A 56,633-nucleotide genomic window follows, 5' to 3' on the forward strand; every position below is an offset into this window, starting at 1 on the left:
TAACATTGAAGGCTTTGGTTGCGTGAACCTTGAAATTCGTTATGTGATGACGTCTTGTATTATCTTGACATGTGATACATTGTTTAAGTGTTTCAAATTTGGTTCGCAAATAATGAAATATAGGGAAATTTTATTATGATTTTCTTTATTTTATCTATAAGTTTTCCTCTTAGATAGTTACTAACTATGTTTCACCAATCCTTACTGCCAGTAGCATTTTCTGAAAAAAATTCAATTGTAACTATAGTGATAACATCTAGAGAGTTTATAGGGATCTATTCACAGCGGTAACTGCTTAACATCAATTAAACAATGTGTTTTGTCGATCTATAGTTCAAAACGAATTGTAAGTTTTTCTCCACTTATCAAATCTTGCTTTCACTCGTGGTGTCTAATAGAAAAGGTCATGCGGTGCACGAAAGACATGAAAGCTTTGTATTAACAGTAAAAATATATTTTTTAAATGATGTGTTAATTGAGGTAATCACATTAAAAATAAGCTTGCCAAGAATTTTTTATTAAAATTTGAACACTGCAAAAATAAATTCATATACTTTCATAAGATAATTTAAACTTGTATTGATTTTAAGTCAAAGTAACTTTACCATTCAATTCATTTAATGCTCGTGAAGGCATTTCGACGTGACGAAATTCTCCGAAACTGAATTATTTTACGTTAAAACGTGTAATATATGGAAATCGTTCAATTTTACTGTGACGAATTTGACGTTACTTGGTAGGAATAAAATCTTAAGAAGTTATATTTCTTTATAGCCATAACGGTGAATACTTCGTGAAAGCCTGCGACTTGACTTTAATTACAACTGATAGATTATATTTTACACTAATAAGCATGACCTTATATAAAATACTGATTTTAAACTGTTGAAATACTTAAATTTTCTGAATATAACTTAACTTTATACGAAACAACTTTGTCCATACAGTTGTTGGAGAATACTTCGTTTGTCACCTAATAATTCTTAATGAAATCAAAATACGAGCAATTTCACAAAATAAATAATGGTAATAAAATGATCTATTAAGAAAATGTAATTAAAATGTAAAAACACTTGAATATTATTCTACAGTTATAAAACATTAAAATTTAAATGATATTGAATCAAAATACTAGCCTTTTACGTAAAAAAAATATTATTAAATTCTGGATCGTAAATTAAGGGTGAGATTAGAAACTTATTCGAAGATTGAGCAACCGAAATGTTATACTACAAAACTTATTTGTAGAGGTCCATCTCAAAAGGTTTTGTGACGTATTGTAAGTTTCCAGACGAACATGTGATCCCTAAAAGTCACAATATTAAAAACTGATCCAATAATTCTTGATAATACATATTTCTAATAAGAAATCATATTACTTGCTAGCAATCTAATTGTATATTTGATGTATGTTGCTTTTAAGTCATAATAAAATTTTTGTGTTAAAAAACGTTTCTCTACCTTACATTAAATCTCTAATCGGATGGATCGATTGAAAAACACTTTGCTGATATTCATGAAAATATGGACTGGATCAGATTATCTGAATTGTGGTAACGTAACACGATAACTGGTCGTTGGACAATAATAGAACACGCTTATCTGGCCTGAGGGAGTGAACTGAATGGTTCCCTGGATATTTGTATTAAATGACGGCTTCCGAATTGCCTTTCAGACTGAACGATTCAAATCATCAATTATTACAGTATCCGAATCACTCATTTTACTGTGTTTTTATCTTTAAACACAAAAAGACCCGTCAAACTTTGTTTTTGGAATTAAACCGGTGTGAAGTTGATAGGTGCCTGATAAAAAATATAGGAAAATGATTAATCACCAAAATTTCTTTCACACTTTTATTGAAAGTCATAAAAACTAAGTAACTAAGTATATTAGTATGATGAATCAATATCAAATATCTTCTTTATTTTAGTTTTCCTTACATACATTCTGTTTCCATCTTCTTCTATGAAATTCACATTCTATCAACAATCAAAAGTTTAGTTAATTAATATTCAATTATTATGATCAAACATCTAAACTGTTTATGTAATCAGGGCTAATTTATTACTAATTGGGTTGAAATTAATTACCCATCAGTCAAATTGAACCCGCCTTTAGCAAAAACATTAAGATCAATATTTCAGTTCAGTCTCCACATTATATGGACTCGCAAAGGAAAAATATCTTTGGTGTTTGCGTTAAAATTCAAGTAGACTGGAAATTAATAAAAACTACTTATTTAGTCATATATATTTTTTTATTACTTTGGTTAAAAGTAAAAAATAAGGTCGTAATTTTTCCTAGTATTGATTAATTTAATTTATTTATTCTTATTATGATACAGTTTGTATTTAGATACGTGACTGTTGTTTTAGTAAAAAGTACTTAATGGAATAAGATGATATTGTAACACTTTAATCATATTCTCATCCTTCATTATTTATGATAAATCATAAGCATGAAGTCTCTGAGCAGTAAACATTTTAAAAATCTCTACTTTCATGTGTGTTTCTCTTCTTTATGTTTGATGTCATTAAGACTGGAATTGTTGAATATTTTGCCAGTGTTACGTCTGTTTCGTACTGTTATAACCGTGGAAAGTTACCCATATTGCTGATGTAGGCCTCACACGTCGTTCACATTACATTCCTGACATAAATGCCAAATCAGCTTCTTTTTCCTTCTAACAACATGACCACCCTGATCCTCAGTTCAGTTCCAGCTCTCTTAGGCGATACCACTTTTACCGAATCACTTGAATTAATGAATTAAATTGTTTATGAAAAAGCCAAATCCTCGGGGAGTTCTAATGGTACGTAGAAAAAAAACGGTGGGCATTCCCATTTTATTTGATATAGGACGGTGTTACGACTTCAGAGCATTTTCCATAGGTAGCAAAACTCCACTGTAAAAGAGGATCGAGTCTTGTGTAACGCTAATAAGACATATGAAAAGTTTCTTAACTGGCTTAAAGTTTCAACCTGGGTTCCAAAGTCTGGGTACTGTGTCGACGAGTAGCACTCATTTTTATGTCAGTAAAAAATCAATATATTTAAATAAATATAATCTGATACAATCACTACATCATCATCAGCCTATATTGGTCCACTGCTGAACATAGGCCTATCCAATTGCACGCCACTGAGATCGATTTTCGGCTAGTCGCATCCAGCTCCTGCCAGCCATCTTGCGCGAAACCTCACTCCACCTTGCCTGAGGACGTCGTACACTACGTTTGCCGAGACGCGGTCTCCACTCAAGAACTTGTTTACCCCAACGGTTGTCGGTTTTAGGGCTAATATGGCCAGCCCACTGCCACTTCAGCTTGCTTATCCGGTGGGCTATGTCGATGAATTTGGTTCTCTGCCGAATCACCTCATTTCTGATGCGATCCCTCAGAGAAACGTCGAGCATAGCCCTTTCCATAGCTCGCTGAGCGACTTTGAGTTGGTGAACTAGCCGTACGGTTAGTGTCCACGTTTCGGCACCGTAAGTCATTACTGGTAGGACGCACTGATTGAAGACTTTCGTCTTTAGGCATTGTGGGATCGACGATGTTAAGACTAGGCGTAACTTCCCAAACGCTGCCCAACCCAGCTGAACTCTTCTACTCACCTCGTCCTCGAAATTGTTTCTACCCAACTGCAATACTTGCCCCAGATAGACATATTTTTGAACAACTTCGAGAACGACACCGTGGACTGCAATCGGTTCCGGTAGAACATGTTCATTGATCATGACCTCGGTTTTGTCCAAGTTCATCCGTAGGCCGATGCGTATAGAAGAGTCAGCCAGGTCATCAAGCATCTGTTGTAGGTCCTGCAGCGTTTCTGCCATAATGACGATGTCGTCTGCAAATCGCAAGTGAGAGATGTGTTCGCCATTGATGTTGATACCCCGTCCTTTCCAGCGCAGCGTCTTAAACATATTCTCCATTGCATTTGTGAACAATTTCGGGGAGACGACGTCCCCTTGTCTCACTCCTCGATGCAACGGCATGCGACTTGTTTGCTGACAATTACTACCCTCAACAAGTTTTTAAAACTTTTTTTGAAGGTAGAAAATAGGTGTAATCAATTTACTGTATATTAGCTAGGTTAGTCATCAAGGTATTAATTTATAATTAAAGCTAGATTCTGTTTTAAGTAAAAATTGCCATAAGTAATCCAATAATATGCTATTTCGAATAATACTAATTAACTCTACATACATTTTAAACTTCATTTGCGTAGTCTGTTAAAGTGTGGCATATATTTAAATATCTTTAGCCATTGTTATATTATATCATTGAACGACGAAGAACCAAATGCAACTGACACAAATTGACTCTCTTGTGAAGTGTGGTTTTGTTTTTTATAAGTCGAGCATATTTAAACTCCATGATGATAAAAAAAGATCGATTGTATCTTGGCCACGATGATTTTAAACTTATATAATATTTGTCAAATTTTGTCATTAAATGATTTGTACGTCAAATTAGACTTTTTAAGAAACAACCATAATGTTTAAGAAATCTGAGAAAAAGTCTCATAATCCTCCATCAAAACATCCTTCTATGCCAGTAGCTGGCTCATCTAAAAATGCGGCTACTGCAGGGGATAAGGATGAGGAAACACCATCTTGTGGACAACGTTGTTGTAAATACTTATACAATAGAGAAACAAAACAGTTTTGTGGTAGAACGTGTAAGAGTTGGTTTTCTATTTTTGTATATTCAATCATGTACTTTATCTTTTTAAGCACCTATACCTTGATATTGTTGTATGCATCTTTTAATGTGATTAAATATATGGATGACTACCAGACAATCGATAAAATAGACCTATGGTCATACTCGGAACAAGGTATTGGTTTGACAGCGACGCCAACTTCTTTAAACAACTTGCCAGTCGTTTGGTACAGGAACGATACAAGGGATTATCAAAAGTATATAACCGATTTGGAAAATTTAATAAACAAGAGGAGAAAACGTGAAGCGTATAATACCTCGTACGCTGATCTTGGACCATGCGGGCATTCACCATTCGGGTATGGAGATAAACCCTGCATAATAATTAGAATCAATCGACAGTTGAAATGGTCTGCTAAACCGTTAGTTACGAATGAAACAGCACTGAGAACCGTTCCGAATAGAGTACAGAGCCACTTAAAGTTGAAGAAACAAAAGCTATGGTTGCATTGTAATGGCGTTCATTCGTATGACAAGGAGCACATTGGGAACATAAAGTACTACCCTGAACCTCCTGGTTTTGATCCAGATTCTTTCCCATTGAACGATAGCAGTTTCTCGCCTCTAGTAGCCATACAAGTATCAAATTTCACGTTAGGCTTATCACTGATCATTGAATGCAAGCTGTGGTATCAGGGCGGCGTTTCTTCTACGGAATTCGTTTTATATGTCACGCCTAAGAAAAAATGATCCGTTTGGTTTTGTAAATAAGATTTTAATATATATGCCTTTAAAATATTGCCTAGTCAATTATTTTATTATATTTACGTTATTAATTTATAAATGTGATTTTTGAGAAAACATTACCTAAACATATTCATGAATAATCTTGTGGTAAATACTAAGTTTTCAAACTATAATTTGAAGCGTCTAAGTAGTAGGTAATAATTTAAAATATATGATCCAAAATTGTTCTTATAAGAATTAGTTATATATCTCGTGACATGTTAGTATATCTAAAATTTTAAATATAATAGAAAATATTGTCCTTCATGTTAGGTCCTCGGGACGAATGCGTACGTTGTGGAATACGTATTCAGTAGTAATTAAAACCTTCACAGAGTAAGCTACTGGTTTCTCAATAAATGTAGTTTTTAATCTTAATATTTTTCACTCTAAAATCACTAGAGCGCATGTTCACTTTACTTGTAAGTAAATCTTGAGATGCGTTTCTTATTGGAATTAATATTAACACTGTATACAAACACACGCACGCAAACATATTTTTTATATCGATTTAATGCAAACGAGAATATTTGGATACAAATGCAAAAGAATTTGATACAATCGCAATCTAAAAATAAAACCCATCTATCGATTTAAGTTTATCTTATCTGTATAGGTTTCCTCAACGGGAACGTTTGTAGCTTTCCATAATTCGGGGAATTGATTATAGACCTAATCTTCACTCGTCCGATATATAGATGTAATTTTTGACGGAATTAAAATTAAACCTCACATACATATAATATATAATTTATTATATACATTAATATTATGTAAATATTATTATAATTGTATCGTGACTTTCACTATATATGTTACATATATGGCTATGTGATAGTGACATATATGAGTTTATGCTATAACGTTGAACTAATGTAAGACGAACCAAGCCATCCAATCGGATTAGGTCGGATGATTGAAATTACTTGCTTTACTGATACGCTAAGGATTAAATTTAAACTTCGTATACATACAAATATAAATACACATATATAAGTATATAGCCCTTTTATGGCTTTTAAGGCAATGATAATAAAAAAAATATTAAGGCAATATAAACAACACAGAATTGTCTATATTTTTGTTTTCGAATGCCTACAATATACATTTATTTTATACAGCGCGCAGTTATTAATATAAAATTAACTCTGATCATAAGTTTACAGCTTAGAAATGAAAAAATATCGCTCATTATTTTTATAATAAATGTTATGTTTTATGGACATTAATGCTGTATCTTCAATTGGAACTGGAATTGGAACCAATATGATATATTGAAACGCGAAACATTTATTCAATTTCAAGACTGCGTGCGGTCTCATCCAATTACATCTGATGGTGACTATGTGACCGAATAGTTTTCATCATTATCTAACACTTATCTTGTTTGTAAGGCCTTGGATATTTTTTTCAATGTTTATAAAACTGTTTAATAACCGCTAACAGACAAATAAAATATCATTGTATAGAGACGTACATATCAGTGAATTTTTTCACAACGTAAAGATTTCTTGTACCATTATTTTGTACATTTATATTCCGTTCGCTGCCAAGTTATTATTCCTTTGCTGAAATATGTTCAGGAATATGGATAACATCGAGAGATATTTATTATTCTGCGGATGTATTTGAATTTAATGATATATGTACCTTTCATCAATAACTTTATTGATTTTGAAAGCATGAAGGAAATATATAAAATTCTCTGCCGACTTTGTTATAAACAAAGCTAAATAATTGTCATGATTCAATTCAAGCTCAGAATATTCATTAAGGAATTAATGTTTCAGAATTAAGTGAATGTTTTACATGCGTTAGCAGATATTTTATATTTAATGTAAGGATATATTTTAGTGTGAGCATTATTTTCACTACTACTTTGGCACATATTTCTGTGTTATTCCCAAGTCATATATAAACATTCGTCATTGTAAGTAAATATTTATTTTTTAATAATAAATGTTCTTAAAAATACAAAAATGAAACACGTTTGTATATTAACGCAATAATTTATTAATACGCTAATAATTCAATGATTGTTTTATCATTATTTCACACTATTTCAAAGTTCTGATTTAAGTATTTAAGACATTAGAATCCTTTATAAGGTAATAAAATCCACCAAAACATCATTTCCAATGTCCCTTCATCTTTTTCACATTCCTTATATACATTAATATGTATTATTTATATTAAATACATTATATTTTCTTGTACTTTCTTCGATGGGAACACGTTTACTATATAAATACAATTTTTTTTTATCGTAGCGAATAACACTATTTGCAAGGTGTGAATTTTTTTTTATTATTTCAAAATTTTAACGGAGTATTTCTTTGGTAAATTTCTCGGATATATTTGGGTAATTGTCATCTATTAACGGTTAGACGAGATATATTAATGTTCTCTTTCAACGACCAAACGTCATTTACTTTCCATCCCTTGCCATTTTACGGGCGGTCATTATTTTTTTTTACGATTGTAACAAGAAATGCCTTAAACAAAGACTCCATTAGCCCACTTCCAATTTTAAACTCTCCTTGTTTTATTACATTATTTTTAATGAGTTTTATTCCGATCGAAAAAAGTTGATTGATGAAAAACTTATGAGTTATGTTATATTAGTAATTATAAGGGAATCCTCGTTTCATTAAGTCTATTTATTGGCACTAGCTAGTTACTATCACATTCGGATCCTGCATATAAATCAAACAAGGATGAATGAACAACCCAATGTAAAGCGTGGACATATCATAGAAAGATTACGTAGACTGAAAGTGTGTGGCCAAAAATTAAACATAAATATCGAAAGAAATAAGGAGAACGGGCTTAATATTTTTTTGCAGGGTTCAAATAAATATGATAAAAATAGGTTAGTATGATTTTGCACGCATTAATAACTAATAATATGATTAAAGTTGCCAAGTTTGCCAAAATGTCATGCATCAGTAGAAAATATTTGATTATTAATAATGGCAACACAAAATAATTCCTCCATTTATATAAAATTTTCATCGATGAAGATCGGATAACACACGAATACTGAATCTTAATGCTGGTCACAAAACCTTCATTATATTTAAAAAAAAAAAAGCCTTTGGCAAATCAGCAACAAAGAATTGACATAAGATTCATCTACTCTTAAGCTGCATGCGTTACATTACATACATACATCCTGCTATACAATTCCATTATATTTTCGCAATATTCATTGTAGGCTTATCAAAAATAGAAGGATTAGAGATTAATATATATCACAAAATATATTCACTGTCACCACAAACGATTTCATTGTTTACAATACCAAAGTTAACATGTCTTATAGTCATTAAAAATATACATCTTTTAACAAAGAATAATTCAAATAAATAGAAAGGCTATAAGTATTAAAATATTTAAAAAACATTATTATGTATTAAATTTCTAAAATAAAATTATTAATTTATTAACTAAGAAACAATTTCGATGCTAACTTTGATATTGTAAACGAAATATCGTAATAGGCCTGACATCACCATTATGGACCACTGAAAAGAGGTATTGATTCAGTAATTAGATTAAAAGTTTGAAAAGCTACCGGCTACCATGCTTCTTGTTATTAATTGAACGTGGTAAGAGTTAACAGACTAAGGTGTACTCACTAAATTGACCAAAAAATCTAAAAATATCTTAAAAACAGGACGATTAGGAGACTGCTAACTAACTTTCTTGATGACATCGATGATAAAAACTAAGCACTACATCGTAGTACGTACATGCTGGAGGAAAATTCAGTCAATATAAATCTAATTAGAAAATATCTTAAATATTTTAATATACTAAGATAGTTATAGCATCTGATAATAAAATATATTTTAAGGATAACCCGATAGAATTTGAAATAGAAACAATAGCAAGTAAATATAATAAGATGTTGAATTTTTGAGACAATTTAAAATTCTCATTACATTTAAGAGTAAAGCTTTGTATATGTAAATAATAATAAAATTTCAAAGAGACGAAAACTTGCCTACAAACTACGGCACTAAAGATAAATTCACTTTAATATAATCTAAATAAAATATGATTATTCGCAAATTTAATGATAATTATTCTAATATACAAACACATATAAATAATATTAATTTTAACAATGGACGAACACATCATTCGAGCGAACGCAGTCTACTTAAATGATTTCAATTAAGTCATTGCTTACAAATGAACTACTTACGGTTCAATTACAAGTTAGAACATTTTAAGTGCACTTCACTTACAATGCTTACTCGTTTGCGATTTGATACAATCGATTAATTTCAATCCGATTTGTCACGTTATCACAATCATGTTAGGGTAGGGTATAGTATCTATAGACTACAGTTATAAATGAAACAAAATCTCTATTTCTATTCTGAATGGCGCTAATCATTTGAGATCACAAATTGCTTTCAGATTACAGATAAATCACATTAAGGTAGGCTCACTTGTACAGTATTTTTTCGAAAAAATGTCTGTTTTCTATCGAGTCACATATTACACCCAGACCGGTACAGAATAGAAACGTTAGGCCACTTTGCAGGTACAGTATTCAATATGGTGTTTTGACCTCACCCGTATCAATTTCAAACAGATTTTTAAACTCGTCTGACTAGAACTCGTGGTTTATATTTTTCCGTAAATCATGTCCATAGCTTTGTAAAAATCTTGTGATATATCAAGGAGCCAGAATAGTCCTCAAATGTAGAGGCATGTCATGATAGATATTGCGGTAATTATGTATAAGTTTGGTAAGTTCAGGAATCCTTTACTCCAAGTGCAGTCTAAATCTTTCGCGATGACCTAAAAACAGCAGATGATGTCATGACTTCTGAATAATTATCTTGTATTATAATAAAATCTAGATTTAAACAACATACGTCACTGAAAGTCCTGTTATAATGGGAAGGACATTTCGCAAATCTGAGATCATCTCGTACAGCAACACAACTAGAGGGACTCTCGCACAAATATTGTCTTCGTTTGCGATCCCACGCTTGAACCCAACTAAAAGCAGACAGAATAATAAAATAACATTTCTCAAGTCTCTAGTTTGTTATTGTGAATAATATACATACCCGATGCGACAATCACAGTATAAAGGATTTCCAGACAAAAATATGTCGTGAAGGAATAAAGAATTTGGTACTCCCGGCCATTCATGTCTCGCTGGATTGGGAACCCTAGCTATATTATTATGCCTCAAATCTAGGGTTAGATTCTTTACATGACCTGGTCTCCAAAAAACTTCACTTTCTATTTCCTCAAGGCTGGTATTATAAATGGTCAGAGTCAAAGTTTCAGATGTAACACCCTAAAAATTAAAGATTGTTAAATGTTTTCTCAGTGGGGGAATGAGTAAATGAGACATTAAAATGTTAAAATTAAATTAAATTTAACATACTTACACCTAGCAGATTCTGTGACAAAAATTTCAAAGCTTTACCAACAATAGTAATGTTATTTAGCTTGGGAGGAAGTTCTCCAATCATCTCCTTGCCAAGATCGATTTGAGAATTGTCTATATGTAAGTACAAATTCTTCAATGCGTCATTGTGTGTCAATATCTTTGGAATATTGAAGTCTCTTATATTTCCATTAACAGATATTTTAAGAGTGCGTAATCCGTACATTTTGCTGAACGCCCCGGCCTGGAATGAAATATTTGTTTTGTAAATCTTTCATTACTAAATCTATTAGTGTTTTATTTTTGTATTTAGTGGCTCGAACTCATGCACCAATTAAGAAAACCTTTGATATTGACCTCTAGTATACTCAATTTTAGGTGAGTTACGTCTAAATATTCTAGTCTCGGAGACACGCCGTACATGCTAGTGTTCATAAGGGCAGTGATTGGATTCCCAGATAGAGACAACCAACGAAGTTCGCTGAGGGAGTGAGTCGCCTGGAAAAATACATATAATATTTTTGATACATATTTGAAACAAATTGAATATGAAAAACTTCTGTCTCTATAAGAAACCAAAATTTTTGCTGATTTTATTTTAATTTATTTTACAAGTTTTTACTTACTACGGGAACATTAGTCAAATCATTATAAGACAAATCCAAAGCTCTGAGACGAGTCAAGTTTGCCGTCATGTCGGTCGGAATGGAGGGAAAGTTGTTGTATGATAGGTCTAGGCTTTTTAACTTCGGCAACGGCATTGATGGGATCTATGGAGAAAAGATATTTTTGATATTTTAATTATTGTAGTTAAGAATTGGAATTATCTCATATCTTATATACAATAATGCCATTGTCTTGATACTTACATTTGTGAGACTAACATTCTTTAGTCCCAAATGAGATAATCTTCTTTCTAAACCTTTAAATAAACTGCTTCCGCGGTCATTGTTGTTAAAGGGCATATTCATACTTAAATCCAACCATCGGAGTTTTGGTAAAGCAGCAAAAGAACCGCTTTCAACTCTCACCAAGTGATTGTCAGACAAATCCAACCACGCAAGCGACTGAAATTTTTTTTATAAACAAAATGAAATAAAATATACACCAAAACAATATCCATCAGATTGTAACAGTTAGTTTAAAGCAGTAAACCAAAATATTGCAGAAAATTTAAATGAAGAAGTCAATGAAATAGAAGAGAGATAGACAGTAAAAAATACAACAGCAATTAAAATAACTACTATACATAAATGAGGTATTAGTAGCAAGTGCAACAAGCGAAATGATAAGCTGTAAGAAATCTTAAGTGCTTTATCTGACGACATGTTTTTTCTTGAAATTCAAGAGGTTAATCTCAAGATTTGAAGTCAGTTAAAGCGCCTGATCACAAAACATCAATCTACCTTAAACAATATGTTCTGCGGGTATTGTTTTTTTTGATGGAACACTCTGGCGTGGTCGCGCCTAGCCGTGTGGTACATGTATTCGTCACTGTAGTCCGGTTCCTCGGGCCAGTCGTCGTGCTAAACCCGAGATGGTTATTATGAAGAGCTTAGATTTACGAGACCGATTTAAATTTTGACAATAATTTTCAACTAATTGCAAAACCAGATCTATGTTATTTGATTGTAAAAGAAATTGTCTATTTCAAAGTGAATAGCAAATTAATAAATGGAATTGATTTCATCAATGATTTTGTCTGTCTTTTTGAATTTAAATAAATGTTTTATAAAGAAGATGAGTTGTTTTTGTATTCTTCTTTCTTAAATTTACAGTAGTAATTTGAGTGAGACATGCTATTGCCACGACAACAGCACACGAGTAACGGTCGTAAAAGCACTACCACACACTGGCAACACATCTAATGTTAGTTATGTATAAATGTCTTATATTCTCCATTTTATTTCAACAACTACAAATTGATTAGATCAGTATTAGGTATACTATAACAGTATAACAGAGTATTAATGAATTTTAACTCAATAAATATCTATATCAAAAGCTAGAGAACATAAAACCATAGGTTATTCTATCAAATATTCAAACTTTTTACACTTCAAATCAATCAAGCTGTTAGATTAACTACAACAAGATAAAATAAACTTACTTACCCTATATCTTTGGACTAAGTCAGCAATAGCTACAGCGGGTATGTTGTTCCCGCTCAAATCTAGTTCTACTAGATTAATAGCAGCAGCCGGAGATAAACAATTCGTTGGTATTCGTGACAAATCATTGTCAGATAGGTCTAGCCTAGAAATCAATCACCATTGTTAACGTTTCAAATAAATCATATAAAAAAATATAAAAAATTCTAATGTCAGGAACTAATTAGAGTAATTTTGAAATCTGGTTATTTTATGTGATATATAATGAAATGATTTGTTTTAATGATAATTAAAGAAATTTTTACCTTTCTAAAGCTGGAGATATGATGAGATTATCTGCTAAGTTTTTGATGTTGTTGTCCGAAAGATCCACTGTAGTAAGTCCCTGCATCTCGTGGAACACTTCCACCGGTGTATCGAACAGGTGATTATGGGACAAGTCTATTATCTGCAAAATTAAATCATTATTAGATATGAAAGAGTTTATAAACAAATTTAAAACATTTCTACTCACTTGCAATCTTTTAACTTTCTTAAAACAGTCATACTCCATGTGGAATATTTGATTATGCGATAAATCCAAGTATTGCAACATTAGCATCGACCCAAACACTTCTCGTGTTATGTTACGGATCATATTGTGGGAGAGGTGTAACTCGGATAACGTCAGGTCCGCGTGTCTGGAAGGTGTCATTAATCACAAAATAGAAATAAATAATCACTTATTTTATAACAATCACGTCAACAGCAACACTATTTATCACCTGAAGTAGTATGGCGCGATGTATGAAATGTTATTGTGTGAGAAGTCCAAAACTCTTATATTCACTGATACCGTGCCAAGTCCTGAAATATTAATATAAATAATATAAAATCTACTCTATATTTATTAATTAATTATGAATATATAATATTGAGCAAAAAGCAAAGGAGTAAACGAAAATCACCTCTTTCTATACGCAGAGGACTGGGATCCTCAGAAACTAATCCTGCGAGAAAGCAAAGAGTAGTAAGCGCATGCAAAGCAAAAGAAAAAGAAAGACATGAAGAATTGTGTATGTAGTCTTTCAGCCAAATCAGTCTTTCAGCCAAATTCAATAAAAAAAATAAGTAAAAAATAGTAAAAAAAAAGAAAGCGCAATCAGATATGTTAGAAGAAATGAATGCAATATAGAATACAAACTTGAATTAAAAATGAAAGTTGCGTGTAGGCATACCTTAAAGGTAAGTAGTAAAATTGACTTACTTTGCGCTTTAGGTGGAGGATAAAAGTTTGAAGAGAAGAAATTGACAGCATTTGAATCAGTCAATGAAACTATTCTGTTGTATGACACGTTTACTTTCAAAGCCGTAGCAGATCCAACTTGATCAAATATCGAAAACTTGAACGTCTCCAATTGATTAAATGATATATCTAACCTGAAAAAATGCAAGACAAATGGTTTATATTGATTAGTCTTTATATAATTTATAAAAAAGGTATCTTTAATAAACCTACTCTTTCAAGGCCGGTAGATTTTGGAATGCCTCTTCACTAATTTCAGTAATAATATTTCCTCTTAATCGAATCACCTTCAGGTTATCTAAACTTGTGAAGGAACGTCTATGCACTGTTTCTATTAGATTATCTTCGATTAAAATTTCCTGTAATTCTCGTAAATTGACAAATGTATGTTGATCAATTCGTTGCATTTGGTTTAGCGATAGAGAAACGCTTTCTAGCTGTCGATGTATGTCGCTCTAGAAGTTAAAAAAATTCACGTACATTAGACAATGCCTTGAATTAGGTAAGATTGTCTTACAAGTTACAAAAAATTACCTGTAATGTTCCTTTAGAGAAGTGATCAATGAGATTATCTTGAAGGTTCAATGTTTTTAACTTATATAAGAAGTGGAAAGATGTGTCTGGGACGTTCCTCAATTTGTTATTACTAACGTCCAAATCCTGCAATTCTATAAGTGCTTTCAAAGGTTCAAATGGCAATATTTTTACGGAATCTGCTAATCCATTGGCTAATTTCAATGATGTCAAGCTATGTAACTGTAAAACAATAAGTGGATATTATTTACAACGTTTGAATTTATTATACAAACCTACTTTGATTTCGATATTTACCTCCGCAAACGCGAATGGGTCTATAAAGTCAATGTTATTTTCAGACAGATCTAAGGACTTTATAGTCCGTACATGTTGAAAGGCGCTCGCTTCGATTCGATTGATAGTGCTTCCGATTATTTTTAGATCCTCCAATTCCACGCCGAATTCTAGGAAATCTTCTGCAGATATACTGCGTCTTATCAATTTACTCACAGACAAATATCTGAGGGAACGCATTCTAAAAACAATAAGGCATTCCGTTTTAGCGCAGTTTATAATCCCCTTATCTTTTTGTTCACAAATTGTTAGTAGCGTTTGACATTAAAACATTGTTAAGTGTCTAATTAAAACATTTACACAACCTAAAAATTGCGTCTTGTTAGGAATGGCGACAAAGTTCCATCACCGACTTTTAACCGCATCTACTCCCATGACCTTAAAATGAACGATAACATAACTCATACATAGAACACACTTAAGCCATCTAAAAACTACTAATGACAAAGTGCTTTAAACAAAGAAAAGCTAGCCAATCATAGTTTGATGTTTGATTTATATAATAAAATAAATGAGAATGTCCAACATTCATAAAGCCGGTTTCGAAAATCAGCCACATATCTATAATGAGTAACCATAATCAAAATGTTCTGTGTTTGTAACGTGCTGAAAGTATTGCTTTTAGTTATGATAGAAGCAAACTAGATCCCTTCGATTCGACAACATACAAAGCCAGTTGGTAAAACATACCGAACTTACTTGCTTTCATAGCGGCATTGTATGTCAGACTCGTTTCTGTAATCAAAATGTAATAGCAGGCTCGTACGAAGCTAAATCAAAAGCATTTTATTTTAACTAATACTGAATACTAGATATCGAGCTATCTAATAATCTAATCCAAAGTCATTAAAAAATTGAAAATATTTATTAAAATTACTGTCATTCAATACCATACTTAAAAAATTACTCAAACAAAACAAGTTAAATTTCTAATATCATGCAAAATTCTAAATACGAAGAAAATCATAGATGAAGATTTATAATACTAGTATTTACTTATAAAAACTTGGATACTACAATCGTCATGACCAAAGCTATATAGGTTATCATTTAAGAGCGTGCTGTAGAGAGAAATAAACTAATAGAAATGAAGAAAACATCTAAACAACTAGGTATAAAGAAAATTTATGAAAAGAAATTTCCGCGAACAAAACAGTTCCGATACATTCAGTAACTTTGTAAAAAGTAATAACGTCTTTCAGGACTTTACTAAGGGCATCATTTATTAGATTTAGTCTCGACATGTCATCGAATAAAGTAGATTTTGTTATATAACATTATTAATTCAGTACTGTAACAAAAAAAAATACTTTACGAAAAATTAAGGTAGAATATTATTATAATTATAATAGACGTCCTAGTTGTAAATAACAACTATATAAATTGTAATCAATTTCGACTCATCAAAATTCAGAAGATAAAGCAAAGATTCATATAACAAGGTCTTTTTTATTATGCTAAAAATTATTTAGATCACAATTTTAAATTACTTTTAATAACAATTTTTTAGGTTGTGTAAATTAATGTTCAATGTTAGTTAATGTTAAACAAAACAAATAATTTAATAAATCAAGTGAAGCCGTTATCGTTGACAAAGAAACACTAACCTTCTCACATCTTGCAAGCTAATTTCAAGAGACGATGAGCCACTGATGTCCAAGAAGAACAACTTATACTGAAAGTTATTTATCGATGGCGTCGAGTACTCCGATGGATTATTCGTTGCTAGTAAATTCGTGTCCACCTACAAAAGATTTCGTGATGTATGTTAATAATTCAATAGCATATGCCTTCACATAATAAATCTTCACGTAATCTTTCATACCTTATTTTCTCTTAGGTTCAAGAACCGCAACGAGTCTAACTTGTTTAACATGAATTTGGATATCATTGTTAGGTTGTTTTCTGATAAATCTAGGGACTGAAGAGTGTTTTCAAGGCCGGCGAATGATGCTGGAGATAGGTCCGTGACGCCGCAGTCTCGTAGAGACAATGTTTTAATCTTTGCATTTCGGAACGCATCTTCCTGGAATCAAAATAAGGTCGGCAATATAGTATTCTTACTATTAAAATACATCAACACACATAAAAACTTTTAAATTGATATGAAATACTAAGATTTGATTAATATACAAAGTTTTCGTATTGTTAATATTTTTTTTTGTGGTGTATGCAACAAGTATCAATATTAATGCACGCCGTTTATTTCTTAACGTTCTTTTAAAGTCACGCAAGGCCAGGTAAAGGCATAAAAACCTTAGGATTGTAATTATATTTTTACATGTTTATCGTAAATCAAGACGCCTTGAAGCCTAGTTGGTATATAACATTGATTTTCCCTCCAGAATTTTATTTTCCCGCTGTTATTGAACACATTATATGGACATAAATAAGCCAAAGCAACTAATCAAATACTAGTAGTAGGTACTAATTTATCTTATTATAATTAACATAACCTTTTTAAGAATTTACAGTACAGACATACTTGTATTCTTTTAAATTAAACTAGTATTATTCGGATTTACTAGGCGGATTTTATTATTTAAAAACTACATAATCCCGACGTTTCGGTTACTTTGCAGCAACCGTGATCACGGGCAGACGAGGTGTCTTAAATAATAAAATAAAAATAGGTGGTTAAATAATAAAATCCGCGTAGTAAATCCGAATAATACTAGTTTCATTTAAATGAATACTCGCGAAAATCTTAGATCTCATTATACTTGTATTCTCTTCTCATATATAGGTTTCTAATGTAATTATGATGTGCATAGTTTACTTTATGTTCTATTTGTCCAGGGTATCTATATAGGACTCTATAGAGTATACTATAACCTAAAATTCTTATATCATCGCATTCGCTTTTCTTGTATTCCTCTTGTTCACCACTCAACTTGATCAACAACAAAGATAGACAAGCATACGACAGGAATTTATATATTTTTTTTATTAGCAACTAAAAACCTCAAATAAACATTGAGCTATTACTTAAAAAATGAGGTTAAATCACACCTTTGATATTTAATCAAAATCACGATATAAATCCGTTTAGTTTACATTTGGAAGAAGGTGTCGTACTTTCAAAGTTGTCTCTTTTATGTTAAGCCATTTCCTTTCAATATTATTTCTTTCAAGATACCATTCGACAGCAATCTCTCTTAGTTTTCATTTTATAATAAAATCATAAAAAATACTTACCCTGATGGAGTATATGGGATTTCCATCAAGAACAGTGGTGTTCAGAACGTTGAAGTACTTAAACGAACCAGGCATTAGAATTCGAATACTATTTTGATCCAAGCTGAAAAAACAAATATTTAGTAAATTATGGTAACACGCATCAATAGAGATAAGTGAACGACAATAAGTGCAAGGACTTGTTATGAATCTGATTAAATATACGCTACACAGATATTATCGTGGTTATATAAAATGTTACTTACTTAAGCTGATCCAATGAAAGTTTAACCCCATTTAACTCATGGGCGGGAGGGACTTGCTTGATAAGGTTGTTGGAAAGATCAAGCACTCGAAGTTGCCGAAGTGGAGACAACTCCTCATAAGGGATCAACGTTAGCTGGTTGTCTCCCAGAAGAAGCTTCAAAAGTTAAGAAAAAAAATTCTAGACGATTCATATTTTAGACCCTACAATACTATACAATATATCTTTATGTAAATTTATTTCTAGTATAAACATACCTTACTGAGTCTGCTCATACCGTCTCTGAAGACTCCACTATCAATTACAGATAAATGGTTCCCGTGTAAGTCCAATGTCTCCAGCATCGGCAATCCAGAGAACGCATCTAACGGCAAGCTGGCTATTGAATTTTTTGCTAAGATTAGGGTTTGCAGCGTGTTCTCCAAGCCGAGCCAATTGTCACCCGAAATTTCTGTTATTTCGTTACCTTAAATATAACGATGACGTTATTGTGTGTTTCGATTTATTTATTTTTTTGTTTACAAGAATATTTTTAAATTTTTTTTTTGTCAAATAAAGCTTATTTTAACCACTATCATAATTTTCAGGTTTACATTAAAGATAAATTTCATAATTTACGCAGATTTGATTTTAGGAGACTATTTTATATGAAAATAAATTTTAAAATTAGAATGGTTTAATTCTAATATATTCGATATTATGTATAAGGGCTTTAATTGTAAATAAAAACCTTGTTGTATAAGTGAGGGCATCAAGAATCATTAAATTATTTTGCATATAATTTTTGGACATTTTATAAAAAAGACGTCCTAACTAGAAAAAAGGTTAAAGGATTCCGGTTCAATACATTAAGATAAAAAGCATATTTCAATTACAACATTATATAAAAAAAATATTATAAACCACAAAAAAAAACAACATTTTTTACTTTTAAGAAAATCCGAGTAAGCAATCATTATGAAAGATGAATTGAAATAAATCTTAATTATTTAAAAATCAGTAATCCGTTTGTATGAAACCCGAGCTAAAAGTCTAAAACATAAATTAAATAGGAAATAAAGTCGAAAGCAGAATATTTTCCTTTCGACTGCAACATTGCTGTAGGTATTAATTTTCTGATTTTTGGATGGATGGATGGAATGAATGGATGGAATGGATTAATACACGTTGCTTCTACTCGTTTTTTAGCTGAATAAGTTTTGTTTATATGGAAAGTTATGTAGAAGTAGTTTAAAAAATAAATATATAAATTTTAGAGATTTTTAACTCCAGTCCCGATAATTTTTCGCTTTCAATTAATTGAAATACTTATTTGTAGTAATAGTACAGATATGAGCAAGTAAATAAAAAAAATGCATTAAATAAAAATCATTAATATGGTACAAACAGTTTCTGACACTCTCTCCCAAAACTTGATACAGTGTTGGACGTCTTGACAAGTTTAGTGGTCGTTGGATACAACAGCGTTATAATATATAATTTTACAGACAAACAATTTTATAGTTACTTGAGATATTCTTTTTTGGAAATTATTTATTATAAAATTAATTTTCTAATATTCGTCGATAATTTTAAAGCACAAAGATCGTTATCACAGGAATGATCTTAAATTCAGCAATCTATCAGCTAAGTAGGAATTCGTTGATTCATATCGTTTATTGGAGTGGCCATTGTGGCTCCATTTAATATTTCCTTATTAAATTCCTTTGAGCATGTGCTGAGCACACTATCGCAATCTTTGTTCTAGATGCTATAATAATCTTAATAACATAGTTCACGAAGTACTTATCAGTTTTAAATAGAATGTAAAATTATTAATTAAATTCTAATTTAATTGAAGTTCTCTTTAGTTCCTAATTAGAAGTATCTGTGACTCGTTCTTTATAATGATAAATTCTGTTAGATATTTAGAGTTAGGATAAAATCTTAAGACCGTGAAATATTTTTTACGAAAAATGTGAAAAGAAGGATAAAGCTATATTTTGTGTCCGTAATAAATTGATTTTGGAAACATACTTACTTTGAAATTTTAACATTATACACAAACAGTTTTCAACTTTTCTTATTTCTGTGTCAATAATCTTCAGTCCAAAAACCAGACATAACATCAAACTTTTGTTAAAACAAAATAGCGATATATATATAAATATATACATTTATAGCAGAACAAATTAAAGATACTTCACTTCATAATTTCTAAACGATAACCGTTATCCCCTCTAGACATTTAAAACCGCAATTTTATGACACTCACCCGTCAAATCAAGGAGGCGCAGCTTTTGCAGATATCGCAGAGCTCGACTCGGGACAGCCGTCAACTTGTCCTGCATTAATTCCAACTCCCATAGTGTATTGTCTAAGCCATAAAAAGCTTCCTCGTGTATACTCTCCAGCGGATTCTGGTTTATAGCCAGCCTGTATAACCCTGCAATTTATGACTAAAATATTGTAGAAATCTTTCACGTATTTACAAAAAAATCCTAAACATATATAATATATTTTATTTGATGATACACTTTTGTTATAGATGCGAAGTATAACGAACACATGTTCACAACAACAAAGTCCAATTAACTAGTTTTGAATTTTCGTACTCCTAAAAAAAGAATATTGAAATAAAAATCCAATGTTCTACGCTTTTTCAATTAACACTTCAAACAAGCGGCTGGCGTTGACTGGCGTTGTATTAGACTACTAAAATAACAAGTTTATATAGAAGTTCTACGATACAAAGTTTATGTAAAATTTTCTTATTAATTAACTCGGTATTATAGAATTGTATTTTGAAAGCGAATGAATATCTCTTTTAGAGTTAAAAATCATCTTCAAAACTACAACATAAAATCGGACAATCGGTCGAAAATAGGCGTTCCTTTCATAATATACCATTCTCCGTTTAGTTATTCAAGACCCTGAACCGAAGCCATTCCGATTGTCTTTTGCCCACACCTGATCCATACTTATTATACCGATTGCCAACCCGACCACGTAATGTGTTTATTAAGTCTCAAAATTTGGCGAAAAAATGTTGCTAAGGCTTACTTTATTTTGAGAAAAACCATATTCAAAAATACAATATCGTTTATCATCCCAAACTTTCCCTTAAACATAACCATATTTCTTAAATTCATTGTATATGAAATAATATGAGAATTCGTATCATTCTTCTGTGAATTGAAAGAAAATACTACTACCGCATATTTGTGTGACAACTTGTATATGAATTTATGTCACAACCCTCAACGCTTTTTGTATCTGTGACAACGAAATATAGAAAATCATACATACATACATTTTACTGCTTGCCTTAAATAAGAGAAATATATTTAAACCATACTGACAATGAAGATTGACTTTGAATTGAAATATTTTAAACGAATGAATTAAATTTGATTTTATTGAAAAATCTTGTAATAGTATATAAATGATACGTTTATAGTAAATCACAGCTGCAATGATCAGTCGAAAAACGCGAATACATGTCTAAATATATTTTATTACTATTTATATTTTTTACCTGTGGCTTGGAAGAACTGCGGTTCGAGATCTCTTATGTTGTTCCCAGTCAACTGTAACGTGAAAACTTTCGAGCTATTTACGGCGGCTGGTACCCTGAGGATGGGCACGTGGTTGCACGTCACGATACCAAGATCACCATCAGGTTTAGAGCACGTACAGAGAGCTTGGAAAAGGCATGGCGGATGTCCAGTGTCTACGTGTAACTGAAATTAAATAAAATATTTATTTTTGATATTATTTATATATGTATATAAAAAATTTCAACTATTCATCGTATTTGTTTGAAAGACTTGAAATAATATAAAAATGCAGCATGTGCATTTTGTTTGCGTCACTATTTCAAAGATAGTTCATTAACTATAAAAATTCATAAATAATATAATAGACGGTAAACTTATATGTGAACTTATACATTATAATATTAAAAAAACTGTGTTTGAACATTTGAACTGCACATGCAATTAAAAGCACTACTTCTTAGTAAAAATTCTGATAGTGAATGTGACAATTTAGTATAACATTTATACATATACAAAAAAGTAAAACAGGAAAATAGAACTACTGTTAATTTTATATGAAATAAGAAAAGGGTTCTATAGCAAACATTATCATGTACTTACTTCTAACGCCCTGGCTAAGGACGCCCATATCATCAACAAAAATGTTACTACCACAAGGGTGTAGCCGAATTTCACTAAGGTCATCAAACTCTGAAAAAAAAATTGTTTGTATTAAAAAATGCATATGATTTTAAAATAATTTATGGTATAAAGAATACTTTAAACAAAGAAAGATTTTCATCATTACTTATACATATACTTATACATTATACACATTACGCTATATACTTATACACTACACACTTATACACATCAGGATCAGTGTGTAGTGTATAAGTATATAGCGTAAGCGATCAGGAAATACAGTTTATTTGAAGTATATTAATCTCAGTTAATATGTATCCATTAATGGTTTTAAACTTACGCTTAATAAAAAAAAGTAATAATATTGTTTAAATAAAGCTATCATTATTGAAATAAAGTTTCCATTCATTAGAAAATATCTGTAACTTTTAAAGAAAAGTAAACGTGTACCATAATGTATACTTATATATGCATATATTTATATATTAATATGTTAAATAGAAGCGTGTTTTATTAGAAAAATAAAAACGTAGCTTCATTAAAAGCGAATGTAAGCAGAATTATGTTTTATGTGAAGTATTTACTAGATTAAATTTGTCCGTAATTAGACTTATAAATATTGAAAGCCCATCACAACTTTAACTTCCTGTTTAGGGAGTATTTTGATCGATATGTTTTTCATGCAACCAAAATGTTATGATGTCCTATTTATCTATTAAAGGCTATGTTAATCTGTGTTTTCTCGTCAGCAAATACAAATGTCGGTCCGTAAACATTCCTTTAATGGTGCACCCAGAGTGAAACCGAAAACCAACTCAATTATAATGTTTTTAAGATTGGTATTTGCAAGATAACTTTTGATCGATATTTTGAGTACATTTTTGTTGAAATACGAACTGCGGTTGGCAGAGTAATTTTTATTTTCCATCTAAAAGAGGTATGTTTGGTATGATTGTTAATAGCATCACATAAATGAAAAAGAGTCATGCTCCACGTAGCATTTATATAGGTAAATATGTCAAGAAATGTGTTTTATTCTATATTATATATATATATATGATTGCATTATTTTAGAAGAGTAGTAGAAAAGCTTTCGTATACATGGTGCTTCAGACTAACTTATAATTGATTTTCACGAACGAACATGTCTTATCACCGACCAATATTTAATAAAAGCGTATTCCATGTTTATTGTGTTGATAACTTATATATTTTAAAATAATTTATATTTTAGAGAGTTATCTATTGATTTTTATTTTGTCACAAAGTGTCTGCAGTGTCTTGTACAATAAAATTACTAAAAAATGTATGTGGCAATCAAATCAAGACGTTCGTGTCTCTGTATATCTTACATGATCTGAAAGTCTTTTAATAAAAATAACATTAAGCGTTTGAAGATGCCTAAGTCTAAAAGTATTCTTGATTCTCGAAACGAGCTCGAAGTATCCATTCAACGGATCAGAGAAAACGCGCCCTTGCTATGATTTTATTGGAATCACTCTTGTTTAAACGAATTTGTTTCTTAATATGATTTTTATTTTACATGTACAAGTGGACATGAAGTGATTTTTACTTCGGAAATAAGGTTTATTCTACAGGCATACCAAAGACATACCTACATATAATATACACATTTGTGCCATTTCCAACTAAAAGAAAATAAAATATTTGAGATCAGCGCGGGCATGGATTTGTGATGGACTATTTCAATATAATTATCTTTTTATATTATTTACCTTGTGATAATTCTTATGATTATAATACGTTGTTACAGTTACATTTAAATTTTTCAAAGATTAGTTTTTATATAAAAATTACTATAATTGCAAAAGGATCTAATGAAACTTAAAGTATATCATACGCTCCGTACATATGCATTAAAATGTATAAATCTTCTCGCTTATCCTTATGAAATTTGCTTGAATTCCCTGCAACATTGTGATGTTATAAAAATGATGTAATAAATAACTTTAAGATTAAAACTTTAGTTATTTAACTTAAACTAAATCATTGTTGACTGTAGCGTTTTGTTAAGATTATCCACTGTCGAGGCGATGTTTGCTTGGCGCAATCAAAGTTTGGAAACTTTAAGCGATTGCTCGATAAGTCGTTACCAATTTCTGAGCTTTCGGTTCCACTTTCAATACTACCCGAGTTGTTTGACATTATAAAATATATCACTTCAAGTGGAACTAAACTTTACTTGTATCACAGTAAAAACTATTTTCCATTAATAGGAAATAGAAATACAAATATTTTTGAATTGATAACAGTTGCCCGGTAACAAATCTTATATATGTATATAAAATCTGTGACATTCTCCAAGGAGTACCTAAGTGTGTCCGATTAAGTATGATGTAATTTTAACTAATTTGACAGAAAAAAATATGATTGTAAAAAATCTTCTTCTCTTCTGTTTTATTTCTATTTAATTCATTTCACTTTTTCATATCGTAGATATATTAATATAAATTCCTTGAATTTGAATTAATTTTTAATTAAATATTTAGATAGAGTTATGTTTTGAATCTACTTCACGTATATTACGTATATTATTAAAAACGAGGTTTGATGACATTCAAATAACCATTTCGCAAGATAAGATGAAAGTTCCTCTAGTAAATTATTAAACATGAAAACAAAACCTAAAGTGACCTCTTTTTAGGATTTTGTTTAACTAATCAATAAAGTCGTCCTACAAATAAAAAGTTTGACATTGGCAAAATATTCCACGATTAGAGTGCGAATGAAGCCATAGCATAAAAGAAGTAAAAAATAGACGCTATTTATTTTATATCACGAGAGTAAACATCTTTCATCTATGACATTTTTACAAAAAAAAAATGTTTATGTATCCGCTAGAAAATATTATCAAAAGCAGGAAGAAACTACGATAGCAAAGCCTTGGGCTATAGTTTAAATAATAATGCTGTTTAGAGCTGATATATATAGGAGCGAGCGGAGTAAATCAGTATAGTTCCTGAATTTTGAGCTTTCACGTCAAAACAAAGACACTAAATTGTAAAGAGACAAGTAAGTTACGCTGAAATTTTTATAATGCGAGTTAAAGTTTGCTGTTTCAGAAAATTTCTCGACCTACGAAATTAATGTCCGCTCGCTCTTAAATAATACGCTTTTTGCTTAAGAAAGCTTGTTACAACAAAACACTTGAACCCTCGAGTCAACATTTCAATTAACGTGTGGGAATTATTTATGGAAAGTGTTACATCGGTGTCGAGATTTTTAACAGACTTCAAATTATAATAATATTGAAGCATAACATTTATTCATTTTATGGTATAATGGCTTTGAATACTTTATTTACTTTTCATGTATTGAAAAACATGAAAAACAAATTTAGTAACATTATTCAGGCACTATACATAGAGCAATTTTGCATTCAAAACATTTTGGTTTATAGAAAATGTAAACTGGATCTTAAGTTGGAGACTAAAGTTTCTTTATAATAATCGTATGACCTATACAGTTCCTTTATTAATAAAATACTAACCAGAAAAATTCCAAGTATGTTAGCAAAGATGTTAAGTTTTATAGTTATGGTCTAAATCTATTAAATATGTATTAAATAAATACTTATTAATTAAATAGATAAATAAAACATGGTGTATGTTGATTATTGCAGTTGCTAACAGTAGTTACTAACACAAGTCTCCCTTTATCATTTTATGTTATTTATAAATTATCCAATACGATTCTTCGATTCTATTTTATGAAGAGGTTTTAATAAAGAGGTTTTACACTTGCCTGACATTTTATTGAGTACGAATTGTGATTGAGGATATAAAAATAAGGTATTTTTTTATGTGTGATAATTTTAAAGAAAAGATATAGATTTTAAAACTTTAAGAACTGAAAATTAAAATGTAAAACTGAAAACTTACAAAAATAAAAAAAAATAATCTCTATTACTACCTGTAAACTAAACAAGCCTTTCAACCGTGTTGCTGTTAAAAATCACAATATGGACGTACAAATTGTAAACAGACATAAACAAATGACAATAACAGGAGTAAGTTAAATGAAATTGACATATTTAAAAATTATAGGTAATGCAATTTAACTCATTTTTCAACTCAGTTAGTCAATGGAAACATATTCTATGCAGACGTACCGACGTGTATTCATTTTTGTTAACCTCTGATTTATTTACAAAACACAAGTTAATATTGAACAATTAAACAACAAAACGTAGATAAAAGAACTAAAAATATAATACTTACCGGTTTCTACAAAATATTTAAATTCACATCACTATTTAGAAAGCTAAAATTAAAAATATCTTACGTCAATATGGTAAGCGAAATTCTATAATATTTTGATGGAATCCTGTTTTATCTCAATCTTCTAGATACTTGACTGTTTAATATTAAAATTGGGTTCACATCATCGCGTTCTTACATAGATATATTTGATGTAACCGCTTCCATAGCATTAGTTAAACTTATATCTAGTAAGAAATCGAAACTCAAACAAAAAAGATAATATTAATGGCGGATTTAACTAAATAAAGGTTATTGAGTAAAAAAAAAGGAAATAAAAAGTAAAATTATAAATTATGTTTTAATTTTGTTAAACGTGATTCAATTAGATAAACAAATATTTTCCTATACCTCATAGTTTAATTAGAAATTTTTTAGAACGTTTCATAATACAATTCCCTGTTGAAAACAAAACAACTGAAAAGTACACATAGACAATGACTTTAACAAGGCTAACAAAGATTGTTATATGGGACACCTTATGTGGGAAGAAATGGAAAAAGAAAGGCTTTCAGACGATACATTTTATATAAATAAAGAGATTTACTAAGCTTCATACATTTAGAAAATTCGTGTCTGTTTACCGTCAAAAAAATATGAACAATATAATAAGATTCAACAGTGAGAGATTTCAAAAGAACCGACATTAAAGTTAAGCACAAAAACGTTATATTCGCAACAAATAAGAAACCCGTCGAGAGCAAAATTAATTAAAAGTAAAAATTTCAAACATTAAAGGATTATGTCAGGTCTGAACAACCGTCTTTATGTTCCGTATCTTTTCTTTTATTTCCCAGCTAATCCGGCAGCCGGTTTGATGAATGGTAACGTTATTTTCAGTATTATTATTATTATGTTTTTTACGACCGTATACGAAAATACAGTTTTTATATTTCGAACAACTTATAAATATTTGGAACACGATCTTTATTTATATTAGTATACATAAAATTGCATGAACATCTGTATGCATATGCCAAAATAATATTTCATTTACACTGTTTGGTTGTTTGTCCGTTTGTTCCAGCGGAACTAGGAAAAAGTTTGGATCGATTCTGACGAGACATTCATTGACAAATAAGATCTTAAAAGAAATAATCCAAGCTAACCTCATTTTGTTTTTTTTTAATGATTTATTTTATTAATATAAATATGTAAAAACTAAACATTTTTTGCGAATGAAGTCGTATTATTATTGTTAAGTGTTTTATAAAGATAATAAAGGAAATGTTCTTTTGAAAATAAAATAAAACTGAAGAGAATTCAGCACAGATGAATGTGTACTAAGCTTTTGAAGTACATTCCACTATAAGTGAAGACTAAAAGCTTTACAGAACTACCTGCTTTCCTATCAAGTTTCAAGTATTTGTGACTTCATAGAATTGATGAATTTGAATGATTCTACATAAAACTTTACCGACAAATCTGATATTTAAGGTAAGCTATTTTTATATACTGTTATATATATATGACTATGTGCGATTACAATTTTTATTCACCTTTTTGATGACAGAAAATCCAAAATAAATTACACATGTGTAATTTAATATCACGGTTATTCGAAGAGGTTTATACAAGCATGAGTAAGTAGATGTTTATATGAGCCACGTCAATAACTAGTTGCTAAGTCTCAATAAAAACTAATATTGTTCAGCAAACAATCGGATCACGCAGCGTCGTTAAATTCACATGACGAAAGGATTTTCATTGATTTTAGGGCCAAGGACATTGTACTGTACATAAAACACAAGATTTTAATTAATTTTGTATCAAGCTTCACATATCAAATAAACATTTTATACATATGTGTACGCTGCTATATCGGGCACACTGGTATTGATATGTCCGTGTTGTTTCAGAGGAAGGTTCTTGTTTATTATTACAGTTATATTAAATAATAGTACACCGTTATATGTTCTTAATGTATTTGGAGACTTAAATCATATACTTTATAGCGTAATGCATGGTGTGTAAACATTTCATACCATTATCACGCCATAGATACTTACCATGTCTGTGAGTAAGTGCTCTCTCCCATTAACCAACCTCAGTCAGTCAGCATCCCGCAAAACCTGCAACAAGTTTCAGAAATTGGTTCCGTATTTTTTTTTGGTTCATAATATTCAAGTGCTTTTCTTACGTATTTATATAGAATTCTAGATTATTCTTTTATAATATAAGCAGTGATTTCAATTGAACTGTTTATTACATATCATTGAAATTATTAAAGGCATGTTATGAAAATAAAATTAACTAAGACTGGGAAATTAATGTTAGTTATAATTAATTTGTTAATATTGAGAAAGAGCACGATTTCATAAGTAAGATTTTATTTCAAACGTCAAACACTCGTAAAGACACATCACAAATAAACGTGTCTTAACCCCCGACGTAATTATGCCCTAAGCGATTCATTCCCTTTGTTAATTGTTAGTAACATTTGTAATTATAAATGTTTTACTAACTTTTAGGTTTAAATTGAAATTTATGAATGAAATTTTGTACCTTATTAGTAAAATAATAAGGAGTAAATTATTAAAAGTTCTTGATTATAAAACAAATTGGGGCTTCCCTAATTCAATCAAAAGTTAAACGATTTATAGTGTAGACCAACATGAAGTTAGTCAAGTATTTAATATAAGCAGTCAAAGTCGTTCGAGTGTTCTAAAGCTATTAGTCATGATGGACTTTTCATTTCCTTGGCAACGTTCGAAACTCTGACATTTGCATCACAGATTCGGAAATGTAGTAACGTTTTATAATACAAAATATTTGATTACAAAACAAACATACATATATATTTGTTACACGTATACAAAAAATGGATAACGAATATCAAGATATCAAGTATGTATCAATTATCATTTTTTTATAAGATCTTTTTTTATCTAATACCGATAGTGTTCAACAATTAATATACTTAAAGTATTCAAGCATTATGAAAAAATATAAAATAAATATACATAAAATATACACAAAAATAAAATTATTAGAAATAACTGATTTAAATAATTTTAACTAACATTGAATAAATAAATGAATAATAAAATAAAGGCAGAACCAACATTATTTGCTGTGAGTATAGATCCCTTTATACAAATTCCTTTATATAAATGTAAAGAAATATGTTGGTATTGAGTATTGTTATATTTACTACAAGAAATAAAATATTAACATATAACTGGTTTTCTTACTAATACAATATTATAGGAAGTATTTGCCGCGTTGAAAACATTACGAATAAAATACCTTATAAGGTGATTGTGATTATTTTGTTTTAGTATAAAAAATAATCTGAAAAAATATATTCACCGATACATGCGAAACCTTGATCACAAAAATTATAATACAATACGTGCAAAACTAAAACGAAGAAGTAATTTCTTGCTCTACATGCTCTATAAAATCAGATTTTACTTTAAAGCTGTTAAACTTTTTATTAATATATTTTTTTATTTGCCATAAATAACCTATTGCATACATTCTATTTTTATGTAACTCCAAAAAATATTTATTCTCCTTTTCAATAATAATTCGTCCTGAACTAACATAGTCTCATAGCTAAATCATACCCTCAGTTGATGCTATGTTTATTGTTTATCTCTAGAAAAACAGAGAAAATAAATATCTAAAAAAATAGGCAGAATTAGTTACTGTTATGATAGATATTACAAAAATACCACTAGCAACGAGGCCAAGTATTTAAGTTAACTTGGACTTATAAATATTCGGTTTATTTTTATAGGACGGTGACGTCATTGTTCTGAGATATTTTCATACTGGCGTTACGTCATTTGTATTAACATAATTCCTTACACAAACATTATGCTAATCATACATTCTGATGTACAGTATTGTAAATAACGTTTCTGGAATCAATATATAATATATAGGAATCTTTTCTTATATACAATTATGTTTATATATATAGTCAAGTATACATAATAATGGGTCTTTTTTTATTTCAGTATATTTTGAGTATATAACAATAATTTGTTTTAAATAAACAATCAATGATTAATACTAGGTATATAAATCATCAAAAAAATATATCCAGCTTGTTTCCTGGTTATTATAAACTTTAGCTTGTAATCAAACTTTAAATATGTTATGTCGCTGCTGGTTTGTGTTGGCTTGCATAAATCTAACAGCATGTTAAGCCATATGAAAAAGCTATACTTTTGACCTGTTTACTACATTATATAACAAATATGCAGACAGACTTTTGATGTTATAAGCACAACGGATACACCTGATGTATGTCCGTTGTAAATTTCAACACAACAAGTAATTAATTTGTGATCGTTTACAAAATATACATGATTTATATGATCTTAAACATGTCCGTTTTGTAAGAAAATGTTCTTTAGTTTTAATAATAAATATTTACTATTCCAATAGCTCGATCTGGTATCAAAAATGAGGAAGAGAATTTCTTTGTGGTTAGTAAGGGAATGAACAGCGAGACAAGATAAAAATTATAAACAAATATCATGTACCGTATATAACAGCTAGATTATTTCACTAGTTATTTAACTAGTATATAATTAGGTCAAAACAACTAAGTCATTTTTATATATAAGTGTATAAAACTAAGGACGACCTTCAGTAGAAGACTGTTTATGTCAACAACAGTAGATGTATGAAGGTTTCAAAGGGTAGTCAAGACGTTTAAGGCACGCTCTTTGGCTTAAAAAAAAACTTCCTTCAACTCCAACATAGTATGAGAGATGATAATGGTCCACGAGAATTTAAAAGAATCAATAAGGGTACTCTAGTTATTTTATTTTTTGGAGAGGTCTATGTTCACCAGTGGCTGGATAATGTACAAAATTAAACAGATTTAGAATTAATTTTATTATAGTATATACAGAATTTATGTTGTTATATTTTTGCTGAATCTGTTAATAATCACGAGATTTTCGTATCTCTTTTTGCATTATGCACCTCGTATTCTATTAAGTTCCCAGTAGATTAATTTTCATTTTCAGTTTGATCACGAAATTACGCTTCAGTAATTATAAATTTAAATGCTATTATTTTATTTATCTTTTTTTTTATTCAACTTATTAGTAATAATGTTTTATTTAGTTCATTTTTGCCTTTTTTTCTTTAAGTTGGTTAATAAACTTACGTACAAAGTTATATTGATTTAAGATGAACGTTTTGCTTTTTTTTGGATTCTCGGTCAGAATAGAAAATTTTAAAAAAATATTTTATCTCTACTTTTTTGTAACTTGAAAACGCGTAGTACACTTATTTTAAATTTGTCTTTAGAATGTACATGTTAACCACAATTTTTTTTTTTCAAAGCAAAAAATAAATTGGTAAAAAAATATTACATTATTATGGCATCTATCGCCAAAAACGAAATTCTTATCGGTAGACCAAATCTACTTAGCTGTTTTTTAAGATCTTTTTTTTATTTGAAATTAACGTTGTATTTTTTTTTGCACATTTTTTTGTCAAAGTCCTTTTTATTCAGAGTTTTTAAAACAAATACTTAATATTAAATTTATTTTGCAATCATAGCGAGTGGTTTGGCCAAAAAAATATTCTAAAATTAAGATTGAAAATAGAACAATCATATAAAATTTTAAATCAACGTCAGTTATAACAAATATACCATAAATAGGAAAAGGGGATAATTTAAAGTTGTAAAAAAATACTACGTAGATTCAATTTTTTTATATTTCTATTATTCTAAGAGAAACGCAAGCGTTTGAGGTCTTCTAGACGATACATAATAATAAATTTTAATTTAAACTTAATAAAAACATTATGATGACGCATAAATATAGTTCAGCTATATTTACACGAAATGTGTTGTATTAGAAAAACAATTAGTGTTGCAATAGTAAACTTGTTGACTATTGGCAAACTAACCGTGAACAAAGTATACCTTTCGCAGCGGCTAAATTAACTTTCGTTGCGTTTACAGTATATTTTATCGTCACAGAAATATTAAGTACTTTCGTTGCTCATACCATAAATAATTAAGACTATCAATTCAAAGGATCATCGATCATCTGTGTTTGGTTAAAAATTCCATATTTGCGGAATTTCATAACAAATTCGAGGCTAATATTTGTATAAAAAAAAAGGTTTAAATGATCCATACAAAGAAGAACTTTGAAGAGAGCTTTATTTATAAAATATTGGACATATATACCGTTTAATGGTATTAATTCAGTACACTTATGTACACAGATCGAATTACTGATGTAGAGACAATCAAATCAGAATGTACAATATTTATCAATAAGTAATCAGAATAAATTGTTTATTTATAAGAACTGGCTTATCTTAGATATCAGCCTTGAATTTATAAAAGCAAGCAGACGTCTTTTAAGAAGATTTTTAAACTAGTTAACATTTTTATCTTACACAGTTAAGTAACAAGTTAAATAATACAATATAAAGGTTTAAAAAATATAAATAAATATTATTAAATGTTGTTATAAAAAAACTAAATCTTCTGCTGGGCAATAAATTTTATGCGCAGACTGGTGAAGTAGGCCGGTGAATGAATTGTAGGGTTTCAGACGAAGGTTAAATAGATTTACCTAGTTTTTACACTCACTATTGATCGTTTCAATCCAATTCCAATTCCAAATTCCAGTTCCAATTCCAATATTTCAGTCTCAGAAAGCGAAATGAAATAATAAATATATTTGCATAAAATACACGCTTAAAGACTTTGTCATATTTTTGCTGAATCTTCAAATAACGTCCCTAAATCGGAATATTTATTCAATGTAATTCAAGCCATATGTACTCGGGTGAGGGTATAAAATTCTAATTGCGTATGATGGCAACAGAAATAAATTAGCCAACGGGAAGTAGAGCAAACGTTCGGTTTGAACCACTTACCGTGACCTTTGGCTTCAAGGTGTCTGAATTATTTTATAGAATTTCCACGTCTCGTTGGATTTTTTCGTTATTCGCGTTTAACTATAAGTAGAAAACCAATGAATCTATTTTCTTTTAAAGTCAGTTTGTTCTACTGCAATAACTAGCTGTTCCATACGGTTTTGTTCGTGAAATCGTATTGTTAAACGTAAAATTAGTTCAAACTGCAATACGAAAGCTTTTGTGTGGTATATTATCTGGCAGCACTACTTTTAGTGTCAATGAAAGCTTTACCAAAATGTATCTACAATTCTCTGAGCCTTCAATTTATAATAATAAAACATAACGACTTCTGAGAGCTTCGCGATTATTTTTTTTTTAAATAAAACTAAGATTTTCGGATATATTACGCCTTTTTTATTTATTATTTTAAACTACATAATGTCGACGTTTCGGTTACTTTGCAGCAAACGTGATCACGGGGAGAAGAGATGAAAATGAAATCAGAAAATATTAGTTTTATTTAATAAAACATTTGTAGTGTATTTTAATATATTGACAAGAATATCTATCTATCAGAACTACTAGAATCTATATATGAACACACACTCTCACACACACAGCACCCAAATGTACTCTTTATATTCCTGTATATATAAATCACATAGTAAAATTTAAAGTACGCAGAGAATTTAATAACACGCTCCAAGATCCAAAGCACCGGGTTCCCTTAACGAAGCCAATTTTACAAGGTTTCCTTTTAATATCCTACCCTTAAGTATTTAATAAGACACTAATAGGTTAATGTCACGCAACGGTAATGAGTTAATTATACTTACAGTGAGTTTTATTTTGTTTTTTATGTTATCGAAACACTGCTTTAGTAAAATTATAAATTTTAATTAATTTCATTTGTATGGATTCATCTCTCATTAAAGGCATGATTTGGTTATAGTCCTATTTAGATATATGGGCCTGCTAGGTTTTTACGAAAAAACTACTAAACGAAACTTTCGTGAAACTCTCCAGTAATGCAACTTTGATATGAAAATAACACACAGGCAATAATTAATCCCGAAATAGAATGGGATTCCCTCGTGGAGACGACCCAAAAGTTGTTTTTATACGACGTTACGTGACACAGCTTATGAAACCGCTGATAATTGGTTATTATATATATCTTATTGAAAAATATTATGAAATCCTCTCAAAAATTCTAGGCGGAAGAAGTCGAGGTAGAAAAACAGAGGTTTTGACAGTATAGACTAATTATTATGCAAATTTTGTGTACAAATACTATACAAGAGAGTATTAATTTCGTAGTATTACCAAGTTCGCTTGTATGAATCCCGGAATATAGAGGAGCACACAAGCCAGGGAATTAACATATATGAATACAGATCATATGTATGCAAATTAAGATACAATAAGATTTATACACCAATTATACAATATTAAGATTGTGTATATATAACCTTTCAAAGTTGGTTATGAATAAAAAAAGGCTATGAAATTATATGGTAGAATAATTTCCACGATAGATAAGCTTTGAGCAATATTTTATTATTTTAATTTATAGATCATATTTTTCTGAATTATTTTCACAGTTAAGTGCATTGAAATGGACCTGAATTGCTTTATTACTGAGAGGTTTTATAGACAAAACGTCAAACGAAATAAAAATACATACTCGTACCTAAATATAAATATATGCATTTTGATTTATTTTTATTAAAAGAGCGAAATTTTTAATGGATGTACTACGGAATTAGTTATAAATTAATATCTATAAAATATTTCACTTAGAAATCACTATTTCTTTCCCCAAATTCAGTGACATATGAGCCTTATCCGTATTTTTTGTACCAAAATTGTTACGAAATGACAAAAACGTTTACTATATGCCTTTAGCATAATCGAATTTTTTTCCTGAGTATTATTTTATGTGCAAATTAAGATTGTCCTCACACAAAATCTATATCTAACTAAATTTTAAAGTTCGACGTCAGCGATTTTCCAGTTGAGTTATAGCGGTGATGGGACTAGTTGGAATTAGTTTTGATTTAAGTCCCCAAGTTCAAGTATTCCTGATATATCAATTCGATTATTTAAATTAGTGATTAAAGACTAATTTACGGTGACAACGTCTAAAAATATACTTAAAATGAACATGTTAGTAGTACATTTGTTTAAATTTAATTATTTTAATGAGTGACTGAGTATAAAAAAATACAAAACCCATAACTACTAATGAATTTAAGATTTCATTTGCATACAATAACGAATAAAAAATTCCTTTTAAAACTTTCCATTGATACCTAAAACTAATATGTAGGAGTACTTTAAAAATTTGTTATTCCGCCATCTTAGTTCCGCCATGTTGGATTAAGGATGACGTCAGAAAGCTAGCCATATATTGCCATCCAATCTAAACGTCTATAGAAAATTCCAGCCCAATTTAATAAAGGTATCTGCTTCATATTGAGTTGAAGGAAACAAGACCAACAATGTCGCTTACCTACCTGTACTTATTGTTAGATATATTCATTAAAAGATTTCTTAAAATAATACTCATTACTTTCGCATTTGACACAAATAATTAACTTTTATATGTATCTGAAAACATTTGCATTGTATGTGCCTAAAAACATTTGTATACGTACAGACATACATACATATATACCGAAACTAATGCAATTATCAATAATAAACGGACGCTTGGAGCGGAATCAGTCAGAATCCAATAATAAGCGGATGTATTGGGATTTGGTATCGTTGAATAATAATTTAAAGCGCTTGCAGCGATACAGCGCTTTAATGTAAAATTATGCACATTATTCTACTGCATCTCCCTCTTCATTTAAGCAGGTGTATTATAGTTCTTGTGCTCCAAATTAATAAGTGATTGACAACTAGCATAAAGTTTATTTGATGTGATAAATAATAGTTGTTGCAGCCACGAGAATTCTTGACTAGAATTATTTATATTCTGTAGAAGTATATATTACATTCAACTAACAATTTACAGGCAATCATGTAATTGAACGAAGGCCTTGGTTGTGTGTCGATGTGTTACTTTGTAGTTAGTGACACATAACTATTTATTACAAAAACTGTTTAGTTGTTTAGAATACTACAAACAGCACTACAGATTAAACGTATGTGTCTTAACATTTGACGGAATTTTTGGTAAAATAGTGAAAGGACCAAGAATTTTATTAGAAAATTACCGAGTATTTCAAGATGAACATTTTTTTGGTTGAAACGTTAACAAAAAAAGGGGGCCGAGGAAGGAATTGTCGATAAAGCTGAGAATAAGAGCGGGTCACCTCGGAATCGTTTGAAAAATCACAAAAGAGGGTCGTAAAAATGAGTTATAGCGGAGCAATTAGGATGGAATCTTTGACAATTGCAGCGGCTTTTCCAAATAAATTTATATAGTTGAACTTTGCAATTTAAAATGTAATGACGGTTCCAATATTGAGAAATAATCGAAATTATCAATGCGTAAACACACCGACGAAGCTGTTATCTTACAAAGAGAAGAAATAAACAAATAATGTATTTCAATCAGAAATTTTGTATTTGCAAGCGAAAGACATATTCGTATTTGCGGTAGCCAAATGGCTTACCAGATTTGGCTGTGTGGGAAACGACCTTAATAGAAAATCCAATGCTGGTTACAAAATACATCTGGAAATGGATTTTCGAGAGTTGATAAAGGCATCTAGATGTCTCAAGGGTGACGAAGATTTGTATTAACATATACTCATAGAAAATTAAACTTTATTGTCTTAAAATACAATTGTTTATTAGTGTCCGAACAACTCGGAGTTCGTTCTATTTTCCTAACATGATTCTAATGAACCAGGTATAATGCACCATTTTAAACATTCATTGGAGAATTAGAGTCAATTTATGAGGTCGTTACTCACGCCGGGCCAAAGGCAAAGGTTAACCCGGTCCATTGGATGACTTACTGACTGGTGTCACCATATTAAGTTAGTCTTAGATTTATCCGGTTATCTTATAACGAATCAAAACCATTAAAAATATTTTTGTTTACGTCAAAGCTTTCAATTAAATTAAATGAGTTTTCTGTCGTGACATCAAATATATAATATTGATAATCTTAATAAAAATATATTGTTATTATTTTCTCCACTTTAATTGTAATTTCAGTATGTATTACACCACAAAATAATGTTTTCATGGAATTTGTGACAAACATTCCTGGACCCCTCCAAGCAATCGTTACGACTGTACCTCTGTTCATTCTTCCGTAGATTTATTGTCAAACCAAAATGTATCTTAAATATAAATTCATTAATAATTAAATTAACGTAATAACAATATTTATATTCTGTTATTTATCTTCTTATAAATAATCATAACATAATACTCGCACCAGTAAAGCAACGTCGATGTCAAGTTTATTGTTAGCGAGTTACATAAGAAAGTATAAAGTTATGAATTCAAATTTTAAGCTTTAAATTGTTTTGCGCAAGGTTTAAATTGGATTCTTCGCTTTTATTGTATTTTAGAGACTATTTTGTACTGGATACAATGGGCGAGTTGTGAGTGATGAGATATTATAATATTTCGTGTATTAAATTATACGAAATGTGTAATGTTCTGTGAGTACCTGATTTACGATAAGGCATTTTTATTGAACTTTATCGTTCTAATTAGTTGTAAACTAGCAATCGTTTTCAACGTTAGTTGTATATTGTCAAATAATGAACAAAAAAAATCATCTCACGAAGCTTTTATAATAAGCAAATACATGTTTTTAATTTATTTATGGAAAATATAAAACTTCAAATACGTTTTCTGGCGAATATGATGTTAAGGGGAGGATATAACAGGCTACGCGTTAAACAACACACGCTTTAGAAAGTTAAATTGCTGGTATATTAAATTAATTTCCTCGTAAGCGAGTGTCGGTTTTAATTTTAATAGAAATAAGAGATATCTGACGAAAGTCACTGAATATATTTCTATGCGAAAGGATTTTTAATATGACAAAGTCGAGACTCGAGTTAGAGATTTCGAGGGTCTTTTCCTTTAGGATATTATATAAATTATCCATATTTTTATATACGACGACTAACCTAAATCACTTCAAATATTTATATAGAATATTTCGTTTATATGAAATGACATGTCACAGAATGTGAATGTGTCACAAGATTTTTTGGAATTCGTATTCATGAAGTAAAATAATATCAATGTTTGTAAGTGCACTTGATATTTCGTTTGTAATGATGTTTTTGTGATCTAGAAATGTTAAATTATGTACTTATTTTATTAAAGGATTTTTTTTTAACTCTTATGATAAATATTTATTTTAATTTATTAGTTATTTTTTATTTGTAACTACTGTTTCTGTGATTTATTTATAGATATGTTGAAGTAAGATAATCCCGAGAGCCAAGAGGAAATTCTTGTTATAACATATATCTATCGCCACGGTGTTATTATAGAAAGTAATAAAACGTTTCATAGCTGACCCTTTTTTGTAATACCTAATACCATCTAGCGGAAATAAAATTGTATCATGGGATTATGAGCTTAAAATGTATTAGGTTATAGCATCTTATTACTTTTAAATCATCTAAATTCTTTTACTTCTTTGATAAAGACAATAGTTGGAACCCTTATTGTAAATCCAAGCGAAAATTGTATGTTCGAATGTTTGATAATTTTTTCTTCGGTATGATTTTTTAATACGTTTTCACTGTTACAAGAACTGTGTTAGGGTTTCGACGAGATAAATGGAGTTTTGTTAAAAAAAAATTATTGTATACTAATTAAATATACTCAATATGATAATTTTATTAAAATAGTAGTACCTAGTAGTAAATAGTAGTAGTAGTTTATCCATAAACAATACATTTTCCAGCATTAAAATTTATAAAACTGACAAGTTTCTTCAATTTTTTTTTTTTATAAAAACGACTTAAAGTATTTTATAACTTCATCAAAACAACACAACATGTAGCTTGTACCAGACTTCTATAACCTAAGAAATATAAAATATGTTTGTTTTTTAAACACTTTTGTATACAAATTAGAATATTTTTGTGATAATACATTTTATGCTTTTAAGATTTTTTTATTTTTATACTATGGCCTTCATCCGTGCAAAGACGTGCACAGTATATTCTGCCAGTGTCGTATAGACTGTAAGAATAATGTTAAAATCGAAGGAAAATAATGACATGTACAAAATTACAAGAAACGTCTAAGAAGTCTTTTTTTAAGCTATGGCTTCATTTGCAATTTAAACGTGGAATATTTTGCCAATGTCGACGTTTTTATTTGTCGGACGAATTATATCGTGAGTACTGATCAAAGAATTCTTGTAAATAATTAAGGCCTATGAAATGTGAAGCAAATATTTCTTTAGATAATTATTATTTAGATGATGTATGACACATATTTTATAATTTTTAAATATTAATATGTAATTACTTTTTTTTAATTTTCATAACGTTAAAAAATATTTCCTTAGCTTATATTTCAATAATAATAAGGGTAGTTATTTTAGGAATGCATATTTTTTTGTATAATTTTTTTGTTCGATTTTTCGGTGACATTTTATATTTGAGCATCTTAGGTGAAGTAACTAGTAGTTTTTTTTAAAAGCATTGTGTGAAGCCGTAACTAGAATCTAGTTCTACGTTTACTGTAAGTGAAAAAGTCTGGATTGTTCAATTCATTTGTTTGTGATGTCATTACAATAAGATATAACTATAACCTAACATTTTATATACTTTTGTTGTAACACGTCATTCTATTTACATATGAAATCGGCGTTTTGTCGTACTGTGCACTTTGATCTCAAATATCTCGTCTTTGGTTAGGAATACGAATTTCAAATTCATACAATTATACGTTTTTTCCTTTGGAATTTCTTTGAATATAAGTCATGTAAAACAGACGATAGATGTCTCTGTTCTTCTGATTGCTTTAAGCACGTTATTAGTTTTTCAATCCGTCCTCGTGGACAGCATTATGCGGTTCACTTTCATTTCAACGTTTCGATTGTCAGTAATATATTCTTTATTCTATTATTAAGTCTTTAATCAGTTGCTTAGAATAATTAATTAATTTTATATTCCTCTGTCTTCCATTAAAGTCGACGTGATTCACAAATGTTGAATCATTCAATGAGAACTATATGTACCTAATATAAAATGTAACAGTAATTTATCATAGTGTATCTTAATAATTCCATATACTTTTTTCCTTTATATTACCTTAGTAATTAGATATTTTTTTCCTTTATATTTAGGCGTTGAAACTAAACGAATTCTGTTCAAAATCGCAAAAAATACGAATTCTGTTCGATATTTTTTTTTTCTTAATTATTATAGTCTTTATAATATAATTTCTTGCCAGCTTCCCAAATAATGCCAATATCGCTATGATGCTATGACAATAAATACCTATAGTATTTAATTGAAATATTTTATACATAAGCAATCTAAGTGACAACGCATTATATTATTTTAAGTCATCTATGTACAGAAACCTAACTTCCTAATGTTGCAGATGTTTCCGTATTTAATTAATAATGACACTTAAAGTGCTTGAGTTAATTGCAGCGGATGCGTGGGCGCTGGCAGGTGCCAGTAAATAAAGTGACATTGTCCTTTTTTTTTCAAATGAAAATCCGTGTTAGAATCGGTGTGTTTTTTATATTCCCAAATAATTAATAGTAAATTTGGACGTATAAATTATTAAAAATATATATGACATTTTAATTTTCATTTGCTTTATTTACTTATTGTTACGATATTTGAATATTGCCATATGTACACGTTTCCGAACATCAAAACTATTTGGTAATAATGACATAATTAAAATTACGTTTGACCCAAAATAAATAGTTTGAAGTATAAATTGCTCTCTATACATTCAAATTTAGAACACTTTTAAGTTAATAAAAAATATAAATAATACTATTTTAAGAAAAAAAATTATTAATTGTACATAGGTACGTTTCTTTAAAAACTATTTTTAGTACAATCCTTCAATTAAATATCTTAAATGTAATAGTATTAAAGAGACTAAATAAAATTTTTAACACAAATGGTAAGTATGCAAGAATAAATAGTTTTTACAATGCTTGCAAATGGCTGCCAATAGTTTATTATGACGTACGCCATTGTAGTAACAGGTTTTGTCCGATGCGTTCACCATTCATACGTGATTTGGGTCAATAGTGTTACGTAAAATGTCTTTCTAAGTTCGATTTTTATTTAATATTCTATTCGTTGATTTCATTTCGACTAAAAAATCATAGTTAAATTTAAATTAATCGTAATAATAATATAATATAGGTATATACCTATAGTACGAATTGTGCAAAACTTTGCGAAAACATTATAAAACAAATTTCTTGTTTTTAATTATTTAGAAAATGGTTCATTAACGATTTAAAAAAATGTTCTTCCTTTGTCCTCCCTTGTCCTGTCTAACGCCATAATGAATTTTGTTAAATTGTATATGGAAAGGCAAAAATCAAATTAATTTTAGAATCTATAATATTAGTATGAAACAAAAAAAGCAAACGCTAACATATTTTTTATGTATTAGTAAAGAGTATTCATAGCTCGCACGCACCATAGTGGCATAGTCCATACTTTGTATGTCAACACGACCTTACGCAATAAGACCTCGGAGAGATCTCTAATAAAAACCACAAAAGAAAAAGCACCTTCCTGCTTCACATTAAAGTTGATATCAGATCGACGATAGGACATCGAGGCTAAATACCGAGCTAATAAAGTTACGAAATGTTAAGTTCTTTTGAACAGTTTCAACTTTAAGTTAGTTTTAAGTATATTAAGTTGTAGGTTAGTACCTTTATATTATAACTATTATTCTACCGCGGCTTCGTCAGCGTGAACTTCGGAATTGGACTCAGAGGAAAATGTATAAAGTGTGTTAAAGCGGTAGTTATGGTAATCAACGATATTTATAATACGCCTGTAGTGCCGTGATCTCGTGAGAACAACAGGAAATTCCAGCATGTATATTAGCCTACGTTTTATTCCGATGTCTAAACTACACTACTTTAAAGTTTCATCGAAATTCGTCTAGTATTCTTTGTGATAAAGAGTTACAAACATCTATACATCCATACATCCTCCGGGATCATAATACTGGTAAGACACTAAAGATGGTATAGCCTAGCTGTGGTCCAGTTACTACAGTTCGAACATGGACTGGTTCGACCGCGGAAGTACCAGGTTCACACAGAAGATCGGCGTGGAGTAGTCTTTAATGGCTGTATTTCGACCGATGAGTGAGAGAACCGGTTGCCCTTACCCTTTTCCCACCCTCTCTCTTTCTCTCTTTTCCATAATCAAGGGAGGCAAGACATCCGCAACATCCCTTATGTTACAGATGTCCATGGGCGACGGTGACTACCTTTTTGATATAAAAAAGAGAGACACTTTTTTCTCTTATATGTGATGATTACTTTACCATGTTTTTTTGGTATAACGCAAGTTTGTTTTTGACTTCAAAATTCGATTGCTTTTAGGGCAAAAATTTTGTTTTTTTTTTTCCAGGCTTCTGTAGTATATACAATAATTAAAAAGAAAATATTTTACCTTAGCTTTTAGGCCTTTCTCGTTTTTTTTTTGGTATAATAATAGGAAAACAAACTAACTCAACTAAATAAAGATGCTATAGGTAATTTTATTAGTGTTAAAATTATGTTGATGAAATTGTCAATTAGTTCAGCAATTTTCAAAGGTTCCACTTATACTTCATAAGTTTATAACGAAATTAATTTCAGAATATATTATTTTTATACAATAAACGATTAGATAATTTACCCTTTCATGTGACTAAACGGTTCAGTAATTTTGTAGGACAGACAAAAACAACTTCACTATATATAAAACATAAATGATAAAAAAAAACATAAACATAGATTTTTTATTTATTAGGTTGAATCATAAGGATCGTCAACAAGATAATAAATCTCAAAAATTATAAAAAAAAATACAAGTAAAACTAAGTAGTACTACTAAGTAGCCTTGGATTCCAAGAAATTTGGATACTGAAAATTCACTTCATGACGTTTTGTGTCATCCGAGTTTTCGATACTCTTCGTATCGAGTTTTACTCCTTTTATCAAATAAATATAATTTGACCAACATGCAATATTCAATATAATACAAGAATGATTCCAAAGTCCCTTTTCAGGACGAAAAAACTACCTACTATTACCGTAGTAAATGAGTCAAGATCGTCAAACAAGACACATACATTCTAGTTTTCATACTTATATCTATATTGATGCTAATACGTGCGAGGATTTATCAATTAAGAACTATAAACTATCAGTGTTTAAGTTTTACTCTGAAACAGTGGTAATTTAAGAGCCTATGTCTTTTTAATGATCAATCAACATTCATCGGAATCAAATTAACGTTTATGAAGTCATTTTACAAATAGCTTCATGACGCTAATGACTATCGGGTGTTGAGTCAGGTGTAACACAGAGTTAAATAAATTTTGCATGCTTAGTCCAAATATACATCGTTATACTATACACGAGATGTTAACAGTATTTCATTTAAAACATATGCATTCATTATCATATTTATTTATGTCTTTACAAACAAAAAGTTTCCTACGTAGTATCAAAACGGAAATATTGTCAGTTTTTGGGCTTTACCCACTACGCTGATCAGAAACGGATTGGTGGGTTAAAATAACAGTCTTCTCATATATACGTTTAACTATGTAAGGTACATGTAAAATGTTTGTAAGAATATGATTCATTGTTTGTGTCCTTGTCCCTATTGTATAACTCACTAACTAGAAAAACTAGTTGAGTAAGTTTATTGATGTTTACAGCATTCATGCGTCTTTTGCTACTAGGATATTAAAGATAACTTACGTTCTCTGACGAGTCACAATGACACTTACATAACATATTTTATTTATAAGAATATATGTTTGTCACATGAACTTTTTTTTAATTAAATTAACAGTTAGGTATGTACCTTAAAATATATGCGAAGGACGATTGTGCATTGTTGATATACCTAGCTGTGGTTCGAACGTTTACGTTTGTAAATTAACGTCGAAAATTTATTTGAATTTCAATACCAAGAAACCGTAAATGCTCAGGATGAGGACCACAAGTTTTGCATCGGAAACATAAATACGGGTAGTATTGAGTTTTATCAATCATAAATCTTCGCTCATGATAGTATTAAGATATTTTATCGAATAAAAAATACCTATATGGTGTGATGAGGTGAGCATATAGAATAATTTACAAGAAAAACAATATGATCAAGCGTCAACTAGATAAAGAATTCCCATAAATATAATACTAGCATAGAAGATGTATATTGCTTCAGAAGTTTTAAAGTAAATAATTATCAAAATATACACAGTAATGAATTATATATTAATAGGAAACATATAAAATGTGTATTATTTATATAATCATAATAACCATCTTGGTTAAATAAATGATTTAGTATAGTATTTAGGACGAGGTGATTTGCATAGAATGCGCAGTAAAACAACTCGGTGATTAACATGGGCAATCGTAATGAAATGCTATCAATGTACGTGTTCCGTTATAGCGCCGGACACTCTTTCAATACAGATTATTGTTAATGATTTTTAATTAAAAGTAATTAAAATACATGTTTTTAAACGTATTTACAATTAAAGATGATAACAAAAAAAAAATTTTGGTAATTTTTTTACTTAGTAAATTTCTTTTTAAATAATTTTTGTGTGTTTTTATAAAGCGCATCTACAAATGCTTTAACTTATTTGAAGTATATTAAATAATAATTAAGTTTACACAATTTACATAATATTCGATCAGTGAGTATTCGAAATTAAAACAAATAAAGGGGATTCCTAAAAAAAATTAACGAAAGCTTTCACTTTTCATAATAAATAAACTATGTCTCAACGTTAAAATTACATAATAAAAACGTTCTTGACTAACAAACAAAAACATCTTACCTTATTTCAAAATAAATAAATGCGAAAAACCGAGCACAAAGCTCGAAGGGTGATTATTGAACCAAAATGCACCAACCGCCCCTGAACTTGACGTCATTCGTTGCTATAGCAATCCCGGGCAAAACCCTCGAGGCACTTTAAAATTTTAAAAAAATATACAAATCACTGGAGATTAATAAATTCAGTTAAAACCTCCTCAGTAACACCTTTTTACACGGTAAAGAAAAGAAAATGTAATTTAAATGTCGGAAACGAGACGCGCGTCTAGGCGGCGGCGCGAGGCTCACTGAGTATCAGTCGTCAGACCGTCGTCGGCACATGCGGGGCGTACGGAGGCAGCGTGCACACTGCAACTTTCCCGGCTTGACTGTATCGACGTAAGACACTACGCTTACATAATGACTGGGACGACGTTAGTAATCTGTGTCGGTATTAATTTTTTTATTTTATCATATAATAAATTGCTTTCTAAACAAACATTAATAACATTTCGCATGTATTGACGTTTGATGTCATGTTTTACGTCTAGTTGCTCTATATAAACAGTCCGATAAACAAAATTGTGTTTAAATATTTGTGTTTATGTATTTTTTTTCAATATATATTGGAAAAGTAGTGAAAAAATGTGGATCATAATACCCGCGCCCTATTGTGCGAGGAGGACGGCAAATCGTCGTACATCCGTTTCCCTCAGTTATGTAAGCTACGGCCCTGGAACGAGCGCCCCAACCCCTCAATTCACTGTGTCTCCGTCTACTAGCATTCTGGATAGCAATTATTGCACCGTTCAACCTAAATGTGACACTGTGCTCGATAGCTGGAAAGCTGTATGTAAGCTGAGTCGTAAAGGCATTAAGCGAATTTGTTTAAGCATTGATAACAGATTTTGTACCCTTCGTGTTTTTTTTTTATTTTTTACATTTATGAGTGATTTTCCTTATACAGACATTGGATGACGTTTCGTTCGAGCAATAACGGTTTTATTTGGAATGGGATTTGTGTTTGAATTTGTATAATCAATTGGAAACAAGTGTTTTTTATGTTCAATTTATTTTACGTATATTTTCCTCCAAGGTCACATCAGCGAAAATTACCGACAAATAATATTACGTATATTACATTTTTAAAGTATAAAAAGTTAACAAAACAAAACCATTACAATTTATATTAAAAATTTAAATAAAAATATAATTACTACATTAGTATAATTCAATTGAAGGATGATTTAATTGAATTAAATACATATTCTTATTAAATATTTATGTGACAATGCTAGCATTCGACACTCAAATTATCTATTCTATAATCCACTTACGTGTAATTTAGGTAATGTCTCAATTAATACCTGTTGGCTTAATCATGACATTTATTATGAACATCTACGAGTACGTAATGGGTTTGCTTATGTGTGAGTGTAACTTAGTCTTTGCTTGCGTGTGTGGTTGTATGCGTGTGTTCATGTGTGTGCGATTCGACTGGAAGGAAAAACTTGTGCAGTTTGATGCAGGTGTACAATGGAAACTATAAGAATATAGTACTATGAAAATGTTTTCCTTATAGCTATATATATTTCTGAACTAACGTTGAGAAATATAGTTTCTCATTCGTGCATTTGCCATTAGTAGTATGAAATATTTATAAGTTATTGTATATTGTAAATCGAAACTGGCAGAATAATAAAAAAATTTTTTTTTAAATATTCGATTGACGGAATAACGATTCGTTTTGCGTTTTAAAATACTTTAAATATTATGTTTTTAATAGATAATATAACATATTCTTAACAAATAAGTCAAGTTTATGCAATGATTGACAAAACTTAGATTATTATATATTATAGATTACTTTATAAATTTCACATTGAATTGTATATTTTGTAACAGTTTCTCTATATCTTTGGTACTTTAAATATATTATATCTTAAATCAATGAGGAAATGAGGAAGAAAACGACCATTCCAGACCTCTACAGCTGTAGCAGCTCAGCTTCTATAGGTGAAACTAATATACTGTATGTCTGTAACTTCTTGTTTATTAATTTTAGTGAATATCAAAAGATTTTTCTGCTTGCACTTAATAGATTTGTAAAGCAAGTAAAAATATTAATTTCAACTCAACCAGGTGGACAATGGCTGGTTAGTGTGGAAAGTCTTTTACTTCCTCTTCTAACACGTATTCTAAATTTTAATAATTTACGTACTTATTATACAAAAAGAAATGGCTATTGAAAGTTACCTATTTTTTGGTAATATCATTGAAGATGAATGAAATTAGTAAATAAACTATATATAACAAATTTTGTAATTTCATCTGAAATAAGAATGCTTTCGTTACTCTTAATAAGATTTCCATCATTTTTCATCTCGTCATTGTAAGTCATAAGAACAATCAGAATTTTCCCTCTCAACGTCTTTTGTTTGGACAGCTCATTAAGATTACGTTGTATATGAGCAGAGCAAACATAGTTTTCTAAACGAATAATTTAAATATAAACTTACAATCTAAATGAAAATTTTGTATAAATGTAGAATATTTGTAAAATTGTAAAAAAAATCCACAAAAAATTAATTTGTCGTGTCAATCCTTAACGTATTTATACAACGTTATATGTATATATATAATTTTTATTAATATTTAAAAAATCCTCATAATAACCAGGGTTGTGTTTAAGTTACAACTACGTCATGAAAACAGACATTAAACTCAAAATGTAATTATTTTGTTTATAAAGTAAAACTATATATACATGGAATGTCTTAACATTATTGTTTACTAGTTTTTGCCCGCGACTTCGTCCGCATAAATTTCAGAATTAGTCATATATGACTTAGTGACTTGAGTGACTTCGTAAAGTAGCCTATGTCCTTTCTCGGGTATCAAAATATCGCCATACCAAATTTCGTGCACATTGCTTCAGTAGTTTAGGCGTGATTGAGTAACAGACAGACAGAGTTACTTTCGTATTTATAATATTAGTATGGATGTATAATCATTTAACTTCATGCATTAGTTAGATATGTGGTATGAGCTAAAAAATATATGATAAAGACATCATAATTTAATTTATAATTCAAGTACAAATTCCTTTTTTAGTAACAGAAATGTTCTGGTGATATAACTTTCAAACCCTCGGGAGTCTTCTCTCAGCATGTTGTATATTCCCTGTCCGATACACTCATTCGTCATGGATTTATGACAAAATTAATTTATGTTATTTAACTGATAATGTTTTTTTTATATCCCAAAGGGGCAAAGATTTCTTATACGCACTTTTTTGGCTTCGTTAATGTTTGATTTATTTTTTTTATGCTAAAGCGGGCAAACGAGCAGACGGCCTACCTGATGGTAAGTAGTTACAGTCGCTCATGGGCATCTGCAACACAAGGGGCTTTGTAGATGCGTTGCCGGCCTTGTTTATAAAGGAGCCACCTGAAAAGTTGATGTTTGAAAATGATTTAATCGAAAAGTTCCTTTCTCTATTTAGCAATTTGCGCTAGGCTGTCACGTCACGATAGTGTATGAAGTATGAACTACTTAAGTGCAGTTTCAAAGATATGATCTCTTAAAAGCCCCTAACTGTATGTGCGTCATTTTCTGTTGTGATATCAAGTAATATATTTAAACAATATTTTAAATTACTTCCTGTGTTACATTAAAATCTTCAAAATATGTGATCCTTCTCTTTAGTATCTAGTATCTATAGAAAACCTTTTTCTCTCATCTTCAATTCTTCCACTGTGTCGGGTGTCAATTAAGGCGAATCTCGTTTACCTTTGACTGACATATAATTTAATAATATACATTAAAACTATCTGATGATGGCTTTTTAGTTTAAAACTTCAATTAATATTTATTATAAGATTATAAATTTGTTCCTAAAAATCAATTCTTAGTAAGTGCTTAAAAAAATTATGCCGACTTAATCTCAATCGCACGCAAATACAATTAAAAAAATCAAATGCATAATTTATAACAATCATTGACGTGCACTCCAAGGAAACCTTAGTTGGAAATGGGACGTCTGCAAATCGAATTATATGAAGCCTCAAAGATATGTATAATGGACTTAGGAAATATGACGCATTACTTTAGGATATTCAATGTCAATGCGAAGGCTTATTAGATTTATAATTGCATTTATCTTATACAATAACGATAAATATTATAAACAGGTATTCAATTTAGTCCTGTTTGCTTGTAAAACTATACTCTACATACTCTAAATATTAAGAAATTACGTTACATAACTTGCATAGAATTAGTTTTCGCCCGCGATTTTTTGTACGTCAACTTTAGAATTATAAATGTATCGCTGAACGGTCGAATTCATCCTCCTAAAAGGCCGTAAAAAGCAGATTTTGTATTTCATCAAGCAATTTTTTTTCTTTTACTATCGAATGAGATGAAGTATCCTATATCTGACTATTAGTTCCACGCAAGCCCCTCATTAAATTGCAGACAAATCCGCACATCGGTACTTAAGTTATAAATAGCATAACCAAACAAAACTTTCTTGTACATACATAAATTATCACTGAAATCTACCAGCATGTTTTACCTGATAATTTTATAAATATAACTAACTCTATACAATGACTTATATAAGGGTATATACTAAGCTTGATGTGTCATAAATCGATTCAGCACTTTCAAAACACAGCCGTAAAATAATCCAGACAGATTTATTTAGGTTACGATTAACAGCAAAAGTATACATTTATATCGTTTGTTGCTCGCGACTAATTCACATTATAGTAGATTTTACTGGGATACTTATTAAGTTAAAATTTAAGATTTATTCTATAAAATAAATGACGTAAAATTTGACATATTTTTTACGATGTTCTCATTAAATTATAATTAAAAAAAAATCGATTGGAGTTCATAAGTAAAAATATAAGTGTTACCCTAATTTGTGTGTATTGAATATAAAGAATTATAGAGATCTGGGGCCTGCAACCTGTTGGTGAGGCTTTGAACTCCGAGTAATTTATTACTATACGAGGTTAGCCTGCAGCATCGTTTGCAATTCACAATGTTTCTACGTTATTTAATATAATCTCCAATTCTTGTAACCCTAGGTTTTTATTGATTTCAACAATTTGTTTGAATCTGTTCAATATATAAAAAAAAAAACATTTTAATCAAACAAACTAAATACGAGAGTCAGTTTATAAAACATATTTTAAGTCCAAACTCATTTACATCTGATCAAGCCCTTCTTTATATAAAAAAACATCCTTATAGACATATTATTTAAACATAACGAAGACAACAAATTTTAGTTATAAAGGTGTCGAAGTACACAATCAGCATTTATATCTTACCTTACCGTACGAGTGTTCGTTTCATATAGGATATATATAATTATTTCAATTCTCTCATTCAGCCGTAACCGTAAAAGCCCAGTAGATCCAACATTGATCGTAAGCCTCATTCGATATGACCTCTATTGTCCGTGGCACTAGCCCCGTTCGCCAATTAGGTTAAAAAAATCTTTGGCTTGTGAACTATGAGGCCGTGTGGGGGACAACTGAAAAATTAGATCAGCTTATTTTTTTTGTACGAATTCCCTTCCATTGTTTTATTTCGGCTTATTTAAACCAACATAATGCCGAGGAAGTTTTATAAGGTAACTTATTTTAATATACCGTCTTAAGCATCTATGAATTGGTAATGTTGGAAATTTTAATATCAAACAAAGGAAATAATAGAAAGATTATGAGCAAATAAACTGGATAGCAATGAGAGGCTTTTAATTTGCTGAAAGTTGAATTTAAAGTGAAATGCAATGTATAACATATCTCATTACGACCTCATTCGGAACTGTATTAATGTCTTTATATAAAATTTAAGTTTGACACATATGAAGCCTTTTTTGACAATTACACTAACCCAATTTTTTAAATCGTAAAGTTACATGACAATATTTTTTTTTTTGATTTAAATGTGGCCTTCATCCGTGCAAATACGTGCAGAGTATATGCTACCAGTGTCGTGTAGAAGACAATATTTATTAAAAGCAAATGTCTCTCACCTAACTATGTGTCAAGCAAGTTTTGCCTCACTTTCTTGACTGAGGAGCATAATAAAGAAACATCAATCGGTTGGTCATTTAAATTGTTAAGCCTCGTTTATTTTACACCTGACTGTATGTATAATCATTATTGAAGGACCATTTTTCTTTTTTTTTATGCTGTGCCTTCATTCGCACTGAATTGTTGAATATTATGCCAATGTCAACGTTTTTATTTGTTGGACGAATTATAATCTTGAGTAACTACTGTGCAATAAATTTTGCTTCAAATAATATTTACCTTGTGTGATATAAAATTTACGTCTTTGGACATATCCATAATAAAATGAAACAGTGAAAATTATCTTACAAAAAACCTATATAATTGTAAAATACAATATTAAAACTCAAAAGAATCGATGCCTATGATATAAAAGGCCTTACTTCAACTACTAATTATCACAGACATTTATTGATAATAATCTTTTATGAAAAGTTATTTATAGTAAAGCCTATTCGTACCTTCATAGTATTTCGAAACTTAATTTCGTCTAAGTGATCTTGTTACAAAGATAGCATCCTTTTTATTCCCCTTATAATAGATGTATAAAAAATTAAATTACGCTTTGTAAGCCCTTAAAATGCGTCGTACATTTTGAATTAGTTTATTCGTGACAATAAAAAGAAATATTTGCCAAACAATTAAATGATGTATTGATTATTTGAATGGAAGTATCATTACCGTGTCATTAGAAAAATTCTTGGAATTCAAAGGAAACAGTGGATGCCATAAAAGTGTTTTGTGTACAGGTTGGATTTCAATTTCTTATTATTATTATTTTTTATATAACAAAAATAAAATTTTGTTTTATAACGAATCATTTCATTAAATGGCAATAAAATATGTACAAAAATGCCAAGTCTATACACAATAATGTTAGCCAAGAAAATAATCATATTCAATTTACAATTAACCTTGAAAAATATTAAAAATGTTGGCATTTTAATGTTCAGGATATTTTTATCAGAGACTAATTAATACCCCATTACCATCTTTGTTACTTAAGTAACCTCTTTGGGGGTGAAATTTTCGGGGAAATAATGTCGCGACATCCCTAAGCCATCATTAACACAAATTCACACTACGGCTTCATGGACATAGCCAATTTTAAGGCTAAAGTAACTTTCTGCTGAACGTTTTTGTACAACAAATGGAGTCAAGGTTGTTGTGTGTAACAAAACTACTTTGGGGCTTCGCTTTTAATATTTACAGTGCTTAGCTCAGGATTAAGTGGATATTACGAAGGCACGGGTTTCTGAAGGTCAGCCTTATTTTTAGGGACAAACCATGTAGGTACTTACTGTTCTCATGTGCCAAAATAAAAAAAGAATCTCAAGTACATAGTCGTACGACTTAACGTATAAGATACCAATAATAATAAGAATTCAAATTAATATAAACATATATAATATAAGAAAAGGTATTTTTTTTTTAATGAAATAAGAAACAACCTTATATACTATACGTGACTTGATAAAGGGTACGTGATTTTTATAAATAATAGTAAGAAAATCAGCAAATAGAGTTATAATATGTCAAATATTATAACAAAGGAATAAATGTGAAAACAAAAGGTTTCTATAGGGTTTCATGGGTAGTGTGTTATGAATATTGGAATTCGTGAAAATGGAATCCTTATATAGCCTTAATAAAACGTCTGTTCACCGTACTCAATCTTTATTATAACAACACAAAAGAGTATCCCTTAAAATTTATAGTGGTAGTGGAATTCGGAACTGTTTTGTTTAATTTTGGAATTATTTATACTTATTTTCTACATTATATTTTTTACAACTAGGCTTTCCATTTTACTGGTGCATTTTAATCAATGGAACTATTCGTTTGAGATGATTTTCATCTCTTAAATTATAATTTTACGACACTGTTTAACTAAATATTTGCTAGTGTACCAACGCAGCTGTATGGATTACTGAATTTCAATTTAATGTAATCCTACATGTGTAGTCGTCGTGGATAGAAGCAGTTTTATTTTGTGATGACCAAATATTCATTATTTCTAATGATATGTAGATAGTTCTGTATTAAGGCGTATCTTACAGTACATCTGGTATTGGCACCCTTGGACAATTGTTACTTTAGGCCATAGTGTTACAGGAAAACATTTGGGCTTTTTCACGTACATCTCGGTAAGTTTCAAATGAAATTAACGAAACAAAACCGTTATTGAAACTCAGGAAAGCTAACTCTTATAATGTAATTTGTATATATCGTTGTATACCTAAATGTTTTTTGTTTAAGATATTGTTAATAATACTATACAGAGGTAATATTTCCTGAGTTTTCTTAATAAATAGAAATACACTTCAACCTTGATGTAAGTGTAAGAGCTAATCAATTCAGCTTAAAGGCATGAGAAGATTCAACATCAAACATTTAGTTAGTCTGGTAATTCTCCCATAATTAGATCGGGTTAGAGGTGAACTCTGACGCACGCAATGACCTGTCTAATAAGAATAAAGCTTCTATGTGTGCATCATTATGTACACGTGTATAATTTATACAGTTCTATTATATACTACTTATTTTACTGCCTTTTAAATCCATTATGCTGTCCTACTTTTGAAATGCCCAGTGATAATATTCTAATTTTATTTCATATAATAACAATGTATTATGTTCGCTGTCACTATTTTCCTATCCTTTAATAAGATTTAAAAGAATTATTCTTCATATATGTGTATTTTGACCGCAAGCGTCATATATGGTAGCTAATGGAATCTAATGTGATTACGTCCCGTCTCGTTCGTGCCACGTTTGACGTATGACTTTTGGTGCCCGACCATCGATCGTCACCGACAAATGACAGCTAAAGCGATGCGAAGGTAGAAAATATAGATACAAAATCATAAGAAATTTGAATTTAAAAACTTGATAATGTATCGAAAGATTACATAGATTAAACGGTATAATTGATGGAGGTAAATGCTTTGGTGTGTTCCAATTTTAATTAATGTTTTTTTAATTTTTCATATGGCATTTATACATGATTGATGTGTTTGTTTAGGATTTTGAGGGACGTCTAACATTCATCAGGTGACGAATTTTTCAAGCATTTCACTATCCACAGGAATTAATATTCCTAAAATAGCAGAAGATGAGTCTAGACTGATGTGTGAGCTCCAGAAACCTGAACACCATATCTAGATGTCGACTCAAACATGAGTGAGCGCTTTTAAGCCAACCATTCCTTTTTCAATTTAAATATATTCTAAAATTTTATTCTCTTGCTTTCTTTTCAATACTCTTCTAAAGTCTAAACCAGCCTATTTTTTAATATTCCATTGATTTGAATCTGTGTCCCTAAAACTTATGTTTATTAACATTGCAAACAGAATAAAGTGAGATTTCATTAAATTATAAACATCGACGCATTCTCAATTACCGCCACGCTGCACATGCTCATGGAACACGCTAGTGGTCACCAAATATATTCTCAAGAGGCACTTTCGAAATAGTCTTTAGTTTGATCCCATCTTTGATTTTAGACGAACTTTTAGAAAATTTATTTTCATTAATTAAAAAAAAGTATAACATATAAATTAACATGAACATTATTTACGAATGAATTAGTGTATCCCTTTCATAAAGATATTTTTTTTGTTTGAGACGTCAACCGCAAACGACGTCAACTCCTTACTTTATGTCACACCTACTGAATTTAGTCATACGAATTACTCATAATTCTTTGTAACAAAGTAACCGCAAGATAATTAATAGGTCGACGATTTGTAGGTATTCTACTATGGACGTACACGATCCTAAAATCATTCGACTATTTTATTAATTATATATATATATGTTTGTTTATTTTTCTATTAAGGCAAAATGCTCTACGAATTTTAATGATACACTATGGATGCGCGGTTAATTTCAATAAAAACTGTATTCATAACTGAAGAAGAAAGAAGAAAAGATCTATACTGGAGAAGTAATGTGTAAATATAAATTGAAACAATCTGTTAACGTAATATATATTTTTTTAAATTTAGTAGAAATTTAATTCTTCTATACAGAAATTTTAGATTTTTTTTTGATATATCTACTATTAAAATGTTATACACATGTATGGCGTAAGTTAAATATTTTTCTTAACAAAACCTCTATAGTTTATTCTTATATGAAACAATAATTTTGTATTATAGTGGGTTGTGAGTTTATCACTTTTCAAAACCTGTTGACTAATAACTGGATAATTTTAAGTTCTAACAAATAATAGTGTTAAAAGTATTTGAAAAACTTTGGTTTTAAAGATATATGGTACAAGGTTGCCAGATCTAATATTGAATTTAATCAAATAATAAAAGTGCCTAAAAATTTATCATCAAAACGTGATTACATTTCTTACTTTGAATATAAGAATTGGTATATTGTATATATATCTTTTTACATATTTTTCTGAAAAAAATATATATTTAAAAGACATCATTATCGCATTTGAAAATGTAGCGTCTTTTTTCGTTTCGCTAATGAACATATCTTCTTAAATAACGTCGATCACGATGCTAGTCAAATAACAACCTTGCACCTGTTAATAATATCCATAAAATTCTTGATACTTTTAAATCCTTCCGCCAGACGTATACCGCAAATAGTATGATTGAGTAATAAGAGCATAATTAGCGCACGTGG

At 29.8% G+C, this 56,633-nt stretch overlaps 2 protein-coding genes across 6 annotated transcripts; one reads left to right on the plus strand and one right to left on the minus strand.

The window, feature by feature from the left end:
- Window positions 1–4,472: 4,472 nt before the first annotated feature.
- Window positions 4,473–5,464, plus strand: LOC116769074 (sodium/potassium-transporting ATPase subunit beta-1-like). Its single transcript, XM_032660053.2, has one exon. The coding sequence runs from the start codon at window positions 4,505–4,507 to the stop codon at window positions 5,420–5,422; it is 918 nt and encodes a 305-aa protein (XP_032515944.2). The 5' UTR covers window positions 4,473–4,504; the 3' UTR covers window positions 5,423–5,464.
- Window positions 5,465–7,447: 1,983 nt separating this feature from the next.
- LOC116769240 (chaoptin) lies at window positions 7,448–46,262 on the minus strand. Of its 5 annotated transcripts, XM_061527914.1 has the most exons (28): window positions 45,906–46,262; window positions 29,041–29,100; window positions 22,728–22,817; window positions 22,106–22,310; window positions 20,843–21,013; window positions 18,846–19,054; window positions 18,590–18,744; window positions 18,345–18,447; window positions 16,972–17,172; window positions 16,754–16,890; window positions 15,846–15,881; window positions 15,108–15,327; window positions 14,811–15,032; window positions 14,490–14,731; window positions 14,238–14,410; window positions 13,939–13,980; window positions 13,756–13,837; window positions 13,506–13,671; window positions 13,297–13,439; window positions 12,995–13,136; window positions 12,287–12,406; window positions 11,750–11,947; window positions 11,507–11,650; window positions 11,238–11,378; window positions 10,882–11,124; window positions 10,552–10,787; window positions 10,354–10,480; window positions 7,448–10,276 (listed from the first exon to the last, which is right to left on the minus strand). In XM_061527914.1, the coding sequence occupies exons 2-28, from the start codon at window positions 29,041–29,043 to the stop codon at window positions 10,172–10,174; spliced, it is 4,056 nt and encodes a 1,351-aa protein (XP_061383898.1). In that variant the 5' UTR covers window positions 29,044–29,100; window positions 45,906–46,262; the 3' UTR covers window positions 7,448–10,171. The 5 variants fall into 5 exon arrangements, with proteins under 5 accessions (XP_061383898.1, XP_061383928.1, XP_061383908.1 ...); XM_061527944.1 differs by lacking the exon at window positions 12,287–12,406; XM_061527924.1 differs by lacking the exon at window positions 15,846–15,881 and having other exon boundaries at window positions 45,906–46,261.
- Between the last annotated feature and the right edge of the window lie 10,371 nt (window positions 46,263–56,633).

This window comes from Danaus plexippus, chromosome 5, assembly GCF_018135715.1.
Source record: "Danaus plexippus chromosome 5, MEX_DaPlex, whole genome shotgun sequence".
Taxonomy (NCBI): domain Eukaryota; kingdom Metazoa; phylum Arthropoda; class Insecta; order Lepidoptera; family Nymphalidae; genus Danaus; species Danaus plexippus.

Bases quoted from the DNA above. Each gene is read 5' to 3' on its own strand.
- LOC116769240 (XM_061527914.1), bottom strand. The intron at 13,440-13,505 runs GTGAGTAGAAAT...TTAATTTTGCAG, and splicing joins AGAAAGTTAAAAGATTGCAA to ATAATAGACTTGTCCCATAA. The intron at 11,651-11,749 runs GTAAGTATCAAG...TTTTCTCCATAG, and splicing joins AGAATGTTAGTCTCACAAAT to ATCCCATCAATGCCGTTGCC.
- LOC116769074 (XM_032660053.2), top strand. From the start codon at position 4,505: ATGTTTAAGAAATCTGAGAAAAAGTCTCATAATCCTCCATCAAAACAT.